A 70,612-nucleotide genomic window follows, 5' to 3' on the forward strand; every position below is an offset into this window, starting at 1 on the left:
CCCATTCATTCTTGTAAATAACACAAACAATTATTTTGAGGAAAATATTTTTTGAATAATTCATTTTTCATTAAATAAACGCACCTAAGAGGCAATAACTTTAATATTAGGATTCAGACAAGCGACCAAACTCAAGTAAACTATCTTATCTTGATTTATAAAATGCGAGAGCATTTTAAGCAAATTTAAAAAAAAAAAAATACTTCATTGAAAATTCAAGCAAATGAAAGGTAACTACTGCCTCAACAAATGAAGAATTCCAAGCTAAAAATAAGTATCTCAACTTAGTAACATATGTAACATATTAACAGAAACTATTATAAATTCAGTTACAATCTATATATATTTCTGAAATTTATTATATTATTATTTAAATATAATGACTGGAGTAATTTTATAAATACTTTTTAGTAATCGTTGTTCTTATTCCCCCTTGAATAATATAGTCAATGGGATTATCATCATCTGAATTTAGGAAGTATACCCTTCGCAACTTTAGAATCCATGACAGACTGTATGCACCCACATTAACAGGACAAAAAGTGGAATAGTCCCAATATAAAAAACATGGAAAAAGTAGCCAAAAAATCCAAAATCTATTGCACTTGAACTAATTTAGTTCTAAACGTTTCAATTATACCTATTGAGTCATAAACCTTTTCACAATTTGCCAATGTAGTTCATTTGGCCAATTTTGGCTAGAAATCGCCAACTTGTACCATTCTATGTAGCACAATCTGGACAAATTTCACATTTTCTTTTTTCATTGGGGCTAGCTAAGCTTGTGGTCTTCACCCACTTGCAAGGGTCAAGCCCTCATCAAATCCAGCGAGGGTGACCCTCACCTAGGCCATAGGGTGGAGCCTTTGCAACTTCTAGCAAGGGCTCAAGCATCATAGCTTGGGCGAGGGCTCAACCTTCATGGCTGAACAAGGGTTGCCCTTGCTAGATTTGGCAAGAGGCCTATCTGTATGAGGGCTTGGCAACCTTGCTCGTGACCAACTGTTTGGGCAACAATCGCAACCATCACCACTACCAGCAGGTGGCAAGGGCTTACAAGACCTCTTCGGCAACTAGCAATGGTCGCTATGAAAATAAAAAGAAAATAAAAAGGAAACAGAAAAGAAAAATATTTAAAAAATTATGAAATTTGTCTACATCAATGTCGCTGTACGACATAGACAACAGATTTCATTATATTAGCAATTTTCGGTCAAAATTGGTCGTATGGACGATATAGACAAATTGCAAAAAAGCTTAAGACCAATCGGTATAATTGGAAAGTTTGAGATTGAATATAGACAAATGTAATAAATTTAGGACGTTATGGCACTTTTCTTGAAAAAATACAGTCGGGCTACTAGTCAAGCAGTTGCAACTCAATGGTGACTTCACCATGGAAAGAGCTGCTTCTTTCTTGCTCCTAGCTTCATCGTTTAGTAGTAACGAGTGGCGTGCATAAGCATTTTTAGTGATATGGGTTTTGCTCTAGAGTACCTTGTATAGGATTTTAAACCTATCTCCCAATAAGTAGAAAGGGGCAAGCCCGAAAATGTTCAATTTTGAAACTTCTACTGATCAAGAAATTAGTTCTTTCAATCCTTTCATTGAAGCTCTCTAAAGTGAAAAGGTAGCCTATTAGATATACCGAGTTAGAGAGAAACATAATTCATTTTCAACATGCTATAGTAATTAGTAAGTTCATATAATATCATGTGGCGGGGCCACTATCTTCAATACAAATAAATTTATAGAATAATCAGGAGTTACCATTATTTGCATAAAAAAATTGTATAAATCCATTTAAAAATCAAAACTACATACGTCGGATGATATTATTGTTGCTATATGCTCATTCATTGATTTAAGTTTAACCAAATAATTAAATAAGATGATAAACTTTGCTCTTCGTCGTAGGAAGGAAATTCTGCGGGCGTTTGAAGAACCAATTCCCCCGCAAAAGTTAGAACTGTGAAAACAAACGATTCAATGGACATTCCCCAATTTATGGATGAAGAACCAATTCCCCGCAAAAGTTATAGCTGTGAAAACAAACGATTCAATGGATGTACCCTAATATATGGACAGAGCATCTTGTCTTAAAGTTGCCTGGCTAAATTTCAATTTCAAGATGCTGGAAGATTACGATGGGTCTATCCGATTGCAGATACTGCAACTTCACAAATGGCGGCACGAGCATGAACATCCGCCACCCTGTCCCCTAGCTGATCTCATCGGTGCACTTGTCTATGATGTTACGTCGAGACCTGACCCGTGGCACTGCCCGTACGAGAGGCGGAGGATCCCCGTCCACTCATTCAGCGTCCTTCGAGTCCTCGAATCGGCATGAAGGGTCTAGCAACTCCGAAGTCCTTCAAAGCTTCTCCCCATCCTAGGGTCGGTCGTGCTCCGAATTGAGCCGATCTAATATCTAATTTAAAGATCAATTCGCACAATATTAGTTCTCAGTTTTTGGGATCTAAGATCAACCTAATTAAGTTTGAGATCGAGGATTGAACCAACCTTATGGATTTGGTCCAATTTCAAGCCAACGCAGAATCAATTGATAATTTTTTTATTTTATCTTTTGTATTTTCTAAAAAAACAAATTTATTATTTCAAATTACATATCCATCAATAGGGGCAAGCCACGAGATGAGGGTGAGTCGTGAGACGAGCGAACAAAGGCAAGCCACGAGGCAAGCGGCGAACGGCCAACATTGCTCACGAGTGAAGAGGGTTTCTAATTAGGGCATTATTTCCTTCTAATTTACTTGGCGACGAGTGAGGCTAGCAAAGAAAGGAGAGCAGCACGAGCATTGAGCAGCAAGCGGCACAAGAAAAAAGTTGTTTCTTTCACGTAAAAATTGAAGAGGATAAAGAAGAAAGAAAAAGATAAAAAAAGAAAGGAGAACAAGAGTATTAGAGGAGGACGACATCGTTTGATGCTGTTGAATGATGTTTAATGCTATTTAAGTTAAGGTTTATTCTTTATAATAAATATAAGAATATTATATATATATAGTAAAGGTTAGTCCGAGTTAGATCAACCATAAACTCTCATGATCGAAGACCAATCTACACAGTACTGGTCTAGGGATCTTAAGGCTAAAGATCGACCCAGTCCTTCTGATAATCAAACTAGTAGGATTGGACCAGTCTAAGGTTGCTCCAGGATTGACTTTAAACCAATACTCACCCCTATCCGTCCTTTCGAGTCTGCGAGAGGTTTGTTACTCCAGATATTGACTGTGCATTGACCCTCCATCGTTCAAAGCCCTTTATATTCCTTTTCGACGTGAGATCAGGAGTATTATATTCTGAGAAGTCTTTCTTTTGATGGTCCAAAAAGAAGCTTCGATCTTCTTGGTTGTCCAAATTTCATTGGCCTCGTGCCTTGGCTTCTCTCTCCTTTCCTTGGGTATGTCCTCTGCAAAATCAATTCGTGGATAGATTCTACTGCACTCAGTGACAGTGTTGCGCTGATTCATTTCGTTTTCGTAATGCCCTTTTTGCTTAGTTCACGGACCGGACTCGAGAATCCAATTAGTAAAAGAAGCCATAAGTCTACCCAATAACCTATTTCTTGAAAACCCTAACTTTTATTCTACTAGTGCGAAATGCAACACTTTGAAAGTAGCTATCTCACGTGACAAACGTGATCATTTAATCAAATATGATATATTTAAATTCCAAACACAAAGGAAATAAAGATATGATAATGTAGAAATATAGTACACGTCACAGTTCTTATATTTCCAGTCAAAGAAGAAAAATTCTTATATTTGAACACATCCATTGGGTAATGATTTGCTTTCAAAGAAGAATCCTCAATTCAAGATTTCTTGATTAATACATTATTAGAGTTCACAAGTTGGACAGGGATTAAATTTGAATTTACCAGTCACAATCAATGCCATCTTCACGTTCTATTGGTTCCGAATATTTCAACTTCATTGTTATGTCTTTTGTCTTTGGAACCCTTGAAATTCCTTTAGCGTTCAACAAAAGCAAAAAAGTCCCGTCAAAATTTAAAGTATTATCTAAATTTCCACCAATTATGTTATTCTACATGTCAACATTTATTTTCTACCAAATTGCAATATTTTAATTGAGGAAAACCAATAAGTAAAAATCAATTTAGATATGCCTATGTATTTGGATATGGAGTTTGTCGCGACCAATTTTTTTCGGGGTTTAAACCACCTAGGATTTGGTTAATGGATTGTTAACCCTAGACTTAACTCGGGCTCTCCCAAGCCCATACCAATTCGCGACTTAGGTTCAAGTTTTTAACATGCAATTGATTTTCAATTAGGAGTCGCCACTAATCTATTTTTGGTGGGTCGATTAGAAACCCAAGCAAAGTAACGAGAGATTTACTTTACTCCTACGAACCGAGGCGGGGCACGGGGACTTGGTTACACTAGATTTCTCTAATGCCCTTTCGGTACCATTTCTTTTTAATTTTTCAAAATGTTTTTGCAAGTAGCTGATTTATTTTAACCTATTTTCCTAACATATGAGGTGATCATGCGAGTGCGCAACCCACCAATTTAACACCCAGATAAACAATAAATAAATTGCAAAAACTTATCTCAAAGCAACGAAAGCATATGCAATGTTAGGTTAAAAACCACATCGACAACCCCGGATATGGTTTCTAATTAACACGCAATTTCTTTTGTTTTCACTTAATTAATGAAAATCATGCAATATGCAATGCAATATTAACTAAATGACCTAATTCTAATGCCATGCAATTTCTAATTAAATGAACCTAACAACAATATCTAAATGACATGCATTTCATGAATCTATTTTTAATTATACACAATGATAATTTTTCTTTTTCCTAAAAATGCAATTTATCCTAGAACTAATTTATTCTAAGACATTTTTGTATTTTTTTTATGAAAATTCGGAATTAGGGAAAAATGCGAAAATTTATTTAACTAGATTAAGATTTAATTTGCATTAGGAATTAGGTTGAGCCAAATCCTAATTTAAACTAAAACATTATCTTAACCTGAATAATCCTAAAATGCAATATATCTAAAAAATACCTAAACTTATAACGAATTAAGAAGGAATATTATCTAGAATTGAACTAAGTGCAATTTAATCCTAACATGCAATGACGTGTAAAATATGCTTTGACACTACATGACATGTGTATGATGATTTTTTTGTTGTTTTTGTTTAATTTCGAAATTAATAATTGTCAAATAATTAAACATGCAATCCAAACTAAAAATCTAGCAACCTAAATTGATTGATTTAATTTTTTTTTTATTTAAGATTCGAAATAAGATTCCTATTTTAAATATGTAAACCCTAAACATGCAATATTATAATTCGAACACATTTCAAGATAAATAAAACAATCAAGACCATCCAAAATTACTAAAAAAATATCATGCATAACTTAGATCAAGAGATGATATTTCGCTAGTAAAATCGATAAGTTGATCTTAAGTTTTAAAGATCAAAATATCAATTTTATTCCCACTTGGTTAATTATTTCATCTAAAGCCTTATAGATGAAATAAAAAAAAAAAAACCTGTTGTGGTTGCGAATTAGGTGATAGGTTAAAATTCCCAATCACATATTAAAGACTAATTATACTAAAAAGGACGAGATAAAGTAAAATAACAAAAATAATGAAAATAAAATAAATAAATAGAAGAAAAAGCTACCTAAATTGATTCTTTTTCTTTTTCCTTTTTTTTTCAGGAGAAAATGATGGTTGCTCCGGTGAGGGGGATTCGCCTGCCATGGACTCCGGCGAGAGCAGCAAGGGTAGCTACCGGCGAGGGACTCCGGCGAGCAGCGGCAGGGGAGGCTCCGGTGGCGTCGGGTCGCGGCAGGGACAGCAGCGCGGCGGCGGCTGAGTGTTGGGCAGAGGCGAGTGGGTCGCGGAGGCGGCTGGTGTCGCGTTGGCGCGGGAGCAGTGCAAGTTTCGGGCGTCGGGTTGAAATGCGGACGGAGCGGCGAGACCGGTGGCGCAGCGTGGCGGAGGCGAGCGGACCAGCGAGGTGGCGGTGCCGAGGCGCGGCGGAGCTCGGAGATCGATGGGCGGCGTCGCGGGTGGAGCAGAGGTGTTGCAACGGCGCGGCGTCGGCGAGGGCGGGAGCGCGGTCGTCGGGATCGCGGTCGCAACGTCCGGTGAGCGGAGATGGGCGGCGAAGGCACCGGATGCTGGGCTGAGGAGAGCGGCGCGGTGGCACGACGAGGTCGGGAGCGCGGGCGAGGGTGCTCGCGGCTGTGGAGGCGCGGCAACAGCGGGCTGCTGCGGCGTCGGGTGAATTGCAGACATCGAGCGTTGGTGCAGCGGCGGCAGGGGACAGCAGCGCGATCGTCGGGCGAGCGGTGCTGGGCGATCAGCAGCGACGAGCAGGCTGCTGCTGGTGCTCGCGGGTGATGGCGAGCTGCGCAGGTAGTCACGGACGGAGGCCGGCGGTGGGAAGAACACCCGCACGAAGAAGAACAGTGTTCTTCTCTCTCTTTTTTTTTTTATTTCTTTCTCTCTCTTCTCACGTCTCCCTCACGTCCTCTCTGTACCTCTTCCTGACTTTTCCCTTTTCTTGTCAGAGAAAGATAAGAGAAATGGCTTCTCCTTTGACCAGGACGGACGAAGGATTTTTCCTCGCACGAATTTTTCTCTCGATTTTTTTCGAATTCCCTCCTGATTTTTCCGAATCTGTAGCCCTTTTATAGTGAAAACCTCTATTGATCTTTAGAAAGTTGCGCTTCCTTGATTGCGGGAATTACAGAATTTCAGCCCTGATTTGCCATCGCAAATTTACATTTCGATTTTTCACTCATTTACCAAAAAACGCATCCAGGTTCGTTTTGAGTTTTGCAAACAGTTCATCTGATGAGTATAATTTTTGATACTTTCCTTTTGATTTATCAATCTGATCATTATCCTCACCGATTTTGGGTTTGGCTTCCATTTTATTAAAATCCTTGCCCTTTGTTCGCCAGATTTTTCAATTGTTTCTACATTTATCAAAATCAATACTCATCGAATTTCAAACTTCCATGCATAATTAATCAAATCAATCTTCCCCATTTTTATTTTTTTTTCCTTTTATTTGTTCAAAATGCAATTTTATTTTTCCAAAATTAGGTGTCAACAGAGTTAGTTGGCCCCCTCGACTGAGAATAGCTAGACAATGATTCAAGAAGCTCTCCCACACAAAGCTGTTAGAAATGCCTCAAAGATGGCCAATTGATGCCTCCTTTGGTCCGCCAATTCCATCCTTAGCCAAAAGGGTCTATTAATTCCTACTTTTTGCATCGGGATTTCTACATAGGTCCAAACTTCAAATCTCAAATCAGAAGCTCTACCATTAAATTAGACATTATTTAGTCATACATGCAAAATCTCTATCTAAAGCTAGGGTTTGGTTTCCATTTGATGACAGATGATATAGTTTCACCATCGAGCATGGTAATCCAATGCTAAAGGAGTCACAATATTCTTTTGTACATTAAGTCATGACTTCGAGTCAGGTTGCAAATGAATCCCTAGCCTACTTGTCCCTCGAGCATTTACTACATCATGTACAGAGATCTTTTGGTTTCCAACATATGCCCATAGAATTGGTTGGGGTGATAAGATACCACATCCATCATTACACAGGTACCACCTGAGGTGGAATCTTGAGGATGGTGGACTAAATAAGTGGTCGGCTTATCACAATTCATGCGGGATCGGTCACCCTCCCTCCTCATAAAAAGGGAAGAAAAAAAAAACAAGAGCATAGGCATCATTCGAGTAACATCAATCATATAAAGACATAGTTATCTCAATTTCCCGCTAAAACTTTTTGCTCCTTTCCTTGGAACCATATACTTGTTCCGGTTAGGAATCTTGGTGGATTTGGACATCTTCTCTCAAAGCCTTGGTGAAAATCTGGTCCCCTTGGCTGATGTTGCAACACTCTTCTGATGAGAACAAATGTACTGCATTAGATGTTTGCCCCATCTTTTGTCTGAGTCTTCGTGAAGTACTGACTTGTAACAGGAACTAAACTTGTCGCATTCTCCACTATATTAGACGTCCGCCTCCTACTCGTTGCAATCGCATTTGTTTGCCTCTACAAAAATGTATTTGCACTAGTAATGCTTGTACATTACACATGAGAATGAACTAAAGAGCTATTTAACTGACTCTGAATTCATCGTTTGTCGTGGGACTCTTCTTAATTGGCTGATCAGAAGGGACACTCTTACCACTTTGCTTCTTTGGGATTAAAAAAATTATTTAACTTAAAAAGCTACATTGAGCAACAAATTGTTAGAACTTTTCTAATACCTGTTGAACCTTGATACTCATGGATCTGCACAAATGTTGTCGAACCTTGAAAGATATGCATCTGCATAATATGCGTTGAACTTCCAAGAGGACAAATGTTGAAGTGGATTAACTACCCACTTCAACACAAAACAAAAACTATATCATGTTTGACAAATTTATTGTCGCATGATAAATACGCAATCAATCTAGTAATATAAAACAATCATATTTTTGGACGTCAAAAAATGGAATCAAAAGATAAGTCTCAAATTTCGAGAAACGGCTGTATAGACAAGTAATGTTCTAGAATAGCTCAACAAAGTAATTATTAATACAACCCTAAAATGGCAAATGCACATTGGTAGTTGCGATTTTATTCAGACTTAGAAAAAGGATCATGATATTGAAAAGGAACGCTTTCTTTGGGGAATTCCCAAAGATTTTGTTTCTGTAAATGGATTCTCTTCATGACTTGGAACTTTACAATTAGATTGAGTACAAGAAAATGAAACTTGATGGACATACTAATCGGATAACCTTTCCTGCAGACCAGAAGGCAGAAAACTCAGAAGTTGGACATGTGAAATTCTGGTTTTATGAGAAATTTTGATGCTCAAACAAATAGTAAATGACAATGGGCAAAAAGTATAAAAAAATGCTAATAAAAATGTATGCCCTAAACATGATTTCTGCGTATTTACGGGCATACAAGATTTCAAGGAAATGACCCGAGAATATTAAACTATGACCCACTAACTAAAGCGCAACATGTGGTGTGCACATTATAAAATCTATATAACCTAAATAACATTTTTTGTTTTTGTTTTTTTTAATTTTTTTTTTTGTGTTTTGGTTTTATTAAAGGAAAATCATTCTAATTCCACATGAATCTATGATCTCACTGCCTTATCATTTTTATTTTATCTTTTTGGTACACTGCTTTTATTTTATCTTTTTGGTACTCTGCCTTATCATTGCTGAATAACAAATAAGCCTTATAGCGATGAGTTTAACTTGTTAACATATATTCACACAGACACATACACATGTACACACATATACAAAGGCCAATAAAAAATAGTTAGACTAACTTCAGATCTGAGACGGAAAGAGAACGGACCTAAATCCTCACAAAAATAATACAAAAATATCATAACAAACCTCATGATAATAAAAGGAAAATTCCACTTTACACGTCACGCTGAAAAAGACCTTACAATGCAAACGAAAAAGCTAGCTGACTTTTCAACTGATGAAGGGAGCAAACTGATGCAAAATTGGCTTTACCCGTAAAGCAAGAAATTCTCGTGAATACGAATGGTTGGGAAAGTGCGGATAGTATGTTTCCATTTATCGTCCTTCTTGAGACTGATCTTCCCCGTTTTCATCTATTTAAATAGGTTCTCTACTTGAAAGGTTTTCTAGTAGGAGTAGATTGCCTTAAAAAAAAAAAAAGAGGTTTTCTATTTTAGATACAACTCTCTTCTATATAAGATATGAATAGTATCCAAGAGGAGTTTGTGCTCGTGAATTACCATCTAAGTGATTGAAGTCAAGAAAATCGTGTGCTAAGATTTTGTGTAATTCCTTTGTGAGATTAAGAAATTATTTCGTAAAGTGTGGTTAAAAGCCATGTGAGTTGTTGGTTCTAATTGGAGGCTTAGAAATACTTAGAGTGTTTGAGTAACTTAAGAGTGGTTATAATCTCAATTGTCTTGCTTGATATATAGTTTTGTGCTTCTCTTCCCATGGACATAAGTCACATAGATTAAACCATGTAAATCTGGTGTCCAATATATTCTTTTTTTCTATATATTTTATAGTTAGATCGCTTGTTATCTGCAACAATTAGTATTGTAGTTAGGCTTAACTGAGTTGAAGCAAATCGATAGTGACAAAAGAAGGAAAAGTGAATATCAACAAATATGATGGAAAGGACTTCTATTTCTGGAAAATGCAAATTGAGTATTATTTTTACCAAAGTAATCTACACTTACCCATAAATAGGAAGAAGTTAGAGTTGATGAAGGATTCTTATTGGAGTTTGATAGATAGATAGACGTTGGTGATATCTAACTAACATTGGCTCATAATGTCACGTTTAACATCATGGAAGAGATAATCTTTCTAGGTTTGATGAATGCCCTATCAAACATGTATGAAAAGCTTTATACAATTAACAAGGTCTATTTGATGCAATGTCCGTTTGACTTAAAGATGGATTAATGTGCATCGATTGTTGATCATATCAATGAATTTAATGTGGTCGTTAGTCAATTTAGTTTAGTTGAGATTAACTTTTAAGATGAGGTATGTGCTTTGTATCTATTGCCCTCATTGCCTAATAGTTTGACTATTACTATTACTATTGTTGGTAATTCATTTGGGTCAATAGGGTTGGCATTTAATGGGTGAGGACATTAGTATGAGAGAATTTGGTGCACCCATGCTTGCTACTTTAGTAGGTGAAGGTTAAGGAAGAATTAGTACTTGTGTTAGCAGAGTGGTATAAACTTGAACAGATGTAGTAAGTTTAGAATTGTTGGTGCTGTCTATTAGAGTTGTGGCAAGAGGAGACATCTTAGAAGGGATTCTCTTAGGCTAAATAACAAGAAGGGTGAGGGAATTAGAGTTGAGTCTGCCGATGATGTTGCAGCTATAATTAACTGTAAGAATTGAGCCTACCGATTATGTTGTAGCTAATTAATTGAGCATTCATGGTTTGATGGATTAATTATAGATTAAGGTTTTTGTTTCATGCTAAAACAAATGAGAATCGATTTACTTCTTATCATTGCATGAATAATGGTAAAGTGTACTTGGGGAACAACGCTAAGTGCCATATTTTGGGTATTGGTGATGTTAATATTAGAATGCATGATAGCATGTGAGAATAGTGACATGAGTATGACATTCTCCAAAATTGAAGAAGAGCGCGATATGACATTCTCCAAAATTGAAGAAGAGCACGATTTCCTTGAATGCCCTAGATTCAGCTTACTATTGGTATACTTCATAAAATGGAGTTTTAAAGCTCATTCAAGGTTTGATAAATAAATAAATAAATAAAAGGTCGCTTAAGGTGCCCTAGTGATAATAAAAGGAATCAAGCATAGTGGCTTAAACAATCACTTACTTTCCATAACATAATACAAATGAATGAAATGTGAAGTAATGTCTTGTAACTCATCATTATTTATGCGAATAAATCCATTTGATAAATTCGTCTCTTCACTTTTTCTTAAGCATGCAAATTCGCCTCCTCATTTGCCAGAATCTTTTTATTCACAATCATGTGAAATCCTAATATTCCTCATTATGAAGATCTAATAAAATCATAGGAAAATAAAATCATGCGTGACTACTTGGAAACACAACCTTAATTTTTCTTTAGAATAGGGCTAAGAGATGGCCAAATGCACTCATATTAAATATTTCTATAGACCAGTCCTATCTATCCACATATGGAGGGATTATAAGGGAATTGTGCAACTTATGAAGAAATTATTCCTCTTTTTCATAGATACCCTTGTTTAATCTCAAGTTTTAAGATCATAAGAAAATATGTCATTAAGCTATATTACAATCCTTTTATCTTGTTAGCATCCAAACAACATCTTCACTAATTTTTTTTCCATTTGTTTTCTTTTCTTTTCTTTTCTCTTGCCATTAGCAATCATTTACATTTCTTGTAATCACTACATCCAAACCAAGTGTTTATACATCCACACCAAGTGTTTATCTAAGAGATAAGTGTACTAAAAGTTTCAAAACTTTTCGCGAAAATGTAATTGAGCCTAAGTCTTGTCAACTTGGTGGAATTAAGCCCCTTCGTTAACTCCGTCAAATTTGACTAATGAAAAATGTCAACAAGACATTTGTTATTACTTTCTTAAGACATATGATATCGATGTGGCACACCAAGTGCAACATCAGAAAAAATAATTTGAAATAAAACAAAACGAGAAGTGATGGAAAACTATAAGGAAAACAATTAGTGAATAAAAAAAAAAAATTACATTGTTCTTCTTCTTTTCTCATTGATGCACAAGTTAGGAAAACTTATTGTTAATCTTCTTCTTCCATCTGCTTAGCTCATCAATTACAAATCTAAGCTACTAAGAGCACCAACTACATTAAGAATCTTGCGTGTTAGAATGGCCATGGCAAGAAGCTTGAAGACGCTTAAGTGGCCATGACCATGCTCAAGTTATAGCAGCCATGGCCAAGCTTGACAAAGCTTGAGTGGCCATGGCAGCATAGCCATGGTCGCAAGCTTGAAGAAGCATGGAAGCTAAAGCGACCATGGTTGAGTTTGATGAAACTTGGAGCAGTTATGTCCAAGAGCTTAACAAAGCTCAAGTTGTTGTGCTACAAACTTGACAAAGCTTAGGTGGCTGTGGCCACGAGTTTGCAAAAGCTTGGACATTGGAGCAACAATGGCCGAGCTCGACTCTTGAGCAGCCATCACCTAGAGCTTGAAAAACCTCAAGTAGTGATGGTGGTGGTGCCATTGCAAAAGCTATGGTTAGAGGTGAGCAATTCCAAGTACCATATAAGTTTCATCTAATACCTAGAACCTATCCACCTGAATAGGTTCCTTGTAGTTGGAACATGGAACCTACCATGTATACCATAGAACTTGAAACCTACTATGCATTCCTTAGAACTTAGAACATACCCTGTCACAAGTTCCAATGTCGATTCCAAGTTCTACCTAGGTTTCACATGTATTATTAATTGAACAATTATAATGAATCATAATCCTTAATAACCACCACTTGCTGTTACAATCCATTGACCATAACTTATATTTAGACAAAATCTTAGTCATAAAATGGAAATTCATACTAATGGTTTCACATTATGCACTCGTCATCAAACACAATGAAATTTCGTAAGATTGTGTGAAGATAGAAACCAAGAAAAACACAAACATTTGATTTAGGTTCCAAGTCCTGCCTACTTAGAAAATGTAACATACCAATCAAAAAAGGTTCTCCAACTTTTAGAATCTAGAACCTATTCTATATATCTTGAAACTTAAGACCGGACAGGTTCCCGCCGATCTAGTTCTTCGATACCAAGTTCTACCCTAAAACCATGCTCACCCCTAGTAATGGTGGCAAGATGGTCGAGCCTCCTTATGGTTGTTTTAGATTTTTAATTTTTGTATTTTCAATTCTTATATTTTTTTTTTCTTATTTCTTTTTACATCCAATTTTTTCTTATGTAGCAATTGATGGGAGTAAAATAATAATAAAAAATTACATCTCCATAGTCAAATTAGAAATTTTATAACTTTTAATATACTTATCCCTAACCAAAATGAGATGAGCTTTTACATCGTGATACTAATCGATAATCCATTAACAAATAAAGTGCATAAGGTTCCTTAATCGAGCATAAATCACCATAACTTATGAAAAATGAGGAGACAATCTAAGCAAAAGAGTATAAATGATCATAATTTTTTTTGTTGATTCCACAATAGTTTTAATAAATAGAATTAATAGCCGACATTAATAATCTAGATCTGACGGAAGAGCAAAATGCTTTTCGTTGGTTTTTATCGCTACTAGCAGATGCGCACCCATTGCGTGCATGAACAAAATTGACGTATGAAGCATTACACAAAACTATATTGTTAGAAATACTTAAATCATTAAATAATGAAAAGAAAAATTAATGATAAAACTACACGATATACAAAATTTGTTTAATTATATATGAAAAGAAAAAAAAAATCAAGATCTGTTGTTTAAGAAGATCGTTGTAGTATAAAAAAGATTGAAATATTAACATTGAAACTTACAAGAGAATTATTAATATACTATACATACATGGAAACAATATTTATATGACAAGTAATTGAAGATGTGCTAGGAAGGAAAAAAAAATGATGAGATCTCTTAAATATCGGCAGTTCTCTTATATAATAGAATGTATAAATATGCTTCATAGGAATGACAGATTTTTCTGTACAATATTCTAGACTGGATATCTAACCTGTGAAGAAAATGTTTATGTTAGCTTAATTAATCATTGAAGTCACTGCTAGCCACTCGCAGTCTACCATAGTATCAAAAAAATTGACTGAATTCGCAAATTTATTGAACTACAGAAAAAAGACCACCTTAGAGTGTTTGAGAGACTTTCATTTTTATAACAACTTTTTCTTTATCAAGTTTGAGCAAGTTTAAAGTTGTGAATTCATAATGGTAATGCAATGGGTGAAGTCTCAAAAAAAAAAAAAAAAAAAAAAAAAAAAAAAAAACGGAAGAAGAGATGTGGTAGCATCTACCTATGTTTCAAATGAGAGTTGAATAGAATTTTCTTAGGTTTTTCTTAGAAGCATTTACCGGAGGAAAGAGGAGAAATTTTTTTAAATTTCCTTTCTTTTGTCCTCATGGAAAATAATTCTTTGTTTGGGAGAACTAGGGAGAAGGAAAAGAGAAGTTATTTCTCTCTTTCACAATAAATTTAAATTATTAGAATTTTGCACTCAAATTTTCATTACCCACACTTGCCCCTTTGCCCGATAGAGCGTAAAGTTCACAAAACTTTTCATATTCACCCCCGGTTTTTCTTTCCTTCCCTCCTTCCCAAACAGCACATTGCTATTAGGATGTGGCTAACGAAGTGGCGCCCTTGTAATAAAGTGTAGAATCTCTAACTTTACAACAGCATCTTCCAACATGTAGATTACCAATTCTTATAATCCTTTCCAAGTTACAACCATCATCCACGTTGTGTCCATCACTTGTGACCCACTAATTAAGAATTTAATTAGCCTTTCCAAAATATGATTAATCAAGGGGAGCACGGATGTCACTGGCACCAACATATTTAGTCAATATAACTTATCAATAGATATTCTGCAATTAGTGGTACATTATTGTATTGAGGTTGTTGTTTAAAGCAACCAAGCAAGAAAATACAGTACAAGTACTTTAGACGAAAATTGTTGCAAGAGTTCCATCTGTATAAGTAGTTGAATCATCAACTAGCTAGATGCACTAATGATTTGGAATAATAGTTATTTGCAATCATAGGCTTTAATCCTTTATTGTTATTATTGAAGTCATTGACATCAATACTGCGTCGTTTGCTTGCAGGACAAAGTACCAGTTGGCCGTCTCCTGTTTCGGATTCAGGAAGGAAGCCGGCAAGATGATGATATGGCCAGAGAAATTAATGTTCCAAAAAGGTTTCTTAAAATAAAAACCTAAGGGATTTGGTTTGTGCAAAATAGGAAAAAAAAAATTGAAATTTGTGACGGTAATAAGTTGAATCGCAGTCGATAGGCCGGTGATGGGTCCTTCTCGAGCAGTCTAGAAACCTGCTCTACTGTCGTTCACACGTCTTTGATTCTTTGTAAGAAAATGGGGCGCCATGTAATGATATCATAGTTGGGCAAAAAAAAAAAAAAAAAGATCAATCAAAGACAAGTTTTATACACTGGATAATTATTCTTTTAAAAAATCATGCTTAAATTACTCTGATAATACTATGTCCCCAGAGTAAAACCTAAATGAAAAGCTAATCCAACTTATTAGCTGGACACATTTCCTAATCCACAATAATATCAGCTAATTATAACTTCAAAAATAAAAGAATTGTCTCGAAGAAGCGGGGGCTAAAAATTGTTAAATTTTCCAATCATCAAAGCATCTACAGGCAAGCTTAAATTTAATTACCAGAAGAACAAAATAAAGGGCGTCAATATGTAGTACGTATTCATTTTCAATAGACCAGTTCTACTTGTTTGCTCACCCTAAATTGAGGGATGAGAGCTATCATCATCCAGAGGAGGAATGCTATTGCTGCTGATGGAAAACGTTGTTCCAAGTTTACAGTCACCGATCTCCCACGATGTAAAATTATCTTCATCCGTAATTTGTCAAAATAAGAAAACCACCCATGGATACTGATTATTCCTCTAAAGAAAAGGAGAATTCATGGCAATACATTAGCGACAAACAAGTGATACTGTTTACTGGGAAGTAATCTTACTTCCTGCTTCAGTTGCTTGTTCTCTTTAATGAAACGTTTCTCCGGCAATATCAATAAATTTTACTCTTCAAATCAACAGAGAGTCTTCTCGACCACCCACAGCTTGAAGATATACTTTAACGTTATGTAATGTTCACAGCATACGAAATTATTCTGCACACGTGGGTCTAGTGAGTGTATGCGAACCTTTCTCCTCAGTTTGTTGATCTCGTTCGATGCTCACTCCCCCTGGAAAGACAGGAACAACCAACATGGCGAAAAAACGAAAGAGTCAAACAAGAACAACACAGATGGACCCTTCTTTTGGTTCTTAGAAAAACCTAATGAAAAAATCTAACGAAGAGACCTCAGTCTTGATCAAGAGGCTCAGTCCCACTTCTCTAATTGTCCCGATTCCTCCCTGTTCAACCCCTCCAGATACACTCCCTTCATCTACCTTAGACAGAAGTCAAGAATAATCTTAGCTGATATGCGAAGAGGAGGAACAAGGGAAAAAAGACATATTTTCGACTCAAACAAGCAAGGAAAACATATCCGGGCACCTCAGTTTGTGAAGCTCATCACTCACTTCCTTGTGCAGCATTTCATGTTTGTTTTTTTTTGGTAATGGTAAGAATATATTACTGAGCTTAGGACAAATGTACAAACGGCGCCAAAAACTTTCACTCTAGCTACATAAAAAACAGGAAGAGTGGAAGGGGGCCGCAATCAAGCCAGACGGCAGTACAAGAAAAGAAAACACAAAGCAACAGGCACAACAACTCCAACCGAACCTCCACGCACACTAGGGGAAGACCGCTGAAAAGTGCCACACCCGACAGCTCAAAACACCGGAGGATTAACGAAAACCGACGGGTCAAAACCCCAACCTCTCTGAAGGCGACGATTCCTTGGAGTGTCAGGGACATTCTTATATGTAATGGCCTTATCTTTGACCACCTTAAACAAGTGGTTCTTGAGAGCAGAAATAGCTAAGGTATCTCCTCGAAATATCATGTCATTCTTTTTCTTCCAGATTAGATGACACAAAGCTCCAAAGGAAAACCGAGCGATGCTATGAAAGAAATCCTTACCCGCTAGAAACTTCATAGCCCAGTAAAGGTTGTCCACCCAAGTGCCATTTCTCCATGGCAAACCGAGCGATGCTATCAAGCCAGACGGCATTTCATGTTTGTTGTTCCCTCTCTAAGACAACAAAAACAAGCGCAAAAGAAGGTTAGATCCTCCATGCGAAAATTATTCTAATTCATTTATATCAGTGTTTCATATGTCTAAATTATACTCTACGGAAAAAGTATGTAAGGCTTGCCAATGTGACGAGGAATATTTCGTGTAACAGAGAGAATTACGTGTCTCATTTCACACATATGTCTTTAAGTTTGAAGAGAAAATAGAAGCCTAGAAGGCATGTATATAAGCAAGGGATTTACCTGGAGTTCAAGACATGGTTGGACCGCTTTCTAAATGTCATTGCAGTGGATAACATACCTCGTTAGCGTATCCTCCATCCTTCACAGAAAAAGGACGATATATACAGAGTGACCGACAAAAAAGGCACCTAAAGTTTATTGACCTATTGAATAAAAAAAAATTCAAAGTGCAGTGACCAACATCAAGATGCGTGTCCATAGTTTTTTTTTTTTTTTTTTTTTTTTTGGTAAAGAAGATGCGTGTCCGTAGTTTATCGCATTACAATTAAAAAAAAAATTGTTATATTCAAATTAAAGTATAGATATACATGATGGATGTCCCAAAAGTTGAACGGATATATGTTGATGGTCTCCCGATGTTAGGGTATCCACATGTGATGGATACCGCCCTCCATGAAAATAAGAGGGTTAGGCCAAACCTAACTAGCTAGCAAAAGCTCGGGAGGTGAGATATGAAAAATTCTACGTAGAGTTTAGTATGCTACATGCTTCATAAACATTTGTAAAAGCGCTAACGAGGATTATAAAATCTCGATCTAGCCCATTTTGTTTTTAGTATGGTACATGTTTGTATACTTATGGTGCATGTTTGTAAAAGTGCCAAACTAGGACTGTAGAATCTTGAATGAGGATGAAATCTTGCTTGTAAAGTACAGGAAATTCTGTCTTTTAGGATACTATACACGTGTGAGCATGTTTGGAAAAGTGCTGTAAAATCTTCATCTAGTCCTGTCAAGATTGTTCTGCATTGAATTTTTTTCTGTTTGCTAATTAAATGGATTAACTTTTACTTTTATTTTCTACTAAGCAAAAATCTAATAATTCATGCATTCGAAATTCCTCATACTTTCATGATATGCAAATATGGACATGTATATTCATATATAATTTACTCATAATTTTCTAAAACTTGAATAGCACTTCAGATTTTGACTCAAAAAAAAAAAAAAAACAAAAGAAATCTTTTCCTTTACACAAATATAAACAGACAAACCTGAGCAAAGCTCGGAGGGAGGAGGATAAAGAATACAAAGAGAGAACACATGTAATCTGCCTCAAGCGTTCAACACACCAGAAAGAGACCCCAACATCAAGCTGTTGTAAATATTTTTGGAGATTACTAATGTTGCCCATCCTAGTTCTGAAATTCGTGGTTTCTTCATCTCTCTCTGTCCCTCGCTCCCCCCTCCTTGCTCCTTTAGGAAGTTCTGAATCTAGGTCCTTTAACATTCTCTCTCGCTGTTCGTTTTAAATTTTGATCACCGTCCCCATCATAAGAAAAAAGATCTCAACTTCGATCTAATTTTAAATTTCTATATATTGCATACTTTGAGCAGGAACTACAACAAAATACGCGTGCCTAGAACGGATCATGACCAAGACATAGTGATCTCTCAGGAGATGATCGACGTACCTAAATATGCACTCCGTCACCACCCCCTCTGCCCGGCCGCCCACCTTACACCCACCCTCACCCCCAAACACACGCCAAATGGAGGATCAAATTGCACATCCAATAAAAGTCACAAGTTATTTGGTTATATCTATGGGATGCATCATCCGAGGATGAATTATAGACTTAAGAAATTAATATTTGAGTACCTGGAGCTGGAGAAATCATGGAGCTTGCCAGTGGCTGAGAAGAGGATGAGGGACACATCAGCGTCACACAGAACGGAGAGCTCCTGAGCCTTCTTGATCAGCCCTCTTCTCCTCTTCGAGAATGTCACCTGCCTCGCCGTCAAGTTGTCTATCTCCTTTATCTTTATCTTCTCTCTCGCCATTTTCCCTGAATCTCTTCTAAAATTCATTCTATGTTAGAAAAAGGAGGGAGAAAAAGATCAGAAGAGACCCAGGTCAAGAAACTAGTGGGTATCTCACCTGGAGTTAGACATGATAAGCCTGGAAATAATATCAAAAGAGCAATACAAAGATCTTGAGTCAGATGGTAAAAGTTTTGTGAGACTAAGTCACCAGGAAACCCTAGGAAGAAAGGAAACCAGTTCAGATCCAAGAGCACAACAAACAAAACACACCAGCCAAAAAAAAAAAAAAAATCCCAGAAAATGCAAAATGATTGAGGGAAGGAGTGAAGATCTGTGGGTTTTGTGATTTCTCTGGATTTTTTATTTTTTCTTGGTGCTAGGCGTGGGAGCGGGGAGGGGTTCACTTTGTTTAGATGCAGAACCAGATGGGGTTTGTTTGTCTGATCATAGCAACAAAAAGAAAGCCACCAGTCAGAGAAGGAGAGAGAGTGTGTTGGGGGTTCGAGGGTTCGAGAATTCAAAAGGGGTCTTCTCTTTTATTCGCCAAAGAGGGTATCTTTCTATCATCATTTTTTAGTATTTGACATTTACATTTAGCCGGCAAAAGATGGGAAATATCCTTGAGAACGAGGAGGAGACCTGAATCAACGAAACCTAGGACTTTAGTTTATTCATTTAAATATCTCGGTGACAACTAGCTAACCTCATCGCCGGCCTTCGCGCCTCGCCTGGATTTGGTGAGAGTCACCCAGTCCCTGATAACCCATCAATAGAAAATCCAATAAAGGAAAAGAAAAAAAAATGAAAAAAGGAAATGAAAATAGAAAATTCAAATTAAAAAAAAGGGTAAAAATTATATATATTAGCAGTAGCCGGGCCACGTTGGACCACCATCCACATCTACACCGTAAGAATTACATCAGCAATGTGGGTAGGAAAAATATGATGGGAAACTTTGTAATTATACCAAACCCTCTCTTTATCCCCCTCCCTCTTGCAATACTAGCTCTACTCCTACCCGGCCTAGGCTCCTCTTGGAAAAGCATTATCATGGAAAAGCTTGACTACACCGTAAACTAGGTTTCCTCTCGGGCAGTAGGGACGGAAATGAGCTTGTAGTTGCTCCCCCACTTGAGGCTATTGAAGAAGGAAAGACTCATTTTGAGCATTGTCTTGTAAAGAGAACCTCTTAGATGTATCGGCCACAGAGGATGGTTATTTCTTCTTTAGGCTCTCTAATGGCTCCAATTGGAAGTTATAGAGGTGGGGATTTGCGACATAGCAAGGAACGTTTGTTCTTGCAGAAATGGCACCCCCTCATTAGGTTGGAGAAGGCAATGATTACCCATGTGCCTATTTGGGTCCATTTGTACAATGTGCCCCATGCCTTGTGGACCCAAATTGGATTAAGTTATGTACGTAGCGTACTTGGAAGACCCTTATATATGGATAAAGCCACTAAACATAAACGGTAGCTATCATATGCTAGGGCATGCATCCTATGTAGCACCGACACGGACACGTGACACGACACGACACGACACGCCGACACGTCATTTCTTAAAAATAGAAAATTTCGACACGTTTCGACACGTTATAATATATAAATACATAAATAATAATAATAGCCCATAATTAATTTACATGAAAAATATTAAATAATATCATTCATTATTTTAATTTGTTACAATAATACACAAAACTTAGAGGAAAAAAACATTGTTTAAAGAAAAATACTGAAATGATATTTTTAAATTTATTTATTTATCATATATAGGATTTTTTATTACTTCTTTCATAGTAAAAGACTTTTAAAAAAAATAAATCAATTCTAAAAAAAACAAAACTGAAAAAAAAATTGACCCCGTGCGTGTATATTTATAGCAATTTTATTACTTCTTTTATTACTTTTTTGTGTATATTTATATTTTGACCCCTCAAGTATTATAAATTTTTAAAATTGACCCCGTGCGTGTCGGAATTCTAGACTCGAGTGTCGGAGCGTGTCGGAGAGAGTTGACCACGTGTCAGATTTTTCGACACTCGTTGACCGCGTGTCGGGACGTGTCGGAGCGTGTCGGACACGTGTCGGAGTGTCGGACACGACACGTGTCGGAGTGTCGGACACGACACGAAGGCTTCCGGAGAGTGTCCGTGCTACATAGCATGCATCCTTATGAACTTTAATAGCTCATTTCCAGATAAATTCGATATTGACATGGGGAATGATGAGGTCTTTGAGGTGACTATTGACTATAGTTGATTTCCACTAGTATGTGAACATTGTAATTGCTTTGGTCATAAGGATTGCACTGCGGTTAGTAAAGAAGTCTGAATCCCTAAAGTCAAAAAGAATTGTGTAGCTTCTACTAAAATGTGGTCGGAATCACTAACAGATACTGCCCAAATTACCATCTAAAAAAGAGATTCTTAGCCGATTGTCCTATCTGAAATAACTTCCTCTACACTACCAAAATCTAATGCCTCGAATGCTCAGCCGTTTGTCCTCGTTGTTGCCCACCTTGTCTCACCTTCTTCAAAGTTTAAACTAGTCGGTAGCAAGAAAAAAAAAGGTCACACAAGGGAAATAGAGATTCTTACAACTTATTGACCTCTGGGAATAGATTTGCACCAATGGAAGTTGATGACCACCCAGGTAATTCTAGTTGTTGTGTTGATGTACCTAGGATTGATGAGGATGGGTCGATAGAACCTCCTATTTTAGAATGTAAGGGGCCTTAATTGTAGCCCCAAACAAAAGGAGCTTGTGGAGTTTGCTCTGTCCGAAGATCCTCATATTCTTAGTGTCATGCCCCGAATCCCTGAGCACGCGAATATTCCTCAGCGATTATTGCGACGTCCCAAGACGCATCGCCAAATCATTCCTTTCATCTTTCAATTAAATGCAAGCGGAAGCATTTAATATAAACACCCAGTCAAACATAAAAACAAATATAGTAAAAGCACACTAACATTTCCGAAAGTAAAACTTTTATCTATACACTCTTCACCCTAAAAAGTTTAAAAATTACAAGCTTTTCTATGACTACTTCCTACCAGTCATCTTAAAAATCTTCAGGGGTCAAGGTTAACCTAAACTTCACTAATGGTGGGACCAACTGAAAAGTGACATATCTCATGTCCACCACAACCACACATGACGGTTCTCTACACTACGGCCCTGAAAAATAATAAATAACGATGAGTGAGATAAAATCTCAATGAGTTAACTATGTAATCCTCAATTAGGATGCCGATTCGTCTCAAAGGCAATTTAAACATGCAACACGTTGAATAATCTCGTGGGCATTCGTACCTCACCTAGGGTGCACATTATTAATTAACATGTGCCCAAACCATCAAGCATACATGTAATCAAAACACATTTCAAACTCTTCCATACACAAAGCATTCATGCGTGTTCTAATTATTACGACCCCTCAGGCCATGGCCAACATAAGAGTTGGCGATCATTCGGTATGACCAGGCATCATCCTGCTCCATCAGGCACAGCATCACCTCGCATACTATATGCATCAAGTCGGCATTCCATTAGGAGTATTGGTCCAGTCTCAACTGCAACTCGGCATCCGATAAAATCGAGCATCGTCTCGCATATTCATACACATCAAGATGGAACCATTACCCCGCACAATAATACACATGAGAGTCATTATGTGATCACACGAGTATTCAACCATTTGAGCCTATTCTTATCTTTTCACTTAGCCAGTGCAGATGTGGTTCATGATCACACAATACACTATTGCAAATTTCACACATAAAAATGCAGTAAAATAATCTCAGGTAATCACATGCATATAATTAATTCATCAAATTTTGAACACTTTCGTTTTAAAATTTCATTGCCTCCATTTAACAAGTAAAACATGGCATCGCAACACGACGCCTCAAGATTTGCCATTTAAATGCCAAGTAAACCTTTCTTTGAAAATAGTACTTAAGGTTCATAATTGGGACAATCATTTTCATAGTATAAATGCATAAATTTATCCAATAATTTAAGTATAAAACTCTACTTATCGACTAATCCATCATTAATTGGCACTAACCGTCATTAATTAAGATTAACGGTAATTAATTAAAATTAATCGTAATTAACTAAACTAATTACGACTAATTAAGACCAATTGTTATCAATTAATATAACTATAATTAATTAAGCTAAATGCAGTTCAATTAATTAAGTTAATTGCAATTAATTAAACTGTATGCACTTAACCTTAATCTAAACTACCTTTAATTATAATTAACACTAAACCATTATTAACTACCACCAACCACAATTATCCATAAACTAATCCTATCCCTAAATGCAATTAACTCAATAATCAAGAATTAGGAGTTAACTCACGGTTTTCCGGCGATGACAAGCTCATGGCGACGACGACGCATCGACGACGCATCAACGACACATCAACGACGAAGGCGTGAAGTTCATGGCTCGAATGGCAACACTTGGCAAGCTTGGACTCATGGCCAAGCTAGGCTAAGGGGCAACTCAATGGTGGTGAGAGACGACTTGAGGGATAGCGACACGGACATCGTGACGGTGTAGGTGGACAATGGTGGTGGCACGGGCAACAGCTGCAAAAGTGGGCAGCAAAGGGGGGCATAAATGGAGAGGGAAATAGGGAAGAAGAAGAAAAAAAAAAAGAGAGAAATGAGGGAAGGGTCAACTTGAGAGAGGGGGGGAGAGAGAGAGAGATTTCTCCAAATATCTCCCTAAAACTCTCTCCTCCTTGCATTATATCCCCTTGTCCTTATCCTCTTCTATTTTGTTTTATTTTCTTAAATGCCAAAGACCATCTAGAATGGGCAAAATACACATTGCACAACTTTTGACCAAAAATTTCAATTTTGCCATTGGGCCCATTTACTTGAATGGGCTTGAATTGGGCTAGACTTAGCTTGGCAAGCCTAATTAGGCCTTCATGGCCGACTTGAGGGGTGTGAGGCCTATTGGTCTTCGCTTGGCCCGGCTTCTCTCTTCAACTTCCAATTTTCGATTGAATAGTCCTTATTCGGAAATTTAAAGCTTACCGATAAATCACAAATAAATGAAGCGACGTTCAATAGGTTGGTCTTGGAATCCTCGAAAGTTCGATCCCCAAAATCGAATTAGATTTCATGATTAAAATTTGATCAAATGTGATTTTAGTACAACTTAAACTATTAGGTGGCTTTTAGGAGTTTTCGCGCGGTTGACTCGTGGTAAATAATTTTTTATCCATATTTATGCATTTTCGAATCTTAGATGACCCTAGGTTTTATGTAATTGCAAGAGTTCAATTACATACCCTTAGTACAAGATCAATAGAAAAATGGTTTTATAGTCGTTCGCAATGAGTATCATAATCATGCAGAATCACTCGCAAACCAACTATGTACTTCTATCAAATCAATTTATATATGTTTGCTAATTAACTTATAACGGTGCGATATTGTCCCTTTCAATCCTTATGGTCAAGCGGTCTATCCCTGATTAAATTCTATGATCTTTCGTGTTTTAATCATTTATAGTCTCTTCCAATAGATTAGTTAACTCATGAGTAATTAATTCTAAGTAAATTAGCTATGAGTGGACTAATGAAACAATCATTTTATATATTTCGAAAGGAGTTGAATTTCAAGGTATCACACTTATTTTGATTGAGCATAAAATGAAGGAGGGTGATGCTAATTTTTTCATCAATAATAGATTTCAAGGTTGGAATTACACTTAAAACTATGAGTAGTACACTAGATAGAATTTGGATCTTGTGGAAGCTGTCTATTCCTAGTTTAACAATGAAGGAAGTCTCAGCACAAGTTTTGCATTGTCTCATTGAAAGACCTAGAAATAACCCCTTTTCTACTTTCTGCCATCTATGGAAGTAATGGTGAAGCTAAACTCAAGGTTTTATGGCGTGACATGGTAACCTTTTCTACTGCTAATTTTGAAAATCTACCCTAGTTACTAATGGGGGATTTCAATGAAACGAGGAACACTAATGAAAGGATTACCTCCACAACTAGATGGACTTTTCGTTTGGAGGAGCTGAACACCATGATTGATGAGCTTGCATTGATTGAATCTCCTTCCATAGGCTCTTTTCTTTACTTGGACTAACAAAAGGGTGGATGGTAATCTAAAAGCAAGCAAAATTAATAGAGCCCTAATCAATGCAGATTGGCATAATAGGTATAATCACTATTCGGTTGAATTTTTGCTTTCATGTGTTTCTAATCACTCCCCATGCTTAGTACATCTCAACCAACTACTAGGAGGAAAAAACGTTCCTTGAAATTCTTCAATTTTTGGGCTGAACCCCGACTTCTTGCACATGGTAAACACTTGTTGACAAGACGATATCAGAGGATCCATAATGTTTACAATGGTGAAGAAACTCAAAGCTTTGAAGCAATAACTAAAGCACCAGAACAAATCTCAAATTGGTGACTTGCGCTTGACGATTAAGGAGGCTAGGGAAAGCCTTCAGCGAATTCAATGAGAGCTCACTCTAGACCCCCACAACCCCAACTCTCGAAATGAAAAAAAAAAAGGCACTTTAGAACAACTCCTTACTCTCGGCAAACATAAAGAAATCGTTCTCAAACAGAAATCTAGGAATCTATGGCTTAAATAGGGTGATGGCAACAGCAAGATTTTATTAGCCTCCATGATGCGTAGAAGTGCTCAAAACAGGATTAATCAGCTCTTACTCAATAATGGTTCCATTAGTACTGATGAGAGGGCTCTCAAGCATACAGTATGATCCTATTACCGCCACTTACTTGGAAACTCCAACCATAGTCACATCCCATATGACAAGCTCGCTTATCAATTTCATGAAGGCGTTAGTGCTCTAGTCACTAAATTGTTTATTCAAAGAGTAGATATTCGCGTAGTCGTTAAGGGTTTCAACAATTTCAAAGCTCCCGGTCCAAACACGTACAACAGCTTAAACTACCAAAAAGCTTGGCCCATCATAGGACATGACATTTTATTTTTTTTTGGTCGAAAGGACATGACATTGAAGATGCTATCATGGAATTCTTCTCTTCAAGGAGAATGCTGAAATCGATAAATTCTACATTGATCTCTCTCAAACTGAAGGTTTCAATTCCATGCTGCCTTAGGGAGTATAGACCCATTTCATGCTACAATGTCATATATAAAATCATATCAAAGCTGCTTGTAGATAGAATAACTTGAATTCTCCCTTCAATCGTTGGTATCAACCAAACTGCTTTCATTTCTCATGAAGGCTTATGATATGATAAAATGGGATGCTGTTCTTGGGGTTCTAAAAGTTGTTAATACCCTTCAATACTTGATTAATTTGATATATCAATGCATTACCACTCGAAGGTTCTCAATTAACTTCAATGGTGAACAGGTTAGATATTTTGCAAGTACAAATGGGCTCCCACGAGGTGACCCCCTTTCTCCCTTCCTCTTTATTCTAGTTATGGAAATCCTTAATAGAATTGCCACGTGGAAAATTGCTACCTCATTTTTTAAGTTTCATTGACATCGCAAATCGCAAAGGATTACTCATTTATGCTTTGCTGATGACCTACTCTTATTTGCTCACCGGGATGTGAATTCCATCCACTACCTTCTTGATGCATTAGATGATTTTGCCACTCTTCCTATACTTAGATTTAACCCAAACAAATGTCATATCTTTTTCTCTAGGTTGTCTAAGGATGAAAACACCTTGTATTGGATCACATGCCTTTCTCCATAGGTACCATCCCCATTAGATGCCTCGGTGCCTCACTTGTTACACGAAGGCCCATGCACGCGGATTGTAAGGGCCTAATTAAAAAGATATTTTAGAAAATATATGAATGGGGCATGAATCATATCATCTATGCAGGAAGACTTAAATTGGCCAAATTGATACTTTTTTCTATTTGCACTTATTAGATGCAAATGCATCTCCTCCCAAAGCAAACTATTTACGAGATTGAAAAGAAGATTAAGCAATTCTTATGGGTAGTAAATGTTGAAACTCACAAATCCCACAAAGTTGCATGGAATGTAGTATGCTCACTAAAAAAGGAGGGAGGACTAGGCCTGCTCGATCTAAAACTCTAAAATAAAGTATTGATGGGTCGCATGCTTTTAAGCCTTATCAATCTTCAGTCCACTCCCTATGGAGTACTTGGGTTTATTATATTAAATGCAAAGGTACTTTCATTATGCAACTCAACATTAAGGGCTGCACGGCTTGGAGTTGGCGATGTATTCTCAAGTTAAGACTTGCCCTAAAACCTATTATATCTAGCAAAGTATACTATTGCAAAGAGATATACAAGGAATTCAGACAAGAGGGACCGACCGTGGACTGGTATCAATTAATTTGGACCGGTGGTATTAACAAGCATAATTTTATCGGCTGATTTATTTGTAGAGATAGACTACAACAGCAGTTGCCATATCACAGTGGTTGTTTTCACTAGGTACTAAGTGTGACTTTTATATGACTAGTACAAAAGACAGAACCATTTATTATTTGAATACACTTGGACAAGCAGTGTATGGAGTAGCATTTTGGCACAAAATGGAATTTGGCATTATGTAGGAGGTTGGAACTTAAAACTTCTAATGGATGATTGGGGCCACCAATGGCAAAAACTTGGTGGCGAAACTCCTCAAGCTTTCTTTCTTAATGATAATCTATTGCATCTAGATGGAATGCAAACAGTTTAACAATTCGATTGAGCCTCATTTTCTGTTGGCTAGGATTCGAAAAGTTGTAAGAGGTAGGGCGTCACTCTACCAGAAGTGTAATCTTTCCCAGGCAAATGTTTTATTAGCTGTATGGAGGCTTTCTTGCTCCATCTTCTTGCATAATTAGTCTCTTTGAAATGCTGGGGGATTCCCCTAAGCTTTTGTACCTCATATGATCAATGATATTCACATATTTACAGAAAAAAAAAGAATTAGATTGGCAAATCATCAAAAATTTATGACTAAATTAACCAAATCTTCTAACCAAAAAGATTAGCCAAAATTAAAATTGAATTGGCCACCGTATAATAAATTTAAGATTTTTAAGACAATTTTCCCTTTATTGTAATGAAGGATTATGCTCCTTCAAGGGATGTGATCTCCAGACCATCTAAATACAAGTACTGCATTTTGTAGAGACCGAGCGAACTCTCTTCTCCATTGTTTTATATTTCCTGGTTATCAAATAAGTTCATACCAGTTCTTCTTATCTTAATAGGCAGACTAAGAAAATAATATTGGAGTGTGATCATTATGCTGTGGAGACAAAATCTCTGAAGTGGCTGATTGGATTTTGGATTACGTATTTATTTGTGAAAATCACTGCATTAAAACGACTTTGATACGCCTTGCCCTACTTTCTTTCCCTACATTTTTTTTCTGATTTTCACCACTTCTCTTTGAATGTCCCAGAAGATATGTATTGGCTCACTCGTTTTTAGATTAACGTCTCTGTAAGTTCTCAAAAAACCGTTTCTCATCAGATTTGTAGCCATCGACACCTAATGTAAGATATGTCGATTGTTGCTAGAAAACATTCTAACAATATAAATAATTACTAGGGGCGCTTTTGCTATTGTAAATATTGGATGATCCCATTAACTATCCTCCAATCCGGTGACTTCTAATGATACTAGATGAGCTTTTGGGAAAAAAAATTAATTGATGGAGGAGCTCCTATGGATAATTTTATAGTGAAAAAGACAAAAAGAAACTAACACATCGACTTTTGAAGGATTTTCTTTTTATATTCACAAAAGTTACCTGAAGTAAAAGCATCTAGAAATTTGATTAATATTTGCCATGTGGCAACTCAGTTACTCTACATATGTTCACCAACCTTCAGATTGAGATACAATAGGAAAGGATAAAGTGGGACTTAAAATTTTAGAACATCCTCCGAATTCTAAAAAATTCCCACCAATCATTTGGTACAATTTAAAATAGGATTGAGAATCTTTCAAAAAAAATTACAATCCTCTTCCGTCTCGCTCTCTCTCTCTCCCAGCTCGTGATGCCTTCACTATCTCTCACAAATTGTCGACGCCTTCACTGTTCCCTAACGGTGATGAGCCCCCAGAAGCTCCTCCCTCTTGTGGCCTCTTTGACTGAAAAAACTGCCTCACGTCTGGGCTACCGCGACCTCCGACTTCCGACTATACCGCTGTCGCATTGCCCTCTCTGTCTCGCATTGATCATCAGCCCCCTCCCTCTCTTCTTCCCTCTTCTCGACCATGTCTCTCAGTGTCTTGACAATGACGACAATCGGGCAGCACCAGCTCTCGTCGGCAGTAGCAAAATCAGCGAGTTAGCAGGAGCAGAGGACGGGGTTCAATCGGGAGAAACTAATAAGGACGGAATGTCGAAATGAAATTGACGACGTAAATGGTCATGATGGTCAACTGGATTTCGTGGAGGAGGAGGAGGGGTCATTTCGATGAGAAGGCTAGTTTCAATGGGTACTCTGTTTCGAGTAATTGAACTATGCGAAGGTTTGGAATCGCAATCGTCTTGTGGGAACGAGCAAGTTGAGAGCAAAGAATCATTTCGTCTTAAATGCGTCACTGCATCACTCCACGTTAAAAGATAAGAGAGCTTGTTAAGTTATTTTTTAAATTTTTAATTCCAATCCGGCTTTATTCCACCCCCTTACCTAGCTTTCTTATTTGGCAGATTATCCCGGTATATTTAGATATATTTAGATTTATCCGATCTAGAGGATGTCGTCAAACACTTGGATTCAAATCCAAACTATCAAATGAAACCTTACAATTTATATATTTCCTGAATTGTTACTTTTTAATTTATTGTTATTATAATGACTGGAATAATTATATTTGCACTTTTTTTGGTAAAAGTTGTTTTTATTCCCTTTTGAATACTATGGTGAATGGGATTATCATATACTCTCGGTTTAGGAGGTATACCCTTTTGATATATTGTCATATTACTATTAGAACACTTAACAAATTGTATGCATCTATATTAACATGTCAAAAAGTGGGATAGTTTTAGAGCATGTTTGGCAACCGGTCAAATAGTGAAATTTTCTATTCTTTTGTTTCGAGAGTAGATTTAGAACAGAAATTCGTTTGGTAAATTTTTTGTTCCTGAGAATAGATTTGGAGTAAAATCAAGGAATAAAAAAAAAGTTAATTCTTTATTTCCGGAAACAATTATAGAATCAAGCCAACCCATTTTTTTCTCTTTTTTCTTCTTTTCTTCTCGTTCTTCTTCCTTCTCTCTTCTTCTTCCACCGCCGCCACCACCACCGACCACCGCTATTGGTCGCCAATGACTAGTTGGTCGAGGTCCAGTGACCTTGCCGAAGGCTTGCCAAGCTAAGGCGATGGTTCGGCAAGCTCACTGGAGGCTCACCCAACCATCGGCGAGGCTCGACCTCACTAGATTTGGCAAGGCTGAGCCTCGCCGGTGGCCAAGTGAGCCTCACCCAAGCCTCCCCCTACCATTGCTAAGCCAAGTGAGGCTCGCCCAACCACCGGCGAGCCTCACCTGGCCGAGCGATGGCCAAGCCCAGCCGAGCCATGGTTGGGTGAGGCTCAACATTGCCTAGGTCAAGCTAGGCCAAGCTCGCCCGGCCGTCAACAAGACTCGACCTCGCCGAACCATCACTGAGGTCGGCATCACCCGGCCAAGGTGAGGCCGACCTTGCGGCGACTTGACGAGGTCAAGCCCCACCAGCGCCTGGGCGAGCTCGGCCTCGCTAGATCTGGGTGAGGCTAATTACCCAACCAAGGCTTAGTTAAGCCTCGCCCATTGCCGGCAAGGCTCAGCCGAAGAGGTGCAGCCTCACCAAGGGCCAGTGATGCTCTATCGAGGTCGTTGGTGATGCTCTGGCAAGGTCATCGGCCAGAGCTTGAAAAAGTAGGAGAATGAGGAGGCAAGGAAAATAAAAAAAAAAAAAAAAAAAGAAGAAAGGAAAAAAAAAAAAAAAGGAAAAGTGATAAAATTATTAAAAATTAAAAGAAAATTGTTTGGAGTAAAAATTTTGAGGATAGTGCAAATGCAATTTTATTCCAGGAATAAAAATTTTAAACAGTTAACAAATGTTTTAAAATATTTAAATATTATTCCGGAGAGTAGAATAAAAAAGAATTATTTCTGATCAAAAATTATTTTCTTGAACAAAATAATTATCAAACGCGCTCTTAGTATAAAAAAGATAATTAGGCTACTAATCAAGCAGCTGTGATTCTATGGTGACTTTACCGTGGGAAGAGCCACTTCTTTTTTGCTCCTAGCTTAGTTATTTAGTGGGGACAAGTGAAGTGCATAAGTCCTCTAATTGCTGTGATTCTATGGTGACCTTACCGTGGGAAGAGCCACTTCTTTTTTGCTCCTACCTTAGTTATTTAGTGGTGACAAGTGAAGTGCATAAGTCCTCTTAGGTATAGGGGTTTTACCCTAGAGTACCTTGTATAAGATTTCAAACCCATCCCCTAATAAGCGGAAAAGGACAAGCATGAGATGTTCAACTTAAAAACTTCTATGAGAAATACCAATGTAAAGAGAAACGAGATTCATTTTCAACACGCTATAGTCATCAATAAGTCCATGTAATATCACATAATGGGTCAATATATTTAATATAAATAAATTTAGAGAATAACTAGAGCTATCATCCAGTACATAAAAAATAAAAAATAAAAACTCTATTAACAAGAAATGTAAATGTTAGGATGTACGTTTGAATTATAATCCACATCAGAGAATTGATGTGATGTTGAACACTTTTTTAGTAAATATAGATTCAAGTAGATATATTGACGGGCTCAAATTTAAGCTTCTTCTTGATGATCACTCCGAGTAAAGATATCAATTTTACCCACCCTAGAAACCGATTAGCCTGAGGTAGGATCCAGCCCCTAGAAGAGGACGCACATCGTGTGCTATGCACTCCCAACAATAAATTCCTATGAGAATCAAAATTACGCAAATCGAATGTAATGGCTATTGCTCTATGCAAAAGTTAGAACTATTGAAACAAACGACTCGTTGCACATACCTATATATGGACAAACATCTTATCATAAAGTGGCCATGGTAAATTTAAAATTCAAGATGCTGGAAAATTATGATAAGTCTTTCTGATTGCAGGAACTGCAACTTCACACGTGGCAGCACGAGGATGAACATTCGCCATCCTGTCCCGGAGCTAATCTCATCGTTGTACGTGCCTATGATACGCGTCCAGACCTGATCTATGGGCCGTACGAAAGGGCGAGGATTTCCCCGTCCGCTCGTTCAGCGCCCCTTCGAGTCCACGAAACGGCAAGACGGGTCTAGCAACTCGCAGGTCCTTCAAAGCTTATTCTCTCCGTCCTTTCGAGTCCGCGAGAGGTTCTTACTTGAGATACTACCTATCCGTTGACCCTTCGTCCTCTGAAGCCCTTTATATTCCCGTTTCGACGTGAGATTAGGAGGATTATATCCTGAGAAGTCTTTCTTTTGATGGTCCAACAAGGAGCTTCGACCTTCCTGGTTGTCTGTATTTCATCGGCCTCTTGCCTTGGCTTCTCGCTTCTTTCCTTGGGTTATGTCCTCTTCAAAATCAATTCGTGGATAGATTCCAATGCGACTAGTGACAGTGTCGCGCTGATTCTGGACCGGACTCCAGAATCCAATTAGTAAAAGAAGCCATAAGTGTACCCAAAAACTTATTTCTTGAAAACCCAACTTTGATTTTGCTAGGGTGAAAAGCAACACTTCGAAAGTAGCATCTTATTGCGTGATAAACGTTTATTTAAGTTCCAAACACAAAGGAAATAAAGAAATAATGATGTTCAAATAGAGTACGTATCAAAGTTCTTATATTTCCAGTCAAAGACAAAAAGTTCTTATATTTGAACACATCCATCGGATAATGTTTTGCTTTCGAAGAAGAATCCTCAACTCAAGAATTCTATTAACACATGATTAGAGTTCACGAGTCAGATAGGGATCGAATTTGAATTTACCAGTCACACATTCAACGCCATCTTCACGTTTTATTAGTTCCGAATATTTCAACTTTATCAACATGACTTTTGTCTTTGAAACCCTTGAGTATTCCTTTGGCAATCAGCAAAAGCAAAAAAATCCCGTCAAAATTTAAAAAATTATCTAAATTTCACCAATTACGTTATTCTACATGTCAACATTTATGTTTTAAAGTTTCGGATGTTATTCTATTGAATTGCAATATTTTAATTGAGGAAAAGCAATAAGTAAAAAATAATTTAGACATGCCTATGTATTTGGATATGGAGCTGGTTGGCACCCTCGACTGTGAATAGCTAGACAATGCCTTGAGAAGTTCATCAAGATTCAAGAAGCTCTCCCACAAAAAGCTGTTAGAAATGCCTCAAAATGATGCTTCCCTTGGTCAGCCAACTCCATCCTTAGCCAAACAGGTCCATTAATTCCTACCTTTTGCATTGGGATTTTTACATAGGTCCAAACCTCAAATCTAAAATTGGAAGCTCTACCATTAAATTAGACATGATCTAGTCATATATGCAAAATCTCTCTCTAAAGTTAGGTGTTGGTTTCATTCGATGACAAATGATATGGTTTCATTGTCAAGCGTGGTAATCCAATGCTAAGGAGTCACAGTATTCTTGTCGCACATAAAGTCATAACCTCGAGTCAGGTCGCAAATGGATCCCTAACCTACTTGTCATTCGAGCATTTACTACATCATGTACAGAGACTTCGTGGTTTCCAACATATGCCCGTAGAATTCGTTGGGGTCATGAGATACAACATCTATCGTTCCACAGTACCACCTAAGGTTGAATCTTGAGGAGGGTGGACTAATTAAGTGGTCAACTCATCACAATTCATTTGGGATCAGTCGCCCTCCCTCCTCATAGAAAGGGGGAAAAAGTAAGAGCATAGGCATCGTTCGAGCAACATAAATACTATAAAGACAGAATGTATCTCACTTTTCCACCAAAAAATTTTACTCTTCTTTCCTCGGAGTAATATTATTCACATTCTCTCGAAGCCTTGGTGAAAGTCTGGTCCCCTTGGCTGATGTAGCAACACTCTCCTGAGTTAAGAACACGTACTGCGTTAGATATTTGTCCCATCTTTTCTCCGAGTCTTGGTGAAGTTCTCACACTTGTAACAGGAACTGAACTCGTCACTTTCTCTACTGTATCAGATGCCCACCTCCTTCTTGCTCCAATCGCATCTGTATGTCTCTACATAAATATATATTTCATTAGGAATGCTTGTACATTACGTATGAGGATGAAATAAAAAGCTGTACACTTACTCTCATCCATCTTTTGTCATGAAACTCTTCTCAGTTGGCTGATCAGAAGGGACAGTCTTGCCACTTGGCTTCTGTGGGATTGGAATCAATTCTTTGACTTGAATAGCTACAATGTACAAGAAATTGTTAGAACTATTCTAAGCTAATGTCTGTTGAACCTTGATACTCATGGATCTGCACAAAAGTCCTAACTAATATCTGTCGAACCTTGAAACGTATGGATCTGCATATACATGCGTCGAACATCTCCTAAGAGAAATGATGAAGTGTAGTAACTGCGCAGTTCAAAGCAAAACAAAAACTACATCACGTTTGACAAATTTATCATTACTTGATAATATATGCAATCAATCTAGTAATGTAAAAAAATCATATCTTTGGACGTCAAAAAATGTAATCAAAAGATAAATCTCAGATTTCGAGAATGGGCTGAACAGACAAGTAATATCCTTGAATAATTCAACAATGTAATCATTAATACAACCCTGAAATGGAAAATGCACATCGGTAGTTGAGATTCAATCATATCTTTGGACGTCAAAATGGAATCAAAAGATAAATCTCAGATTTCGAGAATGGGCTGAACAGACAAGTAATATCCTAGAATAGTTCGACAATGTAATCATTAAAACAACCCTAAAATGGAAAATGCACATTGTAGTTGAGATTTTTTGTTCATACTTAGAAAAAGGATCATGATATTGAAAAGGGACGCTTTCTTTAAGGAATTCCCATAGATTTTGTTTCTGTAAATGGATTCTCTGCTTGACTTGGGACTTTAAAAGTAGATTGAGTACCAGAAATTGAAGCTCGATGGACATATTAATCAGATAACCATTTCTGCAGACCAGAGGCAGAAAACTCAGAAGTTGGACATGTGAAATTCTGGTTTTATGAGGAAATTTGATGCCCAAACAAACAGTGAATTACAGGGAAAAGTATCTGCGTATATATGGGCAATTGGGCATACAAGATTCACCCATCCATAAATCTTTCCAACTTACTGCGAATCCATCTTTTCTCATGAAACTCCTCTTAATTGGCTGATCAGAAGGGACAGCCTCGCCACTTGGCTTCTATGGGATCGAAACAATATTTTAACTAGAAAAGCTACAGTGAATTAAAAATTGTTAGAACTACGTTAAGCTAATACCTGTTGAACCTCCTCGATACTCATGGATCTGCACAAAAGTCCAAACTAATATCTGTTGAACCTTGAAACATTTGGATCTGCATAAATATGCTTAGAACTTCCAAGAAGAGAAATGATGAAGTGGATTAACTGCCCAGTTTAAAACAAAACAAAATCCACATCATGTTTTGACAAATTTATCATTACATGATATTATACGCAATCAATCTAGTAACGTAAAACAATCATATTTTTGGACGTCAGAAAATGGAATCAAAAGATAAGTCTTCTTAATTGAGAAAGTGAAAATCCAGAAGTTGAAATTTCCAAAAATATGATTGAGTTCCAAGAAATTGGAACTTCATTAATGTAATAATCGGATAACCCATTTAGAAGATTGATGGTGCGTTTGATAGCGTTTTTATTCTAGGGAACAATTTTTTTTTAGAAACACTTTTATGTTTCTGTTCCCAAGAATAGTTTATGAGCATTTGAACGTGTTTAGTAACGATACAAAATTTTTATTCCCAAGAGAGAATTGTGTTTGGTACGACCCTATATATTTTTATGATTTAGAATTTCTTTTAATTTATTAATAATTTTATTATAGTTTTTTTTTTTTTTTTTTTTTTTTTTTTTTGGTAAAGCTTTTTCTTTTTCTTTTTCTTCTCCTTCCTTCAGCCAGTCTCCAATAGGCAACCAGCCAAACAAGAGCCAGCAAGGTCGGCCTTAAGGGAGGCTCGCCGGCCACCGGCAAGGTCACCCCAAGCCTCACCCGGCCACCGACGAGGTAGAGCCTTGCTAGGGCTAGGCGAGTTTCGGCCTCACCCAACCAAAGCAAGGCCAAGCCTCGCCCTGCCACAATGAAGCTTGGGGGGCCTCATCAATGGCCAACAAGGCTCACAGTGGCCAAGCGAGGCTCGGGGGAGCCTTCCCAGCCACAACGAGGTCGCCAAGCCTCTTCTAGCCGATCGCCGACCGGCGCCAAGGCCAACAACCAACTAGGGGAAGAAAGGAGGAAGAGAAAAAAAAAAAAGCCTAATTCTTGTTTCTTAAGTTGTTCTCGGAAACAAGAAATAACTTTTGTTTTATTTTTTATTTTTGTTCCAAATCTATTCCCAAGACTAAACGCGTTTCTATTCTATTTCTACTCCCAAAAACAAAAGAATAGAAACACCTACCTCCAAGAGCATTACCAAACGCAGCCCAAAAGGTAGAAAACCCAGAAGTTGGACATGTGAATTATTATATGATAAGAAATTTTGATGACCTAAATTCACTAAAATCATCAGCAAAATAATACAAAAATATCATATAAATGTTGTGATAATAGGAAAATTACACTTTAAACATTACGCTAAAAAAATATTTATAAAGTAAATGAAAAGGCTGGCTGACTTTTCAAATTATGAAGAGAGCAAACTGATGCAAAATTGGCTTAACCCATATAGCAAGAAACTCCCGTAAGCAGGAATGGTTGAGAAAGTGCAGAGAATATGTTTCCATTTATCGTCCTTCTTGTGGTTGGTCTTCCCGATTTTCATCTCTATTTTATCACATAATATGTTGGAAATATATCTTGAGTTTGAATTCAAAAAAGAATCTATCCTATTCAAGTTGGTTTCCTAATTTGAATTGATTTTCTAATTAGAGTAGGTTGTCTTCTTTTATCTTTTTGGTCGAATAGAGTAGGTTGTCTAAAAAAGAGATTTTCCCTTCTAGATACAATTCCCTTCTATGTTAAAAGTGAGATCCAAGAGGAGCTTGTGCTCATGATTCCGTGAATTATATTTTGAGGGTTTGAATTCATGAATATCTTGTGTTAAGATTTTGTATAATTCCTTTATAAGATTAAAAGATTATTATGTAAGAAATTGTGGAGCTAAATACCATGTGAGTTGTTGGTACAATTGGAGGTTGAGAAACATTAAGAATGTTTGAGTAACTTGAGTATGGTTGTAATCTCTATTGTATCGCTGGTTGTAATCTCTATTGTATCGCTTAATATATATTGGAACTTTGCGCTACTTTCTCCATAAATGTAAGTCACACCAACTAAACCAAGTAAATTTGGTATCCAATTTATTTTCTTGTTCCATGTATTTTATTTTCGAGCTTATTTTCCGTAACAATTAGTATCAGAGTCAAACTTAGCTGAGTTGAAGCGAATTGACAGCGATAAAAGAAGAAAAAGTGAAAATCTACAGTTTTGATGAAAAAGATTTTTGTAGTTAGAAGATACAAATTGAGGATTATCTATAACAAAAAAATCCGCACTTACCCTTGACTAAGAAGAAGTGACAGTCAAAGCTAACTGGAATTTGTTCAACAAACAAAAGTTAAGTATTATTTGATCGACGTCAGCTTGTAAAGTTGCATATAAAGTCATGAAATAAAAGACGGGTTTGATGAAATCCCCATCAGACATGTAACAAGAAGCCCTCTAGGAACCATAAGGTCTACAATTAGAAAAGACCACTATGTGCATGAGAGAGTTTTATTTTTTACTTTTGTTCTTATAACATCTACAATTTGACTTTTACTATATGGCTACTTTTGGTCGATCAGATCTATAATTAGGATTGGATTGGATAAGATAGGATATGAAATTTAGGGATTTTGTTATATCATATCCATCATTTGGTGATTGTAATAATAAAATCGGATATATTTACATTATATCTTGTATATTATGTGGTATAAATTGCATATTAATATAAATGAATCAAAAAGTTTACAAACAAAAATATTAAAAATATCTTGCCACACACTTACCCACTTCATTTTTAATTGCTCTTTTATTTTATTTTTCTCTTTTTAATTAATTTCTTCTTTATTTCTTTCTTCCCATTCCATCATTCCCTAATAAAATTTTATTAAATTGTAAATTGTATTAATATACCTAGAATATGTAATTATATTTAGATTTATATTTATATATTGAATTTATGTTATAAAGTATAATTAAACTTGAATATATGAATAAAAATAAGATTAAATTAAGATAACTAAATTTTTATTTTTTGTTATATTGAATTTCTTATATTATAATTCAAATATTATTTATATTGAAATATAATTTTAATTTTGTTAATCTGATAAGTTTGGTATTCGAGAAAAATAAATTTTCTATTATAGATATTAGAAACCATATCCACATTTATTTAAACTCTTCCATGGGATATTTTTATTTGGTCTATATCCCCATCATATTTGACTTTATCCTATCTTGAGCAAGCACCAAACCCACGATATGATAAATTTTTAATTTATCCTGAATTTTAACCCAACTACCAAACGCAACCTATCAAGTTTGAATAAATCAAAAGTTTTAAATTCATAACGCTTCGCAATATGTGAAATCTCAAAAAAGAAATAAGTCAAAGAGATGTGTTACAACCATTGCATTCTTTTATAAATATTCCTATGTTCATAAGGAAAGCCAACTTGAATTTTCTTAGTCTCTAATAAGAATTATCTACCAGAGGACATATGAGAAATTTTTTTTTCAATTTCCCTTTCTTTTGTGCTCACCGAAAATAATTCTATGCGTGGGAGATCTAAGGAGAAGCAAAAGAAAAGGAAAATGCTAATAAACTCAAATTCTCATTTCTTTATCTTTTTCATAAAAATTTTGAAATCATTTGCCCTCAGATTTTCATTCTCCACACTTTTCCACTAGCCCAATAGAGTGTAAAGTTCACCAAACTTTTCGTATTTAGTTTTCCTCCCCCTTCCCTCCTTCCCAAACAACACATTACTACTAGGATGTGGCGCCACATTAATAAAGTGTAGAATCTCTTAACATTAAAAACCTAGCTTCTTCAACCATGTAAAACACCAATTCTTATCATGCTTGCTAATTTAAGTTCGAGCTGAATTTTGAAAGGATAGATTACTTATAACCAATTCTAAAACGCCCTTATTTCTTCCAACCATGCTTCCATTAATTGATAGGTTACAAATTATGACCATCCATAACTTGTAGCCAACTAATTAAAAATGAAGGAAAACATTAGCCTTTCCAAAATTTAATTAACTATGGGATGGTATTTCATGTGCATGTATCACAAGCCGGTTTTTTTTTTTTTTTTTTTTTGTGGTCAGTCACAAGCCGATCGATTGTAAATAGAGAAACTCTTAAAAAGAGAAGCTCTAGATTTCTTTTACATATGAGATGTTACAAATGAAGGAGATGAGACACTTTTATAGACAAGTGCTTCTCATATTATAGCCATAGATCCTTAATTTTATGACATAAATTCAATATACTAACTATCTGCATTTATTATAGGGACACTCTTCCTCCAATTCCCTCTAAATCAAGAAGACAAATATAGACAGAGAATTATGGGACTTCACGAACGGTGGTGAAAGTAGACACCACATTAGGACTTCAGTTCTTACTACTACCGAATAGGCAGATATAGAATAAAAGAAATTTCAATTCTTGCTACTACCAAATAGGCAGATATAGAGTGAAAGGTGAGTTAAAAGTCCACAGCTAGATTGACACGCCTCACAACACATTCAACACAGAATAACCCAGTTTCCTCGATTGAGGACGGTGTTGGATTAGCGTATGTTTACAATATTATCTGCCCTTAATCTTAGAGAAGCTTACCCGCTCTGCTTGAATCATTTACAATCCTTTGTTCATAGGGAACCTTTGGACTATAACATATAGATTTTACTAATATTGCCATATACATATTTAATTAGTGAAACTTTTCTCCTGGATTCAACGGTACATTATTGTATCGATATTGGCTAGAGCAACTGAGCAAGAAAATATAGTACAAATTTTTTAAATGGAAAATCGTTACTGCAGTTTCATCAATATAAGAAGTTGCATCACCAACTAGCTATAGAATAGTTATTCACAATCGCGGGCTTCAATCCTTTATTGTTATTATTGAAGTCACATGCTTCGATACTTTATTGATTGCTTGCAGGAAAATGCACCAGTTGGCTGTCTCCTGTCCGAGACTTCAGCTTCGGAAAGGAAGCCTGCAAAATGATGGTTAGTGCAGAAAGGTTTCTCGAAATAGAAACCGAAGTGACATGGTTAGTGCAAAATAGAAAAAAAGAGGTGTTGGAATTTGTGATGATGATGAGTTGAATCGCAGACAATAGGCCGGTGATGGTCCTTCTCGGGCAGTCTACAAACCTACTCTACTGTAACTCACAGGCTTTGATTCTTTGGGAGAAACTAGCGTCCCCCCTTGTAATGATTTTCATAGTTGGGCCAAAAAAAAAAAAAAAAGAAAAAGAAGAAGAAGAAAGAACATCAATCGAAGTCGATTTTTATACACTGAACCACTATTTTTTCCAAAAATCATGTATAAATTACTTTGACAATACTATTTCTCCACGGAGAAACCTAAATCAAAAGCTATCCAGCCTAATAGCCGGACGCATTACCTAACCCCAATAATATCAGCTAATTATAACTTCAAAAATAAAAGCACTGGCTCCAAGAAGGGGCTAAAAATTGTTAAATTCTCCAAATATCAAAGTATCTAAAGGCAAACATAAAATCAATTAACACAAGAATAAATGAAGAGCATCAAGACATATCATGTATTCATTTTCAGTAAATCAGTTCTACTTGTTTGCTCACCCTAACTTGAGGGATTAGGACTATCGCCATCCAGAGGAGGAATGCTATTGCGGCTGATGTAAACGTCTTTAACCGACTCCGAGTTCACGGTCACTGATTTCTCTTGATGTAAAATCATCTTCATCTGCAATTTATCGAAATCAAATGACCCACCTTTCGACAGTGATAATTCTTTCTAAAGAGAGAGTGCATGGACATAAATTATTGACGACTAATATCAATTATCAGGAAGTAATCGTACTTCCTGTTTCAGTTGCTTGTTCTGTTTAATCAACTGTGCTTCCTGCAATTCCGGGAGGAAAAGTCTTCAAATCAACAGAATAGTCTTCATATTCATGATGACCTTCACCAAATCTTAAATCTTCATGAGTGCAGCTAATTGAATACGTACTTTAACGTTATGCAATGTTCACAGCATATGAAATTATTATTTGGACAGCCGACCTAATCGCGCAATGTTTATAATGAAAGATGCACACACAGGTCTAATTAGGGTGCATGAACCTTTCTCTGCAGTTTGTTGATCTCGTTCCATGTTTTCTCTTCCTGGAAAGAGATGAACGACCAAGATGAGGAGAGACAAAATAGTGAAACAAGAAGAAACACCCGCGAGGGACCACTTTTTTTGGTTCTTATGAAACCCAAAATGAAAAATATTTAAAGAAGAGACCTTATTCTTGATCACGAGGCTCAGTCCCGCCTCGAGTTTCTTCTCTAATTGGTCCAATTCCTCCACGTTTAACCCCTCCAGATCCTCTCCCTTCATCTGCCTGTAGAAGAAATGGGAAGTAAATCTAATTGATCCGCCAAAAGGAGGAAGAAGAAAAGGAAACATATATCGGACTCAAAAAAGCATGGAAAACATATGCATGCACCTCAGTTTATGAGCCCGATCATACACTTCCTCATGCAACATTTCCCGATTGGTGTTCTCTATCTAAGACAACAAAAACGAGCATGAAAAAAGGTTAAATCCTACATATGAAAATCGTTCCAATTCACTTATATCGGTATTTTGTATGTCAGTATTATACTTTAAAATAAAGAATGCAAGACTTGCGCATCTGAAGAGGAATATGTCAGTGTAATAGAATGACTTCCCCAGGAGGATATGTGTCTTGTTTCACGAAAATAAGGCACAAATTTAAGAGAACGTTGAAGGCATATCTAAGCAAGTGATTCACCTCGAGCGCAAGACATGGTTGAACCGATTTCTCAACTTTATTGGAGTGGAAACCATAATACCTCGTTAGCGTATCCTCCATTCTTCACAGAAAAAGGACCCAAAAAAAAAACCAAAGGAAGATTTAGAAAGTGAAAATGCTACTCAAAGTATATGCAGAACTCAACATCTTACTTATGTATATAGTGTCAAGATTTTCATCTATTACAATCAAACCCTCTTGTGGTGTGGGCTGCCAGGATGTGTTCCTTATTATAGCATGATAGCACACCTCGCATCCCTAATTTGGTACAGTATTTTCTTTTCTTCCCTACACCCGATAGTACCCTCTTTGAGTTTTACATCCCAAGGATCCCGAGATCTAGATAGAGCCTTTTAACATCATGCTTAGGACCATCATATCTAATGTTATAAGATGCAAGATTTTTGCTTATTTCAAACAAGCCAATAAACTTTTCCTTTTTGACCACTAAGCCGGTAAGTTTTGATTTTGTGTTCAATGAAGTTACTCATCTCGAGGGTCAACCATTAACCAACCCAATATCGAACATAGAAGATGATGCAGCCTTAAGTTGGCTGACCACATGTGATGTCTATAATAAGTTGAGTGACCGCAGGTGAACTTCAGGTAAAAAGTCTTCATAAGGTAATTGGCATTGCTTATGAACCTGAATCGGGTGAAACCAAGTGGAGGTCTAAATTGATTGATATTGAACAATTAGTGGATGAGTTTACAGTTAGGGGCGAGATGAACAAACCTGATAAAAAATCAACTTGGAGCTTATTGACCTAATTGTAAAAAAGAAAAGATTCAAAGTGCAGTGACCAACATCAAGATTTGTGTGTACAATGCACCGTATTATAATTGATGAAATTTCAGCATTGTCAAATTTATGTACATGCATCATTGTTGATGGGTGTCCAAAAAGAAAAAAGATATATGTTAATGGTATCCTTGGGTTAGGTTTTGTATATGTGACAGGTATTGCCTCAATAAACATGAGAAGATTAGGCCAAGACTAACTAGCTTGCAGTAGCGGGCATCGAAATATAGCAGAGGCAAGATATGAAAGTTGAGTAATAGGGCATGTTTGATAAAGTCTATACCAAGTACCAAGGGGTATATGTTGCTTGTTGTAAAATACGTGCTTGTAAAAGTGCTGAATGAGGATTGTAGAATCTTTAACAAAAGCATCTTGCCTTTAGTATAGTGCATGTTTGCTTTGTGTTCAGTATTGTAAATGTTTGTAGACTTACCCTACACAAAGCTCGGAGGAGAGAACACATAGATTCTGCCTCAAGTGTTCAGCACAAGAGAAAGAGACCGCAGCATCAAACTGTTGTAGATATATTTGCAGATTCCTTATGCTGACATTTCAAGAGTAAGACGGGACTCTCTCGGACTCTGTTCCTCTCTCCTTCTCCTTCTCCTCTTCCTCCTAATTCCTAACTCCTTTGGAAGTCCTGAATCTGAAATACGCTGGTGCTTTTCTCTCTAGTTGTTCTTTTGAAGTTTTCACCATGCGTGTCGTAAGATAATAGATCTCAACTTTCGATCTACATATTTTAGGTTTCTATACATTGTAACTTTTTGTGGAAATGCAACAAATTACGTGTGCCTATGACGGATCATGACCAAGACATATTGATCTCTCAAGACACAATCGGAGGACCAAAATATTCACATACACTGTATAACACCGCGAGCATACCTAAGGGATGCATATAATACGATGATGAAAAACTAGAGACTTATGAAGAATTAATTTTTGAATACCTGGAGCTGGAGAAATCATAGAGCTTGCCAGTGGCTGAGAAGACGATGAGGGACACGTCAGCATCACACAGAACGGAGAGCTCCTCGGCCTTCTTGATCAGCCCTCTTCTCCTCTTCGAGAATGTCACCTGCCTCGCCGTCAAGTTGTCTATCTTCTTTATCTTTATCTTCTCTTTCACCATCTTCCTTGAATCCCTTCTCAAATTTTTTCTATTTGTTGAAAAAGGAAGAAGAAGGAGAAGAAGAAGAAGAAATCAGACGAGACCCAGGTCAACAAACTAATAATAGTTACCTAGTGTAAGACATAATGAGGCCTAGAAATTGATAACGCGAGAGCAACAAAAAGATGTAGAGTCATATGGTGAAAGTTCTGTGAGATTAAGTCACCAGAAAACCCTAGAAAAACAGGAAACCAGTTCAGATCCATGAGCACAACGCACACTCGCACACACAAAAAGAAGAAAATACCCAGAAAATGCAAGTTAATTGAGGGAAGGAGTGAAGATCTGCGGGTTTAGTGATTCTTCTTGAATATTTTCTTCTTTTTATAAGTTGTGGTTTACCTTGTTCAGACGCCGAACCAGATGGTTTTTGTTTGTCTGATCACAGCCAAAAACAGAAGAAAGCCACCAGAGAGAGAGAGAGAGAGAGAGAGAGCGTGTTGGGCTTGAGAAAGGAAACCCGGTCTTCCCTTTTATAGCCAAAGAGGGATATCTTTATCATTTACATTTTGCCTAAGAAAGTTCAATAACTATCTTTCAGAACGGGGAGACCAGAATCAACGCAATTTAGGACCTTAACTTATTCATTTAAATATATTTCTTAGCCACATAATAGTGTGTTTTGAACTCTTTTAGCACCTATGAAGTATAAACTCTCTACTTATTTGTTCATTTTTATTTTATTTTGGTGAAGGGTAATTCTCCTTTAAGGACATGTGATCTCTCTGTCATTGTTTTATTCCCTACCGCTATCAAGTAAGTTCAAACTTGTTCTTCTTTTCTTTGTAAACAGACTAAGAAGAGAATATTAGAGCGCGAGCATTATGTTTCGGAGAAGGATTTCTAATTACATTTTGGATTACATAATTATCTATAAAAGTTGCCATACTTGAGATGACATCTTCGATAAGTTAGGCTTATCTATCTTTTACTTTTTTTTCCTAATTTTCATCACTTCTCTTCAAATTCCCCGACATATATGTATCAGCTCATTCTTTTTTTGATTAACTTCTATATAATCTCTCAACAAATTATTCCTCACGAGACTTATAATCATTTAATACGTAACGCGATACTTTTAAACTGTTTAAATGTTTTGATGTTTCATATAAGAATTACAATTACATGGGTGTAATTATGACAATTTATGATCGAAGGATCAACACTTGGACAAATTGTATGAACCTCCCCTCATTTCGAATTTAATTAAGGAGACTTGAAGTCCGTTCTACCGAATTTGTATGAAGGAGGATGTACAAATGCTATAACTTTGGCCCAAGTTACGAGCAAGAAGATTGGGCACGTCCATGCCATTGCGCATTTATTAGTTAGCCATCATTTCACTGCTTTGAATTATTCTATTCTATTTGTGGCTGGTTACCGTAACTATCTTACCTCAAAGCAACAGCTTATCATATCAAGTCAGAGTGTGGCCGTTTCAGGGTCACTTTTTTATCAGTCCACGTGGCTATGACAGAAAATAATTAATAGCACAAAAGGAGAAAAATATGAAATGTCAATCACAAGTAGATGCGATTGAGATGCTAACATAAAGAGATTGATAAAAAGATCTTTTCATTTATCAATTTTTATTAAATTATTTTTATAAGGTGTAATATTTTATAATATCTTTTTTTTAGTGAAAATCAACTCAATAATAGTACCTTTATACTTTTAATTTGTCACTAAATGTCCTATTTAAAAAAAGAAATTTATTATGTCCACATTCATGATTCTTTTTCAATTTGGGATAGTGACACAAATAGTTTTTGAATTTTGGTCCTATGTGCAATATGATTCTTGAATTTTATCAATATAGTCCCTTAAATTTAGTATAATTTGCAATGTCATTCTTAAATTTTTAATTAATTTAATGTGATTCCTGGACTTTTGGTGCAAATTCAGTTTAGTCTCTGTCAAAGTTCATAAACCATTTGTGTTATTTATCCTTTTAATTTTGTAAGTTCTTTGGTGTCGTTAAAAAATTTAAATCATTTTTTTGGTAGAAACTGCATAAGTGAACTTACATGAACACTAAAATCTGAATCAAACATGAACTAAAACCTACCTTGGAAACATATATACCGTTCAATTGTGAATTACATAGGTTGCACCTTTAAAATAAAACCTAGCTACATACTAATGCAATTTACATTAGTTTGTATCACCAAGCACGGTAGTCTAGTGATAAAAGGTTATACTGTCTTTCCATGAGGTTACAAGCTTGTGTGATGTCATGAACAAATCTCTAACTAGCTTGTGTCTTTTGTTACATTAAGGAGACATTCTGATTTCGGGCATGTCAGTAGAGCAACAACAACATATGTATATAATACAAGGTTTACTATGCTGGTCACCCCTTATGCCCTTTTATTTATTAAAAAAAATCACATAATTCGATATACATGTAATACTAAGGGTCACTTTATTATGAAAAGATAAAGCTAGTATTTGTAATAGTTACTGGGTACGATTCTGCTATTATTATAACTCTATTGTACCTTTAACTATCCTCCAAGTTGGTGAGTTATAGTAATACTAGATGAAGCCTTGGGACAAAAACAATTGATGGAGGAGCTTATATGGATTATTTAATACTAAATTGAAAAAAAAAGAAAAAGAATGCATTAGAAGTTCTAAAATCATGAAAAAGCCAATAAGTTCTAAAACTTCCAAAAACTACAATCAAGTTCTAATATTTGTCAAATTAATGCAATTAAGTCCTCCCATTAACTTCGTCTAATCTGACTAATGGAAAATGCTTATGTGCTTTTGTTTTCTCTATGTGACATGGCACTAATGTTATTAATATATGAAGCATGACACTACAAGGATGCTATTTTGGTCTAAATTCAAATTTGTTAACTTAAATCTGAGTTAAATAAGATTAAAAAGATAAAAAAAAAATGATAGTAAAAAAAAAAAAAAAAAAAAACCCAATGAAGAAGGTCCTATGGACCGCCGCACCATCACCAAATAGGGTTAGCCTTGACGATTAGTAGTCCTCGCTTATGGTTGACGAGGGTCATCAGCCATCATAGAGGCATTGGCGACCCTCGCCAATTGGTCATCTTCCCGGCTTCATTGGCCTTTTCTAGTGATGGTGGGACGGTGCACCCCACGGGAGAGATCTATCCTGTGGTTTTTGTTTCCCTTTATTTATTTTCATTAAATTTTACCCTTTTTAATCTAATTTAAATTGGATTTGGGTTTTAAAAAAAAATGGATCTTGACCAAAACATAGTCGTTTTAGTATTATGCTTAATGTTTTAGCAAGGTAATGACGTGCAAAAGAAGGAAACTAATAAAACAAAACATATTCTGTTAGTCAAGTTGGATAGAATTAATTGAAGGGCTCAATTGCACAAATTCAATTAGTTTTACTTTCTGAAAATTTTAAAACTCAATCGCATTTTTATGACAAGTTTTAAGATTTTTAGCGTACTTATCCAATAAAAAGAAGAAGGAAAAGGACACTAGAGCTATCATTATTTTTGTACGGTGCATACTTCAATGTTAAGATTTTTCAACAAATCACTTCAATGTCATTTTGGCAAAAAAGAGATCATGTAAGTATCAACTTCGATTTAAAATGCCAAAAATCCGAGTGCTGATAGTTTAACATTTTTCTGACCGACATAGCTCACCAGCATAGTGAGTCAGCACTAAGCGACATAAACGATGTCCTTTAACATATGATTTCCCCAGATTCAGCCTCTTCTTCGAACCCTGACCTCACAATAGATGATCTGGGGAAATTTTCAACGTCTTCCTCCGTAACCTCACTATTGTGGTTTTGTGGCAAAATTAGTAATTGAAACTTACAATAGAGGCCTGCTAGTTCATTTGTGTGATTTAATCTCACTGGAATTACAACTTTTTATAGTGGGATTTCTAGGATAAATAGTAACAAAGAGCCGAGAGAGATGATGGCAAGGTATAACTCATTGATGATAGTGATGACATCGCCGAGAGACACGATGGCAAGGTATACGATGGGAAAGAAGATGGGGTTGGCATTGGCAGAGAGGAGGAGGAGGAGGACATCGTCCTTGGAGAGGGGCGGAAGGGGAGGGAATCGACGGAGCGCTAGAGCTCGCGAAAGGGGACGTACAGGCTGAAGCAGGCGCCAATGAAGTGGTGGAGCTACGGTGAGAATAGGAGAAGATGAAATTGGTGATGTCGAGAGAGGGGAATGGGTTGCGCTTGCTGCAAAAAGTGGGGTTGGAGCTGTAGAAACAGTTTCTGGGGTCGATTTGGAGCGGGTTGGCTGCCATTGAAGATGAATCATCACTTTCTGAGAGCTTGAGCTTCAAGCCAAGCGATCTCTTATAAGATTAGAGAGGGAAATGAGAACGAAAGTGAATGAGTTACACATTGCTCAAGTTGGACTTTCCTTTCTATAAGAAAACTAAATAGACATTAAAATTTCATAAAGAAAAAAGCCACATCAAATGAGTTGTCGGAATTTTGTCACTCAAGGCACTTAAATGATTATTTTTTCATCAAAGCAGCATTTAGTGATCCGATAAAAAGTTTCAGTACTAAAATAAGTGACTTACGAAAGTCATGGTACTTTTAGTGTTTTACGAAGGATTTGTTTTTTCTTTAATATACACAAAAGCTAAAAGGAAAATTTAACTTATGCACGCAATATCTTATCTCATCTTATACGATATTGTAAAGTGAAACCCTCAAGAAATATGAATAAAGTTTGCCATGTGGCAATTTAATTAAGACTCCCAAGTGTTCCACAGCCAATCATAGAGTGACAGAAAAATGTGATGTGAAGACAGAAAGGACAAACAGTTTAAAATATTAGTTTTCTCAAAAAATGCTGTGCTGACTAATTAGCAATTCAAATCAATTTAAGCTGATTTAAAAAAAATAATAAGTTGATTTTTTAAAGGCAATAACGCTTAGATTACGATTTAGGCAAGCAACCAAACTTAAGTAAGCCAACTTACTTTGATCTATAAAAAGTAGAAGCATTAGGAAGATTCCGTCAAAAATTACTTAATAAAAAATTTAAGCAAACGAAAGTTAACTACCGCATCAGTATGTGATGGAACCAAGGCTAAAAAATAATCATCTCAATTGACATGAGTACGAAATAAAGTAGCTATCGTTTACTAATTATATTATAATTGAATAGGGAAAGGTGTTAAAAAAGTTCTAAATTTATTATATCGGTACCAATTTAATTCTAAATCTTTTGATTCAATGACAATTTATTCCTACACCCTTTCACTTGGTGTCAATTCAGTCCTTTCGGCTAATTTTAGCCAAATATTGTTGAAGTCGATACCGACTTGTTTACAAGGCACCGCTAGCGTTAACATGAATAATTTTTAATTATATTTTAATGATTTTACGATTTCTTTTTCTTTTTTTCTCTCTCTTTCCTTTCTTCTTCCTTTTGTCGACCATTGGCCATGGCCATGCGGGCTGGCCTCGCCTAACCATAGCATAGGCAAAGATGATGCCCGACAATGTTGCCTTGGCCTGGCAAGGCAAACCTTTGACAGGTCCCGCCACAACCAAGCGAGGCTAGCCCACCTAGCAATCGCTTATGGTCGGTGACTAATCATCAGCAAAAAAAGAAAGAAATGAGAGAAACAAAAATGGAAAAATATTTAAAATTGTCCATGTCAAAGCCAGTAGTGCTACATAAGCTGGTCAGCATCCACGTTATCAATATCCGGTCAAAATTAGCCGAAAGAACTGAATTTGCACTAAGTCAAAAAGTTTAGGACTAAACTAGCACCAACGAAATAAATTTAGGACTTTTCTGACGCTTTTCCCTATTAAATGAAATTATCTTTATCTCAATTTAGGACGGATACCCTTTTCGTATACCGCCATATTAATATTTGGATGTCTAACAAATTGTATGCATCTATATTAACATGACAATAGCTGTTAGAAAATTTTGCAAGGAAAATTACTTGATCGGTCATAAACTTATTTTATGGATATTGATTTAGTCTCAAATTATTGCCAATTTAATCCTATATCTTTACAAGAAATTCCAAGGTAGTTCTTCTGGTCAATTTTTTTCAAAAATCACTTGGCGACAATTCAGTTATCACTAGCCGTCTTACATGACACACTGCAATATTGGTGATTTTCGATAAATAAAAAATGACTGAAAGAACTACAATAAAATTTAACGTAAAGGGTTAAAACTAAATTAGTAAAATTAGAAAATCTAGAGCTGAATTAGTTTCGATACGATAAGTTTAGAATTTGTTGAACAATTTCTATCAATCTATTAAAAGTACCAAATTAAAGACAATCGTAATCACTTTTCAACCTTACGTGGCACAGTTTTTATTCTAGTTTTTAGCAACAATATGTATATCACGTGGTGGGGCCACAATTTTTAATGCAAAATAACTTTGAGAAATTTTGAAGAACAAATTCTTCACAAAAGCTACAATTATGAAAACATTCAGTTCAAATTTTGCAGGGCATTTAATAGGCACTGAGGCTGCACTTAGTCTCGTTCGAATTCAGACTGAAATAAGATAAGATAAAAGGAGATTTGAAATCTTTTACATATCCTCGAATTGTTAAAATATCCAATCGTATATTTAGTGCAACTTAAGATAGGATTTGGAATCTTTCAAAAAAATCTTTACTAATTTTTAAAAATCAGCAACTAAATATAAGATTTGAAAATCCTTGAACATCCTTCTCATATGAAAAACTTTAAAAATCTTTGAAAATTCCATCTCTGACTTTGCTTCGGTAGTACGTGAGACTCAAACCCTCTTGTTAATCGACACGAGTTCATGTAATTTTGGGACGACCTCGTGAACAGTAGGAGGCACTTCATGTGGGTCGTACGGCCGAACTCCATTGCCGAAGAAAGCGGCTAAGAGAGGCAATAGCAGAGAAGGTGTGCGTCATGGGTTGGGCTCGCGAGAGGAGGTTCTGCACCACTGTGCCGTTGCAACATTCTTGATGCTGGAACTCGACGCTCAAGAGCGTGGTTGCCAAGAATCTAATGGTGTGCTGGATGTTCGTCGTCGACCGGCAGGTGAACAACCGGACCGTGAGTCATGCATGAAAGCTTAGGCTCAATGTGAAGGACGTATGCCTCTAGGGTGGAAAAGATGATCTATGCAAGCCTAGCACGACAATCGTCTTTGGGCCCCTTTTCTCCTTCATTCATTGGAACACAATCGCCGGCCGACAGTGATGATTGGAGTGGCGGAGGTGACGGCAATCGTGCGGTTGTCAAAAGTGATAATGATCGGTGAATTTGGTGGTGGTCCTTGGGCGGGCATGTTGGCGAAGCAATATATGATGTGTCACTTTATCACTATCTTAAAAGATAAAATATGAATTTTTTAGTCAATTTTTAAATTTTATATCCAATCCAAGTTTATCCCACCTCCTAAATCAGATTTCTTATCTGACATTTTATCCTATGTGTCTGGATTTATCCAATCCAAAGAATGTCACTAAACACCTAATAGAATAATTTATCATCCTATCCAGACTTAAATCTAAGCCACCAAACACAGCCCTATATGTAAACACACATGGAATAATTGTTCAAAAATTCTAAACTTATATTATGGCAATCTATTCAATCATAAACTTTTTAATTATACCATTTCAATCCTAAAACTTTTGTCGATTTGCCAATATAGTCATTTCGATCAATTTTAACCGAAAATGGAGAACGTAGACGTCAGTATTTCTATATAGCACAAACGGGGCTAACGTGGATAATTTTTTAAATTTTTAATTTCTGCTTTATTTTTTGTTTTACAATTAAGGGGCCCATGCCCTCATCGGTCGTGGGCGGCAAGGCTATTGGCCCTTAACAGTTAAAAAAGAAAGAAAAAATGTAAAAATGTAAAAAATGTTTATATGAGCACTGATTATATCATGTGAAACGGTCGGCGTCCACCTCAACAATTCCCAAATAGTTTGAGACTAAATCGAGTGCTATATAATAGATTTATGACTTATTGGACAATCTTCCTCACATGCACACTGAATTTCAATTTCGAGATGTTGGTGCAGCATTACACGTCTTTCCAAATACACACATTGTGACTTCACACCTCACAGCACGAGCATGAATGTCCTATCCTGCATGAAGCTGATCATGTTAGCATCTCAAAGCCACTTCTCAATCATTGATACATGTGAAATACGAAATGCATCGACGTCCGAAATAGGTCAACACATCGATCAATGAAAACATGGTACGGGAGGCGGGGGGGGCATCCTCGGCCGTGCTCCCGAAACGACTAAAGTGGTCCGAGGACCCCTATCTTATTCAATGTTCCTTTTGAGTCCGCGGCACATTCTATTCGAGATTCTAGATACCTATTGACACTTGTTGCTTTTATTGTTCTCGAAACGACCGAGACGTTCCACGTACTTTAGCTTGCTCAGCATCCTGCGAACCCCCGAAAGTTGTTATCCTCTATCGTGCTCGATTCGACCGAAACGTTCCACGTACCTCTCGGCTTATTCACCGCCCTTTTGAAAAGACTTGATGGGAAAATCTTTTGATACGCCTTCCTCGAATGCCCCCTTATCTTCCAATCATAAAACATGGATAGGAGGATTACATTCTGAAAAAGGTCTTCTTCCGATGGTCCAAAAAGGAGCTTCGGCCTTCTTGGTTGTCTACATATCATTGGCCTCTTGCCTTGGCCTCTTGCTCCTTTCCTTGGGTTATGTCCTTTTCAAAATCAATTCGTGGATAGATTTTGATGCGACTGTTCAAGTTGTTCCGTTGGTTTAATCCGTTTTCGAATGCTGGAAAAACAAGATTGTTTGATTAAATCTACTATACTTAAGTACCAAATACAAAGGGAATAAAGAAACAACGATTTGCAATAATCATATTAGCAATCGGCTAATGTATTGGTCCAAAAGAAGATTCCTTGATTCAAGCCTTCTCAATCATGACACAACTAAGGTTCACATGTCCGGATGGGGTCGAATTTGAATATTCTGGTCACGATCAAGCCCATCTTTGCACCCCATTGGTTCCGGCTTCTTTCACTTTCTTGGTAAGTTTTTTGCCTTTGAAACCATTGTTTGCTTGGCATTAGTCTAGTGCAAAAAATTCCGCCATGATCCCAAATATTATCTGAATTTTTAAAATTTATAATATATATATGTTGTTCTAATTATCAATATTTATACATAACGAAAGTTTCAGATATCTTGAGTTAGAGGGGAAAAAAATCAAAGTGCGAGAATCGCAAATTAATAAGTAAAACGCAAAATGTAAAAAATCAATCGAGATCTGTATTTTTGGATTTGGAGCTAGTTCTGTGTTGTCGCGTGACGGGCACCCTCCGATGGAGAATAGTTAGAGAATGCCTTGAGAAGCTCGTCAAAGATTCAAGGAGCTCTCGCGTACAAAGCTGCTAGAAATGAGGCCTAAAAGATGGCCAATCCATGCCTCAGCTTAAAGTAGGCCCATAAAATGCCTACTTTCCATTGGGAACTTCCAAATAGGTCCAAGCCTCAATTGCAAATCTGAAACTCTGTTATCAATTTAGAAATAATTCGAGTGAACTACTCAAAAGATGCATAATCTCTCTCTGAAGCTAGGGGTTGGTTTCCATTTGGGGGTGAGACGTAATGTTTATCTAATTTGGGGAACTATCATTTCCTTGTTACTCTCAATTCGACATTTAAATCAAAATAAGAATCCAACAAGAAGATTTACTTGGGTACAATTTACTATCAACAACAGGGTCATACTAACAAGCACTTTGGGAGCATCTATTAAGCATATTCTTTACTTTTTGACCATTTCATTAAAAAAAAATTGAAGAAACCAAGAGATCAATTATTGCCATAAAAACCTTCAAATAGATTACGATTTCGCTGTCGAACAGGGTATTTCGGAGATAAATGAGTGACGGTATCCACGTCGTGCATAATGTCATAACTTCAAGCCATGTTGCGATAGAATGCCTTGCCAACTTGTTTCTCGAGCATAACAACATCATGTATATAAACTTCCTAAATTGCAATATACAGGTAGAAGAACATAGGCATGTGACGTGACCGTATCCTCCGTTCCATAGATACAACCCGATATCGAATCTCGGGGAGGGTGGGATAGCGGTTAGCTCATCCCAATTCATTCGGGATGGGCTGCCCTCTCTCCCTCGTCGTATAAAAGGATGAAAGGTAAGAACATAGGCATCGTTCGAGCAAATAGGTATCTCAATTTCTGCCAATATTCTTTATTACTTTCCTTGAAATCATAAAATTGTTCCGGTTAGCAATCTCGGTGTAATCATTCATAAACAAGAAGGCATCATATGAAATTTCAAACTATGGGATCTTTCAGCAATTACACATTTAAATTGTCCCAAATTAGGTCAAACGGTTAATAGCAGATCTAGTCAAGCCTCCGAAAACGAGCATCGTGTAAGGGCACTAGAGAGAGTGGTAACGTAAGAGTAACAGGCCCAGTCGTGTGTTATTGGAATGCTGGTTCCAACACATCTGAGAACCTGATAGCTTCTCCTATCAAAGAACTCAAGACTTCTCGAGAAATCTCCAGATTTCTCGAATATCCTTGAGTTCTTGATTTATATGGATAGGGGGTATGGATAGAGGGGCCCAAGCGAGCCACACTGTCATCCCAATAAGATCAGCATTTCACAAAGCACCTAGAGGAGTTCAGCAAGAACACCAAGAAAATCCGTGGAATGATGAGGGGCTAAAACCAGAGTGTACTCCAGGAAATCCAAGATGAAACAAATTGGTCATCTAGTAGAAACCACACAAGAAAATGCCAACACCACGAGAATAGTGGTGGATACTTGTAGACAACTCAGCCGTCATGGAACAAAACATAATTTATGACAAACAATCTATTGCAGAAAAAGATCGAAGAAACATTTGCACAAGTAATAAAGAGGGTACAGTATAAAACTACTAAGATGCATCAGAGGAATTCGAGAGCCTCAGGCACTCGCTCTGGCACCTCCTAAGACAAATATCATTCCAATTGGGCACTTGATGTTGATTAACACACACAGTTCTTGCACATGCATCAGCACATGCATCAAGCTGGGATACACCACAAACAGTGACACAAGTATCAGGAGTTGGGTCTTTGGAAAATGAGCCGACCTTCTTCAGCATCCTCTTTGAAGTGCAGACCCTCTCGCAGACAAATATCTCTTCAGAACTCTTTTCTCGCCCTCTCACGCTCTTCAATCTCTGTTCCTCGGCTCGCCTTTTCCTTATCCTCCAAGCTTGCCCACCGACAATGGCAGGTATCACAGCTCCAAGCAAAGGCCACCACACTTCCACCATCACTGCTTTTCTCTATAATTTCCTTAACTCAATGTAGTCTACACCTATCAAAACATATTCATCATATAAGCAGAATATAGATAACTTGCTCAATTTATCTCCATATTTCCCCAATTCCCATCTCATTGTAAAAAACGAAAAAATAATTGGCCTCTTCTTCTTGAAGCTATCTTACTGATATACAACCTTGACATTCCGATATCGAATCAGTTGGAACTACAGAGGCTACATATAAATCCTACCAACAAGATATACAAGGATACTGGAACTCGACTCTTCACATCCACAATACAACGTATCAAATCTATGCACATAAAAAATAAACAAAAGCCTACCATTCACGCTTTAATACTCAATTTCGCATCCAATAAGAGTCATTTGCAATTATGCATAACAGGTGAAGCTATCAGAAATACAAAGAATAGAATGTGCTCGAAACAAAAAAGGGGAGACAAAGAAGTTTCTTTTGACATCAAATACAAACCATGCACCAAAAAGATGCAACAAGAAGTTGTAGCGGTTTTATAGCTGAGGCAGTGTACTTTACTTTCCAAGCCACTTAAAGAGCATTCCAGATGCATAACCAACCACTACGATGAGAAACCTCCAAAAGAACAGCATCCCATTGAATTCATAATGACCTTGGAGACTAAGATTCAACAGGGAAGCGTGGCAAATGGAATTTTAACTAGAGATTAGGGAACAGCATCCAACGGTAGGCTCGAATGGACAACTTAATCAGGTCATGCTGCCGTGCCGTAATCATACCGCACCGAAACAGGAGTGCCAAATGGGTTCGGCTAATGCGAAAAGCGTCGGAGTTCCCGAACAACGACTTCAGCAAAGTGTTTAGCACAGTTAGCAAATGCGTCCCCACGGATTAGCTTGGCGCAACGAAACGCTATGCAAATCCACACTAGGCGGACGAACTTCGAATCGCACGTCGCGAGGGATTCACCTGCACATTTTAGAGAGGACCGCGGCAGAGCGCGGACGCCTCCGGCGACGGCGAGAAGGGCTCGGGCGGCGAAAAAGGTCCCTGCGACGAGACACGATTCCGATACGGGACTCCGATGAGAACGAGACGCAAGCGCAGGGGAAGAAGAAAAGACGGACTCCTCGAACCTGGAAAGTCGCGGGCCACGGCGAGTGGAAGCGGGTCGGGGCGGCGGCGGCCGCCGGCGATTCACGCCCCCGTCGCCGGCGAGGCGATCGGCAAGCGAGAGAACAGCGGTAGCGCTAGAGAGGGAGTGCGCGAGTGTTAGGGTTCTGAGGGAGTGAAATGAAAGAGGGCAGAGGAGAACCTGAAGGCTGAGAGCGGTTTAGACGGGCCGGTTTAATCCGGTTTTTCACACGATTTGAACCGACCGGTCGAACCGAAAACTATCAATGGGCGCAAAATTGGAATCATGTTCACATTTTCTCCTCTTTATATATGTGACTTTTTGCAATTGGGATCTCAATTTTTATTTTTTTGGGCGCAATCTAATCTTTCCCATGATTGTTAACATATATAATCGCATTGATGCGATCAAATTAAAAATAGATAAGAACATTAGAAAGTTTCAAACCCACAACTCATGTCGTCATATCTTATTGTCTTGAAGATAAAAAAGAAGGACAGGTTAAAACGATTTTGACTCAATTAATTTATTTGCAAGTCATTCCAATTTACAAGATTTCAAGTGCAGCCCGTTGCCCCTATCAATGGTTTTAAAGGAGGTTGGCTAGTTTTGACTTAATTATGAAAGTTTAATTGTATAGGATTTGGCTTTTTGTTTTTTTAATTATCCCAAATTCTGCGTCAATGCACTGTGAATTTTTCAACTTGAAAACACTTATAACTTCCACCTCATATAATGTTTGACAAAAAGGAACCAAAGACTTGCTTTTTCTCTCGATATGCAGAGATACCCCCTACCGCCATGGTAGACTGTAGTTTTTCACGCCTTGTTCCCTCAATTTCACTACTTACTACCCTCTAATTTCATCTTCCTTCTGAAATCCTCCTTACTCGGCCCCCCATGGATCATCCAGTTGCTGAATTGTGGCAGAATCCCCTTCTTCTACATCCTTTCCGTTGAATCTGCGGATACGTTCTCTGTACGACATAATCCTTCTCCTGCGGTTCGTCTATCAGCATGCATGCCTCCGATTCTCCACTTGCAGCAATGGGTTGGCTCTTTGCACTAATTCGGTAGGTAAGGCTTCTACCTTCTGAGGCTTATCTGCTCATTTTACTTTCGATGATTGATTATGGGATAGAGGGGACTTGCTGTTGAGTGTTGCATTGGGGAGACTAGCTACAGCTCCGTATCCAGTTCTTTTAAGGAATTACTTGTCCGATAATCCCAATGGATGCGCATGCACAAGACGAGTCGGTACGACTAGATGCCCTGTGTCAACGACTTGGTCGATTATGCTCTGAAAAGGAAATTGAAATTTGGGATGAACCACCACATCCGCAGGGATTACAAGACTGTCGACTTACCTTAATTGGCAGCATAGTCTCCAACCCTACTGTTAATCTGCCAACTTTTCAGGGCACCATGACCAGAGCATGGAGGACCGAGCATGTCCATATATCTCAGAGAGGAAACGGCCTGTATATTGCTAAGTTTCAGTTAGAAAAAGAGAAACAAAGAATAGCTGATGGTGGTCCTTGGTTGTTTTCAGGACACCTAGTTATCTTTAAACAATGGCTGCCTAATACACCTCTGCACTGGTATGATTTTACCTGCTGCGCTTTCTGGGTTCACGTATATGGTTTACCTTTGGAATGGAGCACTGAACAGCTCCTTCGCCGAGCCGTGCAACAGATTGGTTCAGTTGTTGCTGTTGACTCCACTATATCCGACGGATCAACCATCAGAAATTGCAGAGTTAGAATAGAGATCGCTCTAGCCAATCCCCTGAAGACAGGAAAGCTAATTAGAATAGCTGGGAAAACCTTTTGGCTTGATTTTAAATACGAACGCTTGCCTCCCTTTTGTTATTCATGCGGCAGAATCGGCCACTATGCGATGTATTGCCCAGACTTTCCTTATGATGAAGCCTTACTAGAGGGAAATAGCAAAATGGCTTATGGTCATTGGCTCCGTGCTGACGTGAAGGAACATAGTCCTTACTGGAAAGCATTCTATAATCCACAGGAATTAGCTCAGCAGATGGATGATAAGGTACCTGAAACTCCCCCTGATATGCAGCAACAACTTCCTTTACTACCTCCACCTGAATATCCCACTCGAGCACAAGAAGCGATGAATCCACAGCCAGCAAATCTCTCGGTTGTAGCACCGGAAGTTCAGTATACCACTGACTTGGTACCTGCTTCGACGAAGTTAAAGGCAGTTCAATCTACATCTACGGAAAAGACAAAGCATATACAACGGAACTCACTCAGAAATCTCAGCACAGGGGGTACTTCTAAGAAGCAGCGGCGATTTTCCCCTTATGAGATGCGACATTTACCCGATCCAGACTTTGATGGCACCCAACTGATGGACAATCCAGTGTATTCAGCAGACGAAATAGAACAATGGGCGACGGTGGCTGGCCCTCAACAGCCACCCAAAACCAAATGAAACTACTCTGTTGGAATTGTCAGGGCTTGGGCAATCCCCTGACAGTTCAAGCTCTTAAGGCCTTAGTGGCCAAGGATAAGCCCGACTTGGTTTTTCTAATGGAAACTAAGAATTTTGAACCGGTTCTCACCAGCTTACAACGGCGTTTACATTTTCAGCAGCTTTTTGTTAGTGATCCTATTGGTCGGAAAGGTGGTCTAGCACTTCTATGGCAGGATAACTTATCTATCGATATCCTCCATGCTTCAGAGGATTATATTGACATGCTGTGCAGTGACTTGATTGTGGACCGAACCATGCGAATTACCTGTCTACATGCACCCTATTCCTACCATAAGCGGCAGTTATTATAGCAAGAGCTACGGCTGATTAGTATTTCCAATACTTGGCCTTGGATTTGTACAGGAGATTTTAATGACATTCTCTACCCATGGGAAAAGGTGGGCAAGCGATCAGTTGCTCCTTCCCGACTCTCCTCCTTTCACTCTTTCATCAATGATTGCTCGTTAATGGAAGTGGAAAGTAAAGGTTGTCGGTTTACCTGGACTAATAAAAAGTTGGCGACGATCTTATCAAAGAGCGACTTGATCGGGTCCTGTGCACATCCAACTGGCGGGTTTTATATCCTGAAGCTGTAGCATTGGCGTTGCCAGCTGTGGGCTTTGACCACAGCCCCCTCCTTTTAGATACTATCGGGCAACCTGGCAAGAGACGAAGACAATTTGTTTATGAAGCATATTGGAATAGGGATCCCGAATGTCAGAACATTATACAGAGGCATTGGAATTCAAGCAGGCATCGACAGTCCATTTTCGATCAAAAGATTCAGGTTGTAACGAGGGCTTTACAGGCATGGAGTCGTGCGAAATTTCAGAATGGACAACAACGAATTACTGCGTTATACCAACAGCTAACCGACCTCACCAACAACCCATCTCTTCACTCTAATGAGACAGAGGATGCATCTAATATTCGGGATGAAATACGAAATCTATGGCAACAAGAGGAGTAATTCTGGGCTATGCGGTCTCGAATCAACTGGTTGCGTTCGGGGGATAAGAATTCGAAATTTTTCCACACCTCTACCATACAACGCCGCTAACGAAACCGGATCATCATGTTACAAGATGCGAATGATGAATGGGTGAGAGATCCTCAAGCGCTAAGGGAGATGACGACTACTTTTTTCTCTCAGTTATATACTTCGGAGAGAGCTCGGGACTACGGCCCTGTTTTGGATCAATGCCCTTCAGTTGTCACTTCAGACATGAATAACCAGTTAACTGCCTCGGTCACTATGGAAGAGGTACAAAAGGCAACTTTCCAGTTAGGGATTTCAAAAGCTCCCGGCCCAGATGGATTGAGCGGCCTTTTCTACCAGACTCATTGGGAAATAGTCAAGTATGATCTTCTAAGGTTAGTGGACGATTTTTTTAATTCAGGTTCATTACCAAGAAAGCTTAATAGAACCATTATTGCTTTGATCCCCAAGACCACTCACCCCCAACGTCTAGAGCAGTATCAGCCAATCAGTCTCTGTAACTATGCTTATAAAATAATTTCAAAAGTTCTTGCCAATCGACTGAAACCATGGCTACCGAATCTTATAGCCAAGGAACAAGCTGCATTTGTTAGTGGTCGACACATTCAAGACAATGTTTTAATACTCCAGGAAGTAATGCATCAATTCAAAGCACGCAAATGGAAGCGAAGGCATAAAGTCTTAGTAAAGACAGACATGCATAAGGCATATGATCTTGTGGAGTGGGATTTTTTGAAGGACTACTTGCTTAAGTTGGGTTTTCACCATCGATGGGTCCTATGGGTCGTGCAGTGTGTAACTACTCCATCCCTCAGTGTCCGTTTTAATGGTGAGACACTACCTTACATCCAACCGAAACGAGGACTCAGGCAAGGTGACCCTCTATCTCCTTACCTTTTTGTGCTAGTCGCCAATGTTCTTTCAACTTTGATTACCCAAGCAGTTAGTACTGGATATCTTAAAGGGATAAAGCTTGCTCGATCCTGTCCAACACTATCCCACTTATTTTTCGCCGATGATTCAGTCTTTTTTCTGGATGGAACCATTACTGAATGTCAGAACATGTCCAATATACTGAATCAATATTGTATCGCTACCGGACAAACTATTAACAGAAACAAATTGGGTATGATATGTAGCAAATATTGCCCATTAAGTTTGCAGGATCACTTGGCAAGAGAATTCGGGTTTCTGTCCTACAAAGATTCGGTAAGTACTTGGGTATCCCCTCTGATTGGGGTAGATCAAAGAGAGACATGTTCTCTTCGATTGTGGCGAGGGTTTCAGCAAAATTGGAAGGATGGAAAGAACGTCTATTATCTAAAGGAGGTAAAGAAGTCCTTCTTAAGGCGGTAGTGCAGGCTATTCCCCAGTATGCTATGTCTGTTTTTCAGCTTCCTCAATCTATATGCAAGGGACTAGAACAGCGTATATCTCAATTCTGGTGGAGGAATGATGTTAGTAGACGAGGGGTGCATTGGCAGAAATGGAACGCACTAAAGATCAGTAAGCATAGTGGTGGTTTGGGTTTTCGTGACTTGATGGTTTTCAATAGAGCTTTGCTGGGTAAACAAGCCTGGAAATTAGTTCAAAGTCCATCATCATTATGGAGTCAACTTTTTAAGGGCCTTTATTTCCCTAATCAATCCTTTTTACGGGCAGAAAATGGGTACCGACCATCTTGGGGCTGGAGGAGTCTTCTTGTTGGAAGAGATGCTATTTTACCGAATTTGAGATGGTCTGTGGGTGATGGTAAAAGTATCAGAATTCGACAGGATCAATGGTTACCTATTGGGTCTATTCTAGGGCCCCTTGCTCGAGACGAACCAAAATTGTGGCTGATCTCATTGACCCTCACCACCAAGCCTGGAATCTTCCACTTATACAACAGCATTATGATGACTGTATCGTCCGTGAGGTTATCAAAATCCCTATCAGACCACTCTTTGCTTCTGACCAGTTAATCTGGGCAGCAAGTAAGGATGGTCTTTATTCTGTGAAAAGTAACTATCAGTCCCTCAATTTTACGGAAGTCAACCGATCAGCTAATGGAGCCTCGACATCTCACAGTTAGGACAGTCATATGTGGAAGAGAATATGGACGATGCGCACGGAGCCTAAAGTTAGAATGTTCTTATGGTCAGTCTTCCATAACGCACTTGCGACCAAAGCTAATCTGTTTAGATGCCATATTACTTCGGACCCTATCTGTGACCTATGCAATCAGCACACCCAAGAAACAATTGAGCACATGTTTTTCTCTTGTTCATGGACAAAGGAGGTATGGCAGCATGCTGATTTAATTGCACTAAACATCCCAACACCAGTTCACAGCATAGCAGTTTGGATAGCTAATCAAGTCAGGCATAAGCGTTCGGTACCTGGGCTAGAGCTTATTGCGAATGTCTTATGGCAGATTTGGCGAGGACGGAATAACTTCGTTTTCAAGCACCAGCAGCCGAAGCCCCACCTTGCTGTTTCTGATGCTCGAGCTCAAACCAACAGCTACGACCGAACCAACCCTAGGCGGAAGAAACCGCAATCCACTGCTCTGCACTCTGAATTTCTTTGGCGACCCCCTGATCGCGGTACTATAAAATGTAATATAGATGGGGCTTACCAACAGGGAAGTAACAAGGGATCAATAGCGTGCATCAGTAGGGATTACAAGGGAAGACTTATCGATGTTTATTCTGCAGACTTTCCAGCGAACTCAGCGCTTCAATCTGAGGTACAAGCACTCACTTTTACCCTTCGGCATTTGCTGCAGACGGGATTCCATAGAGCTCACCTAGAAGTTGAATCTGATTGCTGGATCATGTTGGAAATCTTGAACCATAACATACCGCCTCCATGGCAGGGCAGACCGCTATTCGAAGAGGTGAAGAAGCTCCTCCTTTCGTGCCCTAATTTGCATCTGAGACATTGCAGGAGAGAGGCAAACTCGGTGGCTGACTGGGCCGCCAAGGCCCATGGCCGGCAAGACCAATCCCCAAACTGGAATCTATTTCCCCCTTTTTTGCTTTTAGATCTGGTGAATGCAGACGTTGTTGCAAGCGGGTGTAATATTTTAACGCCTTAATACATAGTTCTTTCTGACCAAAAAAAAAAAAAAAACTTCCACCTCATATAAATGTACAATTTGTCTACAATTCTTACAAATTCAAATAATTATAAATTATGTCGAGAAAGTAAAATGTTGATTTTAACTTTTTGAAAAGCACAAACAAATGTGTAAAGCTTTTCTTTAGTGTCATGAGTACTCATTAGCATCGGATAAATAAGATTCCACGTTGGCCAATAGATGAATGGGTACTCCACGTCATCGGATTAAAGAGATTTAGATTATCCTTTGTTTTGCGTTAATGCACTTTGACTTTTTTTCAACTCGAAAACACCTGTAACTTCCATCTCATATAAATTCATGATTTGTTTACAATTTTCATTAATTCAAATGACATTATAAAAAATGTCGAGAAAGTAAAATGTTGCTCCTAACTTTCGAACATGTAAAGATTTTCTTTAGTGTTGTGAGTACGCATTAGAATCAGATAAATAAGGGATTGTTTGTTTATTTTTATTTATGTTCCTCGAAACAAAAATTCTATTCTTTTGTTTTGGATAACAAAAAAAGAATAGAAATGCGTTTGATAAAACTTTTATTCCTAAAAACAATTTTTTTTTTCGATAATGGATTTGGAACGGAAATAAGAAGTAAACAAAAGTTATTTTTTGTTCTCGGGAACAATTCCGAAAAACAATTTTTCTCTCTCCTCTTTTTTTCTTCTCTTTCTTTTCTTCTTCTTCTTCTTTTTGCTGATCACCAACGATCGACTAGATGAGGGCCGGCGACCTCGCCGGCTCCCGAAGAAGCCGAGCCACAACAAGGTCGACCTTGCCCAAATCTGACAAGGCCGAGCTCGCCTAGCCACTGGCGAGACTTAGCCTCGCCAAGTCACCGCCAGGCAACGTCGTCCTAATGGTGGCCTGGCAAGGTCAGTCTCTCCAGATTTAGGCAAATTCGAGCTCACCCACCCCAGGTGAGGTCGACCTCGCGCCGCCTGGGCGAGGTTGAGCCTCGTCAATGGCCTCGGTGGCCAGGCGAGCCTTACGAGACCACCGGCGAGGCTCCATCTCGCCTAGGTGGCACAAGGCTCACTTGGCCACCAAGGCCAAGCCTCGCGGTGACCTAGCGAAGCTCTAGCAAGCTTGCCGAAGCTCGCCCAACTGATCGCCGGCAACCAACCACAAAGATAAAGAAGGAAAAAAAAAAGGAAAAATATAATATAAAATATTGAAAAACTAAAAGAAATAACAAAATTTTACAAGTTTACCAAACGTATTTCTATCCTTGGAGTATAAATTTTTTACAAGCATAGCCGTGCATGGCAACATTTCTTGGCCGGGGAACAATTTCTATGTAAAAAAACTCGTTTGGTAACAACACAAAATTTTTACTCTAGAAATAGAAAAAGAATAGAAATGTGTTTGGTAAAAAATAGTTTTTTTTATATTTATTTGTTTTTTTATTTTTTGTCGGTAGATCGCCGCCTCCACCGGACGCCACCGCTGCCGCACGTCACCGCCGGCCGACCGCCGCCCGGCCGATTGCCGCTGCCGATCGCCGCCGCACGGCCCATCGGCCATCGACCGCCGCCACCGGAGACCGCGGAGGTGGCGGCCGATGGGCTGTGCGGCAGCGATCGGCGGCGGTAGTCGGCGGGCGGCGGTTGGCCGGCAGCGACATGCGGCGGTAGTGGCGTCGGCGGCAACCGGCGGTGGTGGCGTCGGTCGATCGGCCCGGCGACGTGCGGGCGGCGGCGGCGCCCGGAAGCAATGGTCGGCGGCGGCGACCGGCGACGCAGACGACGGTTGGTTGGCCGGCAACGACCAGCGGCGGCGACGGTCAGTCGGCCTTCAGCGACCGGCGGCAACGGTCGCCGAGACAGCAGCGGCGGCGGCGGCGGGCGACGGTCAAGGGCGATCAATGGTGGTCAGCAAGAGAAGAATAAAAGAAAAAAAAAATTCACTTATTTCTTAAACTTGTTCTCGGGAATAAGAAGCAACTTTTTTACTTCTTATTTCTATTCCAAAACCATTCCCGGGCTAACTTTTTGTTCCTAGGAACAAAAAACTAACTTAGTTATCAAACAAGGTTTCTATTCTTTTTTTGTTCTGGGGAAGAGAAGAATAGAAATTCTTAGGCTGGGGAAGTTTACCATGCGCAACCTAAGTGCATTCTTATATTTAGAAATTTTTTCCGGGAACAAAAAAAAACTATTTTTGTTCAAAAATTGTTCCTCGAAACATAAACTTTACCAAACACACCCTAAATTAGTATCCCGTATCCAAATTAACCTTCCATTAACATTTTGTCAAGGGTGCCAATTTGGCTTTTTTTACGAGACAAAAATTAGTTGGATACAAATGTATATGACATACCAATTTGAGATTTTTTTGTAACATAAAAATTAATTTAAAATAAAAGCATCATGAGATACTCCTCTCATGAGATAAAAATTAGTTTAAGGTAAATATATCATGGTTATGTGTTCGAAGCTTTTTAAAGGTATTAACTTTCTTTCTAGAGAAGTTTAAGTTATTTTGAGGAAAAACAACACAAATTGTTTTTGAACTTTAGTATAATGTGCAATGTTGTCCCTAAAGTTTTAATTTATTTAACATGACCCATAAAATTTTGATACAAGTTCAATTTAATTATTAAACTATTTGAAAATGTTTAATGTTGTCCAAAACTTGAACTAATAAAAGCATGACATTAGTTGTTTTCATATAGCTTAAATACTATATTGAATATTTATCAAAAATTTATAGATTATATTGAATAAATTAAAAGTTCTAGAACAACATTACACAATATGCCAAAATTCAGAAACCGGTGTTATTATCCTTTATTTTGAGGGTTAATACTACAAAAAATTTCAAACTAATACATATGTAATAAATTTACCAAAAAGTTATTTTTTTTATCATCAAAATCATAAATTGGTAAACTTATGATAAATTTATCTTAAATTAATTTTTTTACTGCTAAAAATCACAAATGGGTAAGACAACTTTGCTTTTCGTTAAGTTTTATTAATTAGATTAATATCACGAAAAATAATAAATTATTATATATGCGATAAATGGAGAGTAAAACTCAAAATTGTCATGTGATATCAAGCTCAGCAATCGGATGGTAAAATTTTACGATTATAAATCTATCTATTCATGTTTATTTATGATATTAACCTTATTATAATCAATCGTCTCTCCTTTTTGCTTTTTGCATCTTTTTAACGTGACATGGTCAAAAGAATCCCCACCCAAATCTCGACTTCTCCGTCTTCAGTAGCGACTCTCTTTGGACCTTTTTTCTAATTCCTTGTGTTTCCTCACTCCCTCCCCATTTCTTCTTTCTTTCTTCATCTCTTCGTCTCTTCCTTGTCTTCCGTCCGTCCGTTTCTTCAGAACTCGGAAACTCTCCGTCGGCCGGCGGGGAAGACGATCCGCAGGTAACGACGCTTCATCGCTCGCCGTCGCAATTTCAAATCTCTCTTTTCCTCTCCCTCTCCTGTTCCGGTCGCTGTCGCCGCGCAGTGTCTCCACGCCGGCGCCTCCGTCGGAGCGTCGGTTGCTCGGGAAGTCCGCCGGAAAAGGGACCGGAATCGGTGCTCCCGTGCTGCATTTTCCGCTTTTTTCCTTCTTTTGCTTTGCCTTTTGTCGCGTCTGTTGGTCTTCTCGGCGGACAAGCCGATGTCAGGAGTGGCGTTCCATGCGCGAAGAGCCACCCTTCGGCTGCGTTACGTTGCCTTTGCGCGTGCACGATGACGGTGCGGATGACGAACTCGTGTGTTGCGAGTCCTAAAATGTGGTTTGACGAAAGTGGTCGGACCGGTGGGAATGCGATCGATCGGATAATTTCTCGCATATGACCACGACGATCGCCTTTTGAGGTATCTACATGTAGGTCGTGGCAAGGCAGTTCTCTTGGACATGAGAGCGAGCTTTAAGCGTTCAGCATAGTGCCTTGCCATGTGTATGGTTCGATTACTAGCTTTGCACTTGGTAGGCTTTAGGCGCAATGAGGGAAGGTGAAAATGTACTGCGTATTGATGGCGGCTGTGGTCAAGAGATCGCCTCGTTTTGTGGAAATACCAAAAAGGACATTTCTTTAAGACCGAAAAAGACATTTCTTTTGGAAACGATACGGTTTACGCTTTGCATGAGGTAAATCTAGTGGCCAACAAGCTTTCAAGCTGTGATTTGAATGGTCTATGTGGATCTAATGATAATAAGGATTAGCTGATGCCATATTTGGGTAATTCTTAATGAATCAGTGGAATTGTTCGTGGATCTCTTTCACGAGATTATAAGTTCAGATTTGTTTGTGGCCACCTGGAGGCGCTTTTTTTTCCTTCTTTTTTTCTTTTCTAGTTGTGAAAACAACTGTATTATACATCTTCTGCAGCTGACGAAGTCTATGACTGAGAGTGGGTTATGATATTTCCTGCTTAGTCAAATGAGATGATGAATAGTGTAGAGATGTTCTTGGTGAGATATTTGAGATTGATATTCCTGGTATTCATCATTGAGGATGAAGTTACTTTGCTTGATGACGAAGTATTGATATGGACTCGTTAAAAATGGACGAGATGAAGCAGTTCATTGAGAGTCTTTGATTATAAGATGCTAGAAGGTATCAGTATATGTAAATAATGTTTGTAGGTACAACAAGGATGTTTTAGTGACATAGAAGCATCCGAGAAAAATGTAGACTTGGATAAGAGTTTGAGAAAAATGAGGGAGAAACTTGAGAGGAAATGTGTGGATCTCTTAGAGAAAGTCCTTTAATTTTCATATACCTAGACAATAATGTGGGGGCTTATGATTATGCGAAAGTATTTCTTTATATGACTGTGCAGGGGAAAGGAAAGTTGCAAGGGTGGTCTTCATCTTCTAAAAGCTATAATAAGCAAAATTAGAAATTTAGGATAATTTCACACAGTGAAATTTATATATATTCGATATGACTGGAAGTGTAACTAAATCTTCTCTTTGTTGCCAGGGACACCTAATTGATAGTGTTTCAGGGAAAAGGGGGAACTAATAGATGATATAAGAGAAGAATTTGGTGATGATCCTTGATGTATTATTTGTAATGTTGGTAGGATCTATGAAGAAAAGTAATCCTTCAAGCTTTAGATCTTCAGTCGCCGGGAATACTGGTATGGAAGGTACATCTACTCAATCAAAAGGAAATTTTGTGCCGGGGAGCTTGATTTGGGTCAGGCTCAATGGTGATTCATGGTGGCCAGCACAGGTTTGTCAAATGCTTCTGTGGTTCTGGACATTAAACCTTTGAATTGCTTTTTATGCTTTGGCTATCTTCCACAGCGCGTTACTCTGGGAAAGTATTCATTTTCTTAATATGCTTTCTCTGTTAGGTTGTTGATGGTGACACTGTGAGTGAGAGCAATAAACCCAGTAAGAGGTTGGCGGGTGAAGTTCTTGTACGGCTGTATGGGAGCTACAAACAGTGAGTCAATATGCCTGCTCTCTTATGACTGCTCTTGTGTTTAACTGCTTAATCAATTCTCTTATTTTGTAGTTTGTATGCGGATCCTCTTAAATGCCGAAATGACTTTGAAAGTGTAAGTTAGCTGCAAAGTTCTGAAAGAACGACACCTTCCCTTTCCTTTAAAGTCCTTTGAATCATTGGTATTGGTTATTACCCTCTACCTTTGCTAACTTTTTCTGTATATTCGAAAACTCAGGTGCTCAAACAGAATAATGGGAGCTATCATCATGTATTTGTTAAAGCTCTTAAGACGGTATGCTATCTTGTGTTCTCATTTGAGTTACTACAGATAGCACTCAAGGAGTATAATGTATGCTTCCAGTTAGTTCTGAATTTCTGGTGGAGTTAACTGCAACTTGTCTCTGGATATAGGAACTTGCTAGTTCAACATCTGCCAAATTGAAGGAACAGGGATGTAAACATACAGGTAAATACAGAAGTTGCACTCCATAATGTAGCAATTATCAAAACACCGAGCCATCCCATGTAAAGACAGTTTTTGCTGCTGGTTATCCAGTTACAGAAGCAACCCCATAGGCTCTTGCTTTTGCGTCTCTCCACAACTGCAGTTGTTGTAAAATCTTGGTTTAGTCATCAGGGATTCTTAAGCATGAGAAATCTCTATTTTTAGAATAGAAATAGATAATTGAGGGCTTGTTATTCAACAGTATTACATGACTAATATATCCATGTCAATTAATATCTATTAGCTTCTTATCTCTCTCCCAGAATTGCTTCTTCTGGTGACACCTTTTCTTGTATCCTTGGGAATCACATGGTGGATAGCATCCTGGCTGAATGTTAAATCCTCATGCATTTTTCAAATGGTAGGCCAGGCTCTCTATATTCAATGCTGTATTATGGGTTAAGAGCCAATCATATCCAGAAGCCCTTCTGACTATAATGGTGGGACTTTTCCACTTTATTTATGTGCTCAAGAAAATAAAATTTCTAACTTATCTCTGCTTATTTTTTTATGTTCTCCTGGGCCATTCTTCAGATTATCTAATTCTTTCCTAAATTTTGGACTTCTTATGAGGTCCTTCAGATCCTTTGCCATTCTTATGTAACTTGGAGAAACACCGGCCGGGATAACCTAGTTTGACATATGCATTCTTTTTAAATCACGAGATAGTTCACCCTGTGCATCTTCAATCTGACTTTACCATAGGATACCTCATACTTTACTTGTGCATACAGGAAGTTTTTAGCTGCAGAAACAAGCTATATACTTTGTTTATAAAGAAAATGCTTGTTTCTTTCAGCAGCAACGCTAAAAAAGAAAAAATTAGTGTCATGTTTGTAGATGCTT

General features: G+C 37.8%; 5 protein-coding genes and 1 long non-coding RNA gene across 13 annotated transcripts in view; 2 read left to right on the forward strand and 4 right to left on the reverse strand.

Moving 5' to 3' along the window:
- Positions 1 to 5,807: 5,807 nt before the first annotated feature.
- Positions 5,808 to 6,320, reverse strand: LOC120289930 (vegetative cell wall protein gp1-like). Its single transcript, XM_039305333.1, has one exon. It carries the CDS (start codon positions 6,318 to 6,320, stop codon positions 5,808 to 5,810), a length of 513 nt encoding a protein of 170 aa, XP_039161267.1.
- A 10,104-nt stretch (positions 6,321 to 16,424) lies between these two features.
- Positions 16,425 to 16,897, reverse strand: LOC104449176. Its single transcript, XR_005547752.1, has 3 exons — positions 16,868 to 16,897; positions 16,672 to 16,761; positions 16,425 to 16,553 (listed from the first exon to the last, which is right to left on the reverse strand). It is a non-coding gene; the product is annotated as an uncharacterized LOC104449176 (long non-coding RNA).
- A 23,752-nt stretch (positions 16,898 to 40,649) lies between these two features.
- Positions 40,650 to 45,257, reverse strand: LOC104449174 (MADS-box protein JOINTLESS). 2 transcript variants are annotated; one of them, XM_010063225.3, is made up of 9 exons: positions 45,108 to 45,257; positions 44,545 to 44,754; positions 42,769 to 42,850; positions 42,460 to 42,521; positions 42,255 to 42,354; positions 42,089 to 42,130; positions 41,826 to 41,867; positions 41,585 to 41,708; positions 40,650 to 40,971 (listed from the first exon to the last, which is right to left on the reverse strand). In XM_010063225.3, the coding sequence occupies exons 2-8, from the start codon at positions 44,724 to 44,726 to the stop codon at positions 41,586 to 41,588; spliced, it is 633 nt and encodes a 210-aa protein (XP_010061527.2). In that variant the 5' UTR covers positions 44,727 to 44,754; positions 45,108 to 45,257; the 3' UTR covers positions 40,650 to 40,971; position 41,585. The 2 variants fall into 2 exon arrangements, with proteins under 2 accessions (XP_010061527.2, XP_018732297.2); XM_018876752.2 differs by having other exon boundaries at positions 45,013 to 45,118.
- A 10,304-nt stretch (positions 45,258 to 55,561) lies between these two features.
- LOC104449173 (uncharacterized protein At5g64816) lies at positions 55,562 to 57,385 on the reverse strand. Of its 5 annotated transcripts, none has more exons than XM_039304091.1 (3): positions 57,216 to 57,385; positions 57,049 to 57,129; positions 55,562 to 56,128 (listed from the first exon to the last, which is right to left on the reverse strand). In XM_039304091.1, the coding sequence occupies exon 3, from the start codon at positions 56,088 to 56,090 to the stop codon at positions 55,707 to 55,709; it is 384 nt and encodes a 127-aa protein (XP_039160025.1). In that variant the 5' UTR covers positions 56,091 to 56,128; positions 57,049 to 57,129; positions 57,216 to 57,385; the 3' UTR covers positions 55,562 to 55,706. The 5 variants fall into 5 exon arrangements, with proteins under 5 accessions (XP_039160025.1, XP_039160024.1, XP_039160026.1 ...); XM_039304090.1 differs by having other exon boundaries at positions 55,562 to 56,134; positions 57,216 to 57,384; XM_039304092.1 differs by lacking the exon at positions 57,049 to 57,129 and having other exon boundaries at positions 55,562 to 56,134.
- Positions 57,386 to 58,444: 1,059 nt separating this feature from the next.
- LOC120289931 lies at positions 58,445 to 59,674 on the forward strand. The gene has a single exon (XM_039305334.1). It carries the CDS (start codon positions 58,445 to 58,447, stop codon positions 59,672 to 59,674), a length of 1,230 nt encoding a protein of 409 aa, XP_039161268.1.
- A 7,391-nt stretch (positions 59,675 to 67,065) lies between these two features.
- LOC104449172 (hepatoma-derived growth factor-related protein 2) overlaps positions 67,066 to 70,612 on the forward strand; it is a 6,461-nt gene continuing 2,914 nt past the window's right edge. Inside the window, exons 1-6 of one of the 3 annotated variants that reach the window (XM_010063218.3) lie at positions 67,066 to 67,234; positions 68,788 to 69,042; positions 69,167 to 69,258; positions 69,331 to 69,373; positions 69,497 to 69,553; positions 69,673 to 69,727. In XM_010063218.3, the coding sequence (XP_010061520.2) occupies positions 68,857 to 69,042; positions 69,167 to 69,258; positions 69,331 to 69,373; positions 69,497 to 69,553; positions 69,673 to 69,727 (433 nt within the window). In that variant the 5' untranslated portion in view covers positions 67,066 to 67,234; positions 68,788 to 68,856. The remainder of the gene's footprint in view (positions 67,235 to 68,787; positions 69,043 to 69,166; positions 69,259 to 69,330; positions 69,374 to 69,496; positions 69,554 to 69,672; positions 69,728 to 70,612) is intronic. The other 2 variants (XM_010063216.3, XM_010063219.3) reach the window with 2 other exon arrangements.

The sequence above is a fragment of the Eucalyptus grandis genome, chromosome 11 (genome assembly GCF_016545825.1).
Source record: "Eucalyptus grandis isolate ANBG69807.140 chromosome 11, ASM1654582v1, whole genome shotgun sequence".
NCBI lineage: Eukaryota > Viridiplantae > Streptophyta > Magnoliopsida > Myrtales > Myrtaceae > Eucalyptus > Eucalyptus grandis.

What these genes read in the sequence shown, in the direction of transcription:
- LOC120289930 (XM_039305333.1), bottom strand. Translation starts at nt 6,320, where the DNA reads ATGTCTGCAATTCACCCGACGCCGCAGCAGCCCGCTGTTGCCGCGCCT.
- LOC104449174 (XM_010063225.3), bottom strand. Translation starts at nt 44,726, where the DNA reads ATGGTGAAAGAGAAGATAAAGATAAAGAAGATAGACAACTTGACGGCG. An exon ending in AACCATGTCTTGCGCTCGAG is followed by an intron (nt 42,522 to 42,768) that starts GTGAATCACTTG and finishes TTGTTGTCTTAG; the next exon opens with ATAGAGAACACCAATCGGGA. An exon ending in GATCGGGCTCATAAACTGAG is followed by an intron (nt 42,355 to 42,459) that starts GTGCATGCATAT and finishes TTTCTTCTACAG; the next exon opens with GCAGATGAAGGGAGAGGATC.
- LOC104449173 (XM_039304092.1), bottom strand. Translation starts at nt 56,090, where the DNA reads ATGGTGGAAGTGTGGTGGCCTTTGCTTGGAGCTGTGATACCTGCCATT.
- LOC120289931 (XM_039305334.1), top strand. Translation starts at nt 58,445, where the DNA reads ATGGATGCGCATGCACAAGACGAGTCGGTACGACTAGATGCCCTGTGT.